Below are 72,089 nucleotides of genomic sequence, written 5' to 3' on the forward strand. Positions count from 1 at the left end.
TTGGGCCCTTGTCGAATATCAGCTGCTCATATGTGGATGGATTTATGTCTGGATTCTCAATTCTGTTCCATTGGTCTATGTATCTGTTGCTGTACCAGTACCAGGCTGTTTTTGACTACTGTGGTGGTATAATAGGTTCTAAAAGCAGTTAATGTGAGGCTTCTCACTTTGTTTTCCTTTTTCAGTAATGTTTTACTTATCCGGGGCTTCTTCCTTTTCCCTATGAAGTTGGTGATTTGTTTCTCCATCTCAATAAAAAATGACTTCGGAATTTGGAATGGGATGGCATTGTATCTGTAGATTGCTTCGGGTAGAATAGACAGTTTCACAATGTTGAGCCTTCCTATCCATGAGCAAGGTATGTTTTTCCACTTATGTAGGTCTCTTTCGGTTTCTTGCATTAGCGTCTTGTAGTTTTCTTTGTATAGATCCTTTACATCTCTGGTTAGATTTATCCCTAAGTATTTTATCTTCTTGGGGGATATTGTAAATGGTATTGGTACAGTGATTTCCCCTTCAAAGTTTTCTTTGTTGGTGTAGAGGAATGCAAGTGATTTTTGTATGTTTATCTTGTATCTAGGTCCTTTGCTGAACTCTTCTATTAGTTTCAGTAGTTTTCTTGTGTATTCTTTAGGGTTTTCTCTGTATAAGATCAAGTCTTCAAATAGAGGTAGTTTTACTTTTTTCCTTACCAATTTGGAAACCATTTGTTTCTTTACCTAGCCTAATTGCTTTGGCTAGAACCTCTAGAACAATGTTGAATAAAAGTGGTGATAAAGGGCGGCCTTGTCTGGTTCCTGTTCTCAGGCGGAACACTTTCAGAATCTCTCCATTTAGGAAGTATTGGCTGTCAGCTTTGCATAAATGTCTTTTCTTATGTTGAGGGATTTCCCTTCTATTCCTATTTTCCTGAGACTTTTTATCATGAATGGGTGTTAGACTTTGTCAAATGCCTTTTCTGCAACAGTTTATAAGATCATGTCATTCTTGTCTTTTGTTTTATTTATATGACGAATTACCTTGATTGTTTGTCTAATGTTAAAACATCCCTGCATACTGGTATGAATTCCACTTGGTCATAGTGAATTTTTTTTTTTTTTTTTTTTGATATGTTGTTGAATCCTATTGGCTAGAATTTTGTTGAGGATTTTTGTGTCTAAATTCATGAGGGATATTGGCCTGTAATTTTCTTTTTTTTGTGGTATCTTTACTTGGTTTTGATATCAGGGATATGTTGGCTTTATAGAATGAGTTTGGGAGTATCAGTACAACTCTTTAAGTGCAAAAATGAACACACTCATTAGTAGACCCTAATTTTTTTTTTTTAATATATATATGTATAGAGAGAGAGTTGTTGTTGTTGGGTGCTATTGAGTCAATTCCAACTTATAGTTAATGCTATAAGGTAGAGCAGAACTGCCCCACAGGGTTTCAAAGTCTGTAAACTTTTTGAAGCAGACTGCCACATCTTTCTCCCACAGAGAGGTCGGTGGGTTTGAATCACAGAATTTTTGGTTAGCAACTGAGTGCTTTAACCACTGCCCCACCAGGGCTCCTACAGAGAAATTATAGGTAGGTAGATAGATAGGTAAATAGGTAGGCAGGTAGATAGGTAGATAGAGAGCAGGACACACAGACAGAAAGACAGACAGATAAATTAGATAGATGATAGACAGATGATGATATGTAGATAGATGGATAGATAGATGATAGATCGATACATCGATAGATCAATAGAGAGATAGATAGATGATAGATAAATAGATAGATGATAGAGATATAAATATTTCTCTGCAGCATGTAAAGAAAAAGTATATAAAGTTAAATTATAATGAATATTCATTAACTCAGTTTAATATCAATAAGTTCCCTAAAGATCTTGGAAATGGTTTTAAGCCTACATACCGTAAAACATAATTACTATTGAAATAAGATTCATTTAAATAGTCTATATTTTCATTCTAACTTTTACCGTGTCCTGTATTTCCCCCAGTCTTACATTACACCTTTAAGATTCTATCAACAGAGCTTTTTCTTTTTTTGGACCCAGAGTCTTGGCTCAACCGGACCAATTTGTTGATATGCACATATAGTAACACTGTAAGTTAGAGTAGAACTGCCCTTTTTATATATCGGGTGGATTTATTTTTTTTAATAATGAATATTATCTTTTGACTTCTTAAAGTTCCTGTACAATACGTAGAACTTATTTATGGTTCTTTTATGTTGGGAATTGTCTTAGTCATCTAGTACTGCTATAACAGAAATACCACAAGTGGAGGCTTTAACAAAGAGAAATACATTCTATCACAGTCTGTTGTTGTCGTTGTTAGGTGCCGTCAAGTCGGCTCCGACTCATAGTGACCCCATGTACAACAGAATAAAACACTGCCCGGTCCTGCACCATCCGTACAATCATTATGCTTGACCCCATTGTTGCAGCCACTGTGACAATCTATCTCGTTGAGGATCTTCCTCTTTCCAGAGACCCTGAACTGTGCCAAGCATGATGTCCTTCTCCAGAGACTGATCCCTCCTGACAACATGTCCAAAGTATGTAAGGCACAGTCTCACCATCCTTGCTTCTAAGGAGCATTCTGGTTGTAATTCTTTCAAGACAGATTTATTCGTTCTTCTGGCAGTCCATGGTATATTCAATATTCTTCACCAACACCACAATTCGAAGGCATCAGTTCTTCTTTGGTCTTCCTTATTCATTGTCCAGCTATCACATGCATATGATGACATTGAAAATACCATGGCTTGGGCCAGGTATCCCTTAGTCTTCAAGGTGACATCTTTGCTTTTCAACGCTTTAAAGAGGTCCTTTGCAGCAGATGTCCCCAATGCAATGTGACTTTTGATTTCTTGACTGCTGCTTCCATGGCTGTTGATTGTGGATCCAAGTAAAATGAAATCCTTGACAACTTCAACCTTTTCTCTGTTTATCATGATGATGCTTATTGGCCCAGTTGTGAGAATTTTTGTTTTCTTTATCTTGAGGTGTAAACCATACTGAAGACTATGGTCTTTGATCTTCATTAGTAAGTCTTTCAAGTCCTTTTCACTTCCAGGAAGCAAGGCTGTGTCATCTGCATAACGCAGCTTGTTAATGAGTCTTCCTCCAATCCTGATGCCCTGTTCTTCTTCATATAGCCCAGCTTCTCAGATTATTTGCTCAGCATACAGATTGAATAGGTATGGTGAAAGGATACAACCCTGATACACAACTTTCCTGACTTTAAAGCACTCATTATCCTCTTGTTCTGTTTGAACAACTGCTTCTTGATCTATTTACAGGTTTCTCATGAGCACAATTAAGTATTCTGGAATTCCCATTCTTTGCAATGTTATCCATAATTTTAATAATCCACACAGTTGAATGCCTTTGCATTCAATAAAACACAGGTAAACATCCTTCTGTTATTCTCTGCTTTCAACCAGGATCCATCAGACTGGTATATCCAACTTCCTGCTTGATCTCTTCAAGTGGAAGCCTAACAGGCACCTCAAACTCAACACACCCCAAACTACAACCCTGATATTAAACTTCCAAATACATTTTGCCTACAGCCTTTCCTATCAGGTAATGGCAACTGTATTCTTTTAGAAACTGAGCAGTTTTTTTTTTTTTTTTCTCATTAAGCATCATCTTTGAATTCTTTTTTTTACTGTGTGCCTGCTCTTTCAAAAGAAAAGTATATCCAGAACCCCACCAAATCTCACCACCTCCACCAAGGTCCAAGCTGTCATCATTTTAGGATATTTAAAAAGTCACTACACATACTACCCTGTGTCTGCCCTTGCCACCAAGAGACTGTTTGAATAATCTGCCTGACACTACATATTTGATATCACCTTTTCTATTCTCCTCATTACTCATTACATTACAAGCTTCATGGCCTCTGTGTGGTCTGACTATTGATTTTTTTCTGGATTATTGTTTAGGTTGGTTATCATTTTTGCATTGCTTTTCTTCATAGTTATTTAAATTAGAATATCCAGTTTCTGTTTGAATGGGAAGATTTTCACACCTCTGTGCTTTTTCATCTATGTGCTCACTCTTTCTTGCCAACAGGTTCACAGTAACCCTCAGCAATCACCACTCTTCTAATTCTGAATTTCATTCCCTGACTCCCCTGCTCAGTAATACTGAGACTGTCACAAATCCACCAGCCACCATGTTAACAGGTAGCTTGGTTCATCTTCTCCTTGGAGGCTTTTCTGAAACTTTCAGCTGGTCTAAGTCCATAGTCATGGGTCCAGTCAGTGTCCACAACTCTTGTATTCACCCACATCTTTCCGTTAAAGAAGTTCTACCTCTGCCCTTGGCTTCAATAGCACATATTTTCCTAGAATTTTTAGTCCTTCTTAACTGAAAGAGCAAACTTTCAGCTAAAACTTCTTGCTATGGACATAACTCCTTGCCTCAGCTTACTCAGTACTTTACATTTCAGTTCCTTTTATGGTACCTGGAAAACTTAACTTGTATTTTTAGGTTTCAGGTATTTCTGTGCTACTGGGAAAATTTTCTTTTTTTTAGACCAGCTATATTTTCTTCTGTTTTGTCTGTTATTTCATGTATTTGAAGAGAATAGCAGAGGGTGGTGTCACAATGTCATCTTCTCAAGTTAGTTTTCATATAATATATGAAGAAGAAAAGTTTATGTGGAAATAATGAAACGTGGTAAAATAAATTAATAAACACATGAAAATTTTGAGTGTGTTACAGGTAAAAGATTTTTAAGTAAATTCTAAATTAGAGCACCATCATCACCTATTAAATATTGACTGTTAGATGACTAAATCTACTGAGAGTATGGATACACCTGTATACTAGTGCCTAGCCAATGACATTGTGATTTCTCAAACTCCATTAAAAATGAAGAGCCAAAACATCAAGCCAACTTTCACTAATATGAAGAAAAATGTGCATGAAATAAATGAAATTGGCAATCAAAAATACCTTGGCTTGGGTCAGAAGAACCTTAGTTCTCAAAGTGACATCTTTGCTTTTTAAGTGCTTTAAAGAGGCTTTTTGCAGCAGATTTGCCCCATGTAATTTGTCATTTGATTATTTGACTGCTGCTTCCATATATGATGCATATATTATACCCATATGCATAAACTTATCTTCACACCTAAAATAGGAATCAGGCTTCCTAATGTCATTGATAAGATAGAGTTGTCGCCAGTTGTGTTAAAAAAAAGAAGACTGCAATCCAATTGGAGAAGGATTGTGTGTCCACCTGTGCATAGTGTGTAATGTGTAGGTGAGCAGAAAAAATAGAGATAAACGGCATGCAGCTGGTGTCACAGGGGCATCCAGAATTCCACAGTTTAAAGCCTTGGTCTTTTAGGAGTTGCACTACCCTGGAATCAGAATGACAATAAAAGAGTTTGGTTAATGAGGAGCTTTGGATATTGAGCCCCCAGGGATATGGAGACTGCAAATAGCCTGCCCATGACCACCGCACTCAACATCCCTCCCCCAGGCAGGAAGGAGCACACCTGAGACTCCACCCACAGATGATCCTCAAGCTCAGGAGCCAGGGGTCCCTCTCAGTCTCTCTGCCTTTTCTCAGGACACATCTTCCACCTTCACCATCCAGGGGACTTGTCCAGCATCATTCTACAGCAATGCCAACCAGGTATCTTAAAATCACTTAGGTATTGTTTGGAAATAAGAACAAATGTTCCATCACAAGTTCACCCAGGGGAAGCTGTGAAGAGAGTAGCATGCATAATATGACCAAACTCAAGTCTCCCATGGATTCCTGCCTCACAGTCTTCCAACTTCCTGACATGTTCCTTTGTACCAAGGAGCTCCAATTCTATCAGTCTCTTACTCTGTCAGGAACCCTGGTGGCATAGAGGTTAAGTGCTGCGGCTGCTAACCAAAAGGTCAGCAGTTCGAACATACTAGGCGCTCCTGGGAAACTCCATGGGGTAGTTCTACTCTGTCCTATAGGGTCGAAATTAGTAGGAATTGACTTGATGGCAATGGGTTTGGTTTGGTTGTTTGGTCTTACTGTGTCTCAACAATGGTAAAACCATTTTCCTCCTGGGCAGGAATTGCCCCTTCTCAAACATTATGACTATTATAAAGTTCTCTGATACTTACTTGCATTCTTGTGGTGATGAAATAGGAAAGAGCTTCACCTTATCTTCCTACTCCTTGTTCTGAACACACATTTGTATTATTTCTGTCACCTGGCTGTAATCTCTGGGAAAAGATGAGTCTGGGACAGACTCTTCAGGATGCCTCCCTCTTCTATGTGTTTTTCTGTATATTATTATGAACTGAAAAAAGAAAATAATTTTATTGATACTTCATGTCTGGGAGGCTATGAGCCAATTTTTCTTTGTAAAAATAGATCCTTTCATAGAAAAGTTGTGTCCATCCACACTTGAATAGAATATGCCACTTGGGCTAGAATTCTAAGCTTACAAAGAAATCCACAAGAGGCCATGTTGTTGTTGTTGTTAGCTGCCATCGAGTGGGACCTTGGCTTATAGTAAACTATGCATAACAGAAGAAAAAGCTGCCAGATTGTGAACCATCCCCATAAAAAAAAAAAAAAAAAAAAATTTTTTAATCAGCTGGAAATCACCTGTTTTGATCATACGGTTCTCATCGGATGATTTTGAGAAGTAGATCACCAGGCTTTTCTTCCTATAAAATTACAAAATATTTGAAATGACCATACCAACAGATGGTGCAAAAAAAAAAAAAAAGGCACCCCATCATTTTACCTTTCCAGAATAAATAAATGTTGATGCTCAGCTGTTGATCAGATTCACATACTTTTTATTAAATAGCCAAAATATATGCACAGATGGCACCAACTTTGTATGCCACTCCATTCCTCATGTGCCTTACCCTAGATGGTGTTTCCTTCTAGTAATGCAGCAACGGCTGGTATAGAGACCACACATTTGAGTGCCTTGTCATCTCATTTTTCCATCAGATTCATCAATAATATGGAGCCTAGAAACCAAACAAGTGTTTCAGAATTCCTTCTCCTGACACTGACAGACGACCCAGAACTGCAGCCTCTCCTCTTTAGCCTGTTTCTGTCCATATATCTGGTCACTGTCCTGGGGAATCTGCTCATCATCCTGGCTGTCAGCTCTGACCCCCACCTCCACACCCCCATGTATTTCTTTCTTGCCAATCTGTCCTTCACTGACATCTGTTTCACCACCACCACAATCCCGAAGATGCTGGTGAACCTCCAAGTACAGAATCAGAGCATCACGTATGCAGACTGCCTCACTCAGGTCTGCTTTGTCCTGATCTTTGTTAGTCTGGAAAGCTTTCTTCTTGGAGTAATGGCCTATGACCGCTATGTGGCCATTTGTCACCCACTGATGTATACAGTCATCATGAACCCCCGTCACTGTGGTCTGCTGATTCTACTCTCCTTGTTCATTGCCACTGTGGATGCCTTGATCCATAGCCTGATGGCATTGCGTCTGTCTTTCTGCACAGACCGGACAATCCCCTACTTCTTCTGTGAAGTTCTTCAGATCACCAAGGTTGCCTGTTCTGATACACTCCTCAATAACATCTTCTTATATTTGGCAGCTACCATACTGGGTGGTGTCCCTCTCTCTGGAATCATTTTTTCTTATACTCAAATTGTCTCCTCCATTTTGAGAATACCTTCAGCAGGTGGAAAGTATAAAGCTTTTTCCACCTGTGGGTCTCATCTCTCAGTTGTTTCCTTGTTCTATGGGACAGCCTTAGGCACGTATGTTAGTGCTGCATTTACACACACTTCCGGGAAGACTGCAGTAGCTTCAGTGATGTACACTATGGTAACTCCCATGATGAACCCCTTCATCTACAGCCTGAGAAACCGGGATGTGAAGGGAGCCCTGAGGAACATTATCGGGTGCATACCTGCTTTTTAGTTATTAAATTATCTGCTTTGGATCTGGATTTCTAGGTTGCATGAATGGAAAAGAATTCTCATAAGCCGGAATTCCTGACTCTCCCATCACTTTGTTCTTCTAAAATTACAAGATAACATAATGCCTACGTGCAATTCAACTTGGGATCGGACCCTGACTCTGTTCTGTGTGCAGCTCTGTACTTTTGACAAATAATTCCAACACTCTGTTGTTGTTGTTGTTAGGTGCCATGAAGTCAGTTCAGACTCATAGCGACTCTATGTACAACAGAACGAAACACTGTCCAGTCCTGTGCCATGCCCACAATCGTTGTTTGAGTGACCCCATTGTTACAGCCACTGTGTGAATCCGCTTTGTTGTGGGTCTTCCTCTTTTTCATTGACCCTGTACTTTACCAAGCATGATGTCCTTCTCCAGGGACTGATCTCTCCTGACATGTCCAAAATATAATACAGTATAGTCTCACCATCCTTGCTTCTAAGGAGCATTCTGGTTTTGCTTCTTCCAAGACAGATTTGTTCTTTCTTTTGGCAGTCCATGGTATATTCAATATTCTTTGCCAATGCCATAATTTAAAGGTGTCAATTCTTCTTCTGTCTTCCCTATTTATTGTCCAGCTTTTGTATGCATATGATGCTATTGAAAATACCATGGCTTGGGTCAGGCACACCTTACTCTTCAAGGTGACATTTTTGCTTTTTAACACTTTTAAGAGGTCTTTTTCAGCAGATTTGCCCAGTGTAATGTGTCTTTTGATTTCTTGATTGCTGCTTCCATGGGTTTTGATTGTGGATCCAAGTAAAATGAAATCCTTCACAATCTTCAATCTTTTCAGGTAGAGTTTCATTCAGTCTCCTACAAGATGGCTCCATTCTAGGATGGTTGCAACAGATTCAGATGTCATAACCACATTTGATGCTCAGAGACACAAAACTGACTCCTTGTTTAGTTTCTACTGTTAATAGAGGGTCTTTTCTTAACACAGGTCTATTGTTAATAGGGGAAACCCTGGTGGTGTAGTGGTTAAGTGCTACTGCTGCAAACCAAGAGGTCAGCAGTTCAAATCCACCAGGTGCTCCTTTTAGATTCTATGGGGCAGTTCTACTCTGTCCTACAGGGTCATTATGAGTCAGAATTGACTCGACAGCAGTGGGTTTGGTTTTATTGTTAATAGGCAAACCCTGGTGGCATAATGGTTAAGAGTTACTGCTCCAAACAAAAGTCAGCAGTTTGAATCTACCAGGCACTCCTTGGAAACCCTACGGAGCAGTTCTACTCTTTCTTATAGGGTTGCTATGCATTGGAATCGACTGGACCACAACGGGTTTGGTTTTTTATTGTTAGTAGACCTTTCCATGGAGCCATACAGAGGACATCTCCTCTTCTCTCATCACTTTGAATGCAAGCATATGTCCCTTCATCATCAAATTTATTGTATGGGAAAAAGCAAATACTCTGAGAGCCTTAGCCTGACCATGTGGATTGTATTTTCTGTTGGGAAGTGAACCCCTGCAACCACTACCAGCACTTAACACAATGCCTAGCACATGATTCTCAATAAAATCCAATTGGGATCATTGTGTTCTATATGTTACCATTATTTAAAAGGCTTGTTATTCCTTGCACTCAAACATTTCTACCACTTGATTCAGCAGTTTTATTGGTTCCCCTTTATTGCAATGCCTTTCAGCAGGTTTTACCAGTCTTAGTAACATAATGAAACGAATAATTATTCAGTAGGCTGGGTAGAGATGATAGTCTTTTTTGGAACCCTATTTGCTCTGATCCTGTCTTACTGATTTATTGATCAGAGTGTATATGAGATGTTAATTTTCTCCTTACTCACCTAATTTTGCAGTTTTTCTTTCTCATGTTTGCTGAGCCTACACAGAAGTTGAATACAATTAATTAAATCACTGAAGTTTTAGAGGGTTTCCTGTACTGTTAGGGATCTCTTGTGAAAATTTTTAATGTGTATTGGTGAGGAAAAAAGTTTTCCTGTGGGGATGGACTTCATTTTGAGGACCACGTGTTGAGTGTACATCAGGACAGCAGAAGAGGGATGGTGGGAGGCTCAGGATGATGACTTTTTCCTCAGGCACAAAGAAGCGGGGTTAAGTCAGAATCATCTCTGTAGTATGGGGGTGACAACAATTCAGGTCTTGTACCATCAGTGGAGTGTATAGACAGCCTACTGTTCAGGTCATCATTGACGGTGGTGGTGGGATTGTGTTCAGCAGCACACTCAGAGGAAACCTCACCTGGCACACCATGTGACTTCTAGTACAAAGATGCTCCATTTATGTTCATACTGCAAGTTTCCATACCTCACCCAAGAACTACTGACTTTGATCTCTGGGTAGACATTCCAGTAATGAGCATTGTTAATAACCCCTTTTTGAGGTTTTGATGTATGCTGAAATCTGAGAAGCAAGATGTAAATATTAGAAGAACATGGAAGAATGCATTAGAATATGGACTGTGAAAGAATCTGGAAATTGAAAATCTTTTCAATTTTGCTTATTAACATATCATTTTCAAAGTAGGGTATGAAATGTATTTGTAGCTCTTAAAGAATAGCAACGTAATGAAAGCTCATATCTCGACCCCTGGGTTAAGAAATGAAGTAATGCCATCACCACAGAATCCATTTCAAGGGTCTTTCATTCACATTTTCCTCTATCTTCCCAGTAGCAAGCACTATCTTGAATTCTGTATTTATCATTTTCTCTGATGTTCTTCTATTTTGTTGAATCCTATTATTATGGATTGAGTTATATCCCCCAGGAGGGTAGGTTGAAGTCCTAAACCCTGGTATCTGTTGCCAATTTTCTTTTCTTAGGATTTCTGTTCTACCTCCTAGTTTTGTGCCTAGTTACTGGGGTATTTCAACTAGCAAGTGGACATCAAGAGCACAACAATTCATCTTCATTCACCTAGGGAAGAAGGAGAGTCAGAAAGAGGAGAAGGAAATCAAATGCGTCTCTGGTTGCCTTCATGAACAACTGTCTCGTTTACCATGAAACCAAAGCTTGACGATGCCTGACTACCATTACTGAATGTTTGGATCAAAGATTCCGTAGAAAAATTCTCATCAAAAGGAGCAGGAGACAGGGGAGAATTTGGAACAGAATTTCAAATTTTCCATGGATCTAGACTTTCTGCAGCCATTGAGGATAGACGAACCCCTGAAACTATGACCCTGAAATAATCTTTAAGCTATAAACCAATATTATACACTAAAGTCTTCTTTGAATGATAATTTTAAAAACAAAACTAAACTAAACATGGCTTAACTTAATTAGCAAAGTATTTCTGCTTTGAGCTTTGTACTCTTTTTTAAAGAATTATCTATGTGAGGTCAAATTGACCATGGCAACTCAAAAGTTTGGATGGGAAGTAAAAGGGGCAGTGAGTTTAAGACAATGGTAGTGGAAAGTTTTGGAAACGGGTAGCAAGTATGGTTGTATTATTTGAAGAAGGCAATGAATGCCAGTGAATTGAACATGTAGAAATTGTTGAAATGGTGTAACTTTGGCTGAGTATACTTTCACCAGGATTAAGTAATTTTTTTTTTTTAACATGAAGGGTTTTTAAGTGAGTATTCACAAGGAACACCATCTTCACCATCTGCCATTTAACTAAGCCTATTGAGAATGAGAATGTGGATAAATCTGCACATTAGTACCTAGTCATGACTTGGTGATTTCTTACAACTCTATTAAAATTGAAAACCAAATTATCAATGCACCTTTCAGTACTGTGAAGAAGAATGTAGTTTGAAACTATAATGATGAAACTGGAAAAACTGTGATAAAATGGAAAATCCTAAAAGGGAGTAATATGTCTCTCAGTGATTATAGTCAGAATTGACTGTAGAGAATACCTTAGAATCTTCGGTGCTATATACACAGAATGGAGATTAACATTCATGAAACATTCAATGACTCATAGAAAGAAACAAGTCTTAATGTTTACATTTTTACAATATCTTAATATAATATTTATATTTATATCCACATACATAAACTGCATTTCTACAGAATTGATATCAGGTTTCCTTACATCATTGAAAAAATAGAGGTGCTTTTAGAGAAGGATGGCGTGTCAGTTTATACAAGATATGCACCATGAAGGTGAGCAGAAACAGGTGGAGAGAGTTGGATGGTTTCTCAGGACTGGGAATCAGTCATCCTGAATTCTCCTGTCGGAATGAACTCAACGGCTCTGGGTTTTGGTTATTGTCTTGGTCAGAAACCCTGGAGGTGCAGTGCTTTAGAGCTATGGCTCATAACCAAAAGGTGGGTAATTCGAATCCACCAGGCACTCCTTGAGAACACTATGGGGCAATTCTGCTCTGTCCTTTAGGGTCACTATGAGTCAGAATCTACTAGACGGCAACAGATTTTTTTTTTTTTTAATTGCCTTGGTATTTTCAGATTTGTACAGCCCCGGAATCAGAATAACAATAAAAGAGTTTGGTTAATGCGGAGCTTTGGAGACTAGCACCCAGGAACAGAGGCTGCAAATAGTCTGCCCATGACCACCTCACTCAAACTCCTCCCCAAGTCAAGAAGCAGCACACGTGAGACTCCATCCACAGATGATCCTTCCTGCTTGGAAGAACCACATCTTCCAACTTCCCCACCCAGGGCAGATTCATGGATCATTCCTCAGTGATATCAGCCAGGTCACTTAAAACTGCTTAGCTTGCATTTGAAAATGACGGCAGACGGCAGGTGTTTTAGTACAGATTTATCCAGGTGAAGCTGTGAATGGGGTACATTCATAAAATGAATGGAGTCTCCCATAGGACAACTGGGTCTCTGCCATCTTCCTGACATTTTTCCTTGTATCTTAGCATCAATGCTCAAGCGGCTCTCATTCTGGTAGTCTCCTTCCCTCTCTCTATAATGGCAGGGACCATGTTCCTCCTGAGCAAACAGGAGGACTGTTACAGAATCCTCTGACATTTACTTGCATTCTTGTGAGGGAGGGGGTTGGCTTCACCTTATCTTTCCATTTCTGGTTCTTGACATACCTTCTTATTATCTTTGTTTTCTATGACAAAAGAGGTGGAGACACAGACAGACACATCAGGCTGCTTCCCTATTCTATACATTTGTCCTTAAAAAAATTTACACAATTTATAAATGATCATACTAGCAGATTGTGCAAAAACAACACATAGTGAATCAAAGACCAAGACCACCTTTTTATCTCTTTCCAGGATGCTCTGCTATATCAGCAGCCATTTATTTTTTTTAAGTAACAAAATATGCATAATGAAGACACCCCCTTTGTTTCCCACTTTATTCCTCTCCCTTCTTTTCCAAGATGGTCCTTGTCTCTGCTGATGGAGCTGCCACTGGTCCAGGAACCAAACATTTGATTTTCTTATATTTCTTCCATCATCACCAATATGGAACCCAGAAATCAAACAGATATTTCAAAATTCTTTCTCCTGGGACTGACAGAAACTCCAGAAGTGTAAGCCCTCCCATCTACTCTGTTACTGTCCATATATCCGGTCATTGTCCTAGGAAACTTGCTCATTCTCTTAACTGTCATCTTTCACTGCCACCTCCACATGCCCATGTATTTCTTTCTTGCCGATCTGTCCCTCACTGACATCTGTTTCAGCCCCACCACAATCCCAAAGACGCTGGTGAACCTCCAAGCACAAAATCAGAGCATCATTATGCAGGCTGTCTCACCCAGGTCTGCTTTGTCCTAGATTTGCTGCTTTGGGAAAATTTTCCCCTTGGAGTGATGGCTTATGACCGCTTTGTAGCCATTTGTCACCCACTGAAGTACACTGTCATCATGAACCCCCTCCTCTGAGGCCTGCTGATTCTACTCTCCTTGTTCATTAGCATCACGAATGCCCTGTTCCACAGTCTGATGTCATTGTGACTGTCGTTCTGCACAGAGCTAGTAATTCCTTACTTCTGTGAAGTTCTTCAGGTCATCAGGGTTGCCTGTTCTGATGCTCTCATCAATAACATCTTCTCATACTTTACAGCTACAATACTAGGTAGTGTTCCTCTCTCTGGAATCATTTTCTCTTATGTTCAAATTGTCTCCTCTATTTTCAGAATGCCATCAGCAGTTGGAAAGTATAAAGTTTTTTCCACTTGTGGATCTCATCTCTCAGTTATTTCTTTGTTCTGTGGAACAGGTTTTGGTTCATATATTAGTGCTGCTCTTCCAGGAAGACTGCAGCTGCTTCAGTGATGTACACAGTGGTCACTCCTGTAATGACCCCCTTTATCCACAGCGTGAGAAACACGGAAGTAAAGAGTGCTTTCAGAAAAATTATGAGAAGCATACCTGCCTTTCAGTGATTTCATTACCTACTTTTGGCTTCGGTTTCCAGATTGCATCAAAGTGAAAGAATAATTGTGAGGCAGAATGCATGACTCTCCCATCAACAGTTTCTTCTAAAATGATGACATAACCTAGTGGCTAAGTACAACCCAAAGTAGGTTTGAAATCTGAATTTTCTCTTTGTGTAGCTCTGTGCAATTTGACAAGTTATTTTAATTCTCTAAGCTGAATCTCTTTGGTCAGGTTCCATAGAAGCAGTGTGTAAGGCAGGGTTGATTTATTTGGGTGGCACATTCTCAGAATAAAGAAACAGGAGGTGGTAGAAGTGAAGGGAAAGGATGTAGACAAGGCTGTGGGAATAGAGACTAGCTTCAGCCTGATGGCATGGTTGGAGTCATGTGACTGAAAACTAGGCTTAATCTCACTGCAAGACAAGACAGCTGACCTTTCATGCCCAAATTTAGTTATTACCATGACATGTCACTGGTAAACCATGAGTGTCCGCGGTAACATTAGCATTCGTCATATTTTTTTGGTTGTTGCTATTTTTGGTGCTGTTGTTAGTTGAAATCAAGTTGGCCTTCATGATCCATAGGATCTCATTGGCTGATTTCTTGGGAAATGGGTTGCCAGAGCTTTCTTTCTACTGCATCTTAGTGTGAAAGACCCACTGAAACCTACTCGGCATTATAACAACACTGGATGCTCCACTGACAGACAAGTTGCAGCTGCACATAAGGTTCATTGGCCAGAAATCAAACTTGGGTCTCCTACATGGAAGGTGAGAATACTATCACTGATCCACAATTCCCCCTATAATCTATAAAGTTGTCATACTTGAGTTGTCTCAGTGGCTTCAGATGATTGTGTGATAACTGAATCTTACCAGTGAAGAAGGCATTGCTTCTAATAAAAAAATATAAGCCCTGACTCTAAAATGCTTAAACCATAGAGTTACCTTTAATTACAAGAACTTCAGAGAGAGAGAATGAAAAAAAGAAATAAATAAAAGAAAGAAGGGCTTTATTCAGGCCTCCACGAGGTAGCTTCATCCTTGGAATGGTTACCCTCAGGAATGGCAACAACAGACTCAGGCATCCTGTGCAGGTACGATGCTCAAACACCCAAGGCTGACAATTTGTCCCTAAACCTGTTGTTATTTGTTGTTGTTAGATGCTGTCAAGTCAATTCTGATTCAAATCAACCCTACCTACAACAGAAAGAAACACTGGCTGGTCTTGTGCCATCCTCACAGTCATTGTTAATGCTTGAGCTCATTGTTGCAGCCACTGTGTCAACCTATGTCGTAGAGAGTCTTCCTCTTTTTCTGATGCTGCTCTCTCTACCAAGCCTGATGTCCTTCCCCAGGGACTGGGCACTCCTAAAACATGTCTAAGGTACATCAGACAAAGTCTCCCCATCCTTGCTTCTTAGGAGTATCTGTCTGTATTTATTCAGAGATAGATTTGTTTGTTCTTCTAGCAGCCCTCTGTCCTATAGGGTTGCTATGAGATGGAATCGACTCGACAGCACTGGGTTTTTTTGGGGGGGATCAGCCCACGGTATATTCAATATCCTTCCCCAACACTGTAATTCAAAGGCATCAATTCTTCCTCAATCTTCCTTATTCATTGTCCAACTTTCACATGCATAAGTATTGATGGAAAACGCTGTGGCGTGCATCACATGCATGCTCAAAGTGACATCTTTGCTTTTTAACACTTTAAAGAGGTCTTTTGCAAAAGATTTGCTTTATGGAATACCTCATTAGATTTTCTGACTGCTGCTTCCGTGGGCATTGATTTTGGATCCAACTAAAATGAAATCCTTGGCAACTTCCATCCTTTCTCCTTTTATCATGATGTTGTTTATTGGTCCCGTTGTAAGGATTTCAGTTTTCTTTATGTTGAGGTGCAATCCATACTGAAGGCTGCAGTATTTGATCTTCATCAGTAAGTGCTTCAAGTTCTTTTCACTTTCATCAAGCAGGTTGTGTCACCTGTATTGTTCATGAGTTTTCCTCTAATCCTGATGCTAGCTCTTCTTGATACAGTCCAGATTTTCCGATTATTTGCTCAGGATACAGATTGAATAAGTAGGGTGAAAAGGTACAACCTTGACAGGCACCTTTCCTGATTTGAAACCACACATTTTTCTGTAATGACTGCCTCTTAGTTTATGTACACTTTCCATCCACATGAGAAAAATTAAGTGTTTTGGAATGGCCATTGTTTGCAAAGTTATCCATAATTTGTTATGATCCACACAGTTGAATGCCTTTGCATAGTCAATAAAACACAGGTAAACATCTTCCTTGTATTCTTTACCTTCAGCCAAGATCCATGATATCCCGCATTGCATGACTTCTTCTGAAAGAGGCTTGAATTACTGGTAGTTCCCTGTGGATGTGCTGCTGCACCTGCTTTTGAATTATCTTCAGCAAAATATTACTAGCATGTGATATTAATGATATTGTTCGAAAATTTCCACATATACATTTGGATTATCTTTCTTCAGAATGGGCAGAAATACGGATTTCTTCCAGATGGTTTGCCAGGTAGCTGTCCTCCAAATTTCTTGGCATAGATATACGAGCACGTTCACCGCTGCATCTGTTTGTTGAAACATCTTAATTGCTTTTCTGTTAACTCCTAGAACCTTATTTTTCGCCAGTGCCTGGAGTGCAGCTTGGACTTCTTTCTTCAAGACCATCAGTTCTTGAGCAAATGGTACCTCCTGAAATGGTTGAATGTCAAGCAATTCTTTTTGGTACAGTGACTCTGTGTATTCCTTCTATGTACTTTTGACACTTCCTAGATCCTTCAATATTTTGACCAAAGAATCTTTCAACATTGAACCTTTCCTCAGTTCTCCCAGCTTAAGAAATGCCTACAGTGCTCTTCTTTTTGGTTTTCTAACTCCAGGTCTTTACAGGTTTCATTACAATAGTTTGCTTTGTCTTCTCAAGCCACCCTTTGTAATCTTCTGTTCAGCTCTTTACTTCATCATTTCTCCCATTTACTTTAGCTGCTCCCTCTTCAGAAACAAGCTTCAGATTCCCTTCTGACATCCACTTTGGTCTTTTCTTTCTTTCCTGTATTTTTTAATCTCCTTTTGTGCTCTTTGTGGGTGATATCCCTGATGTCTTTCCACAATTTGTCCAGTCTTCCATCATAAGTATTCAATGCATCAAATTACTCTTGAGATGATCTCTAAATTCAGGTAGGACATAATCTAGGTCATATTTTGCCTCCCATGGACTTACTAGAATTTTCTTCAGCTTCAACTTTAGCTTGCATATGAGCAATTGATAGTCTGTTCCACAGACAGCCCATGGACTTGTCCTGACTGATGATGTTGAGCTTCTCCATCATTTCTTTCCACAGATGTAGTAGATTTGATGCCTGTTTGTTCCATCTGGTAAAGTCTGTGTGTATAGTAGCCATTTAAGACAGCCATTTAGGTTGTATAAAAAACGTATTTGCAATGAATGAGTCATTGGTCTTCCAAAAATCTATCATTTGGCTATGGCATCCTTTCTGTCACCAAGCTGTATTTTCCAACTAGTGATCTTTCCTCTTTGTTTCCAGCTTTTGCATTCTAAAAACCAATAATAATCAATGCGTCTTGATTTGCATGTTTGATGAATTTCTGACAGCAGAAGTTGGTAAATATCTTCAAATGCTTAATCTTTGGCATTAGTGGTAATGTGTACACTCGAATAATAGTCTTAATAACTGATCTTCTTGTAGATGTATGGATATTATCCTATCACTGACAGCATTGTACTTCAGGATACACCTTGAAATGTTCTTTTTGATGATGAACTCAACACTGTTCTTCATTTTATCATTCCGGGCATACTGTACCATATGATTGTCCTATTCAAAATGGCCAATGCCAGTCCATTTTAGCTAATACCTAGTGAGCTAGTGACCACAGCCTTCAGTATGGATTATACCTCAACGTAAAGAAAACCAAAGTCTTCACAAGTGGACCAATAAGCAATGTTATAAGTAATGGAGAAAAGTTTGAAGTTGTCAAGGATTTTCTTTTATTTGGATCTACAATCAACACCCATGGAAGCAGCAGTCAGGAAATCAAAAGACACATTGCACTGGGCAGATCTGCTGCAAAAGACCTCTTTAAAGTCTTGAAAAGCAAAAACGTCATCCTGAAGACTAAGGTGCACCTGAAGCAAGTCGTGGTGTTTTCAATCACCTCATGCATGTGGACGCTGGACAATAAATAAGGAACACTGAAGAAGAATTGACACCTTGGAATTATGGTGTCTGTGACGAATATTGAATATACCATGGACTGCCAAAAGACAGAACAAATCTGTCTTGGAAGAAGTGAAACCAGAATGCTCCTTAGAAGCAAGGATGGGGAGACTACATCTCATATAGCATGGACATGTTATCAGGAGGGACCAGTCCCTGGAGAAGGACATCATGCTTGGTAAACTAGAGGGTGGGCAAAACAGAGGAAGACCCTTAACCAGATGGTTTGACATGGTGGTGGCAGCAATGGGCTCTAGCATAACAATGACAGCAAGGAAGGCACAGAACTGGGCTGTGTTTTATTCTGTTGTACATAGAGTCACTATGAGTCAGAACAAAAGCCATGGTACCTAACTACAACAACAGTACCTAGGCTATTGATCTTTTTGCATTCCATTTCATTTTTGATGACTTCTCATTTTCCTACGTTCATACATCATACATTCCACCTTCTGATTATTAATGCATGTTTGCAGCTGTTTCTTCTCATTTTCAGTCATGCCACATCAGCAAATGAAGGTCCTGAAGCCTTGACTCCATCCACATCATTAAGGTCGACTTTACATTGAGGAGGAGCCTCTTACTCAATCATATTTTGAGTGCCTTCCAACGTGAGGGTCTCACCTGCTGGCTGTATATCAGACAATATTCCACTTCTGTTCATAAGGTTTTCACTTGCCAATTTTTTTCAGAAGTAGATAACTGAGTACTTCTTGCTAGTCAGTCTTTGTCTGGAAGTGCCCCAAACCTGTTCACCACAGGTGTCCCTGCTGGCGTTTGAAATATCGGTGACACAGCTTCCAGCATCACAGCAACACACAAGCTACCACAGTATGACAAACTGACAAACGAGAGGTGTCTGTTATTAATAGAGGGTCACTATGAGTTGGTGGCGTAATGGTTAAGTGGTATGGCTGCTAACTAAAACGTCAGCAGTTTGAATCCACCAGGCAGTCCTTGGGAACTCTATGGGGCAGTTCTACTCTGTCCGATAGGGTCGCTATGAGTCACAATAGACTTGATGGCAATGATTTTGGTTTAATAGGAGTTGAAACTGAACCACTGGCAACAGATTTTTTATTAATAGATCCTGTCCATGGAGTCATACCGAAGACACTCCTTCCATCTCATCACAAATAATAGGATCATGTATTCCTTCCTAATCAAATTTCTGGTATGGTGAAAAATAATTACTACGACAGACTTAGACTGACTACATAGAATATATTTTCTCTGGGAAAGCCAATCCTGAGAACCATTGCAAGTACTTAATACGATGTTCGGTATATAATATGCAATAAAATTTAACTAGGATCGTTGTGTTCTATATCTTGCCATCATTTGAAAGACTTGTAATTCTTCACTCTCATGTATGTCTACCACTTGTTTCAGCAGTTTTATTGGATTACTTTTGTCATAACGTCTATTACCAGTTTTTACTAGTCTTGGTAATAGAATTAGTAGGCAACACTGGTAATCTTTCGGTCACCTTATTTCTCTGATTGCTTTTCACTGATTTACTGATAAAAAGTGTGTCTTTCCAGGCACAATAGAAGATCTGAGATAGAATGGGAGAAAAATATAGAACACAACTCAATTTCATTTAAAAAAAAAAAGACCAAACTTAATGTACTGATGGAGAATAGAGGAACCCCTGAGACTATGGCCTTAAGAATATCCTTTTAATCTGAAACTGAAGTCATCACAGAGGTTACCTTTCAACCAAATAATGGACTGGCATATAAAATGAACAATAACACCCGTGAGGAAAGTGCTTCCTCCCGAGAACAATCAACTATAAGAGACCAAATGGGCAACATTTGCCCAAAAACAAAGAGAAGGCAAGAAGGGGCAGGAAAACTGAAGGAAAGGAAATGGGAAGGCATGGTGGATGAATTGTGGGGATAGAAACCAAGGTCATTGAACAATTTGCATTCAAATTGTTGAATGGGAAACTAATTTGCTGTCTACAGTAAAAAAGAGTATCTTAGATATCTTGTGCTGCTATACCAGAAATGCTACCAGTGAAGGGCTTTAACAAACAGAATGTATTTTCTCACAATATAGGAGCCTGGATGTCTGAGTTTGGGGTGCCATCTGTAAGGGAAGGCTTTCTCTGTCTGTCAGCTCTGTAGGAACATCCTTGTTTCTTCAGCTTGTTTTCTGGCTCCTTGGAGATCTCCATACAGCTTGGCATCAATCCTCCCCAATTTCTGCTCTGCTTGCTTGTTTAATCTCCTTCATATTTCAAAACAGATTGACTCAAAACACACCCTACACTAATCCTGCCTCATTAACATAAAAAAGATAACCTATTCCAACTGGGATTGTAACCACAATCATAACCAGATGCCTTTGAGTTGATTCTGACTCATAGAGACACTATAGGACAGAGTAAAACTGCCCTATAGTTGTTTCAAAGGAGTGCCTGGTGGATTTGAACTGCTGATCTTTTGGTTAGCAACCAAGCTCTTAACGACTGTGCTCCCAGGGTTCCAATCACAGGCATAGAGTTTAGAGATTACAACACATATTTGTGCGGGACATAATTCAATTCATAACAGAGTGAATATGAGTTTTTTGTTGTTTTTTTTTACTTTTCCCTTTATTCAGCTTATCTGACATTTGCTCTTTGTAATTTCTGATGGTGTTCACTCAGAGAAATATGATTCAGTAAAATGAAATGAATGAGTGAGGTCTTAAGGGGAAGTCTGCACTCTAATGACACTCATGTATAGCTGTTTATTGTGAATTTATTAGGATAACAATTTATCTGTGGAGATGGACTTTATTTTGAGGAAGAGGTATTGAGTATAAAACAGAATGTGAGAAAAGCAAAGTTGGCAGGATTAGGGAGATCATTTTTCCACGAGTTAGAAAAACAGCAGGACATTCAGTTAGAATCATCTCTTTGGTGAAGGGTTGGCAACAACACAGGTCTTGTAAGAGAATCAGTGGAGTTCTGGAGAGCCTTCTCTTCTGGTGCTTCTGATGGTAGCAGTGGGATTGTGTTCATCAACACACTGTGAAGACAGCCTCTCACCTGGCACACCAGGTAACCTCTCATGCAAAGCTGCCTGCCTTTATGTCCCCAGAACAACTACAAAGATGAGTCACCGAAGGCCTTTATTCATTCTGCAGGTTTCCATATCTCACCCAAGAACTACCTACTTGAATCTCTGGGGAGACATCAGATAGATAAGCATTCTGAAAAATTACTTTGTGAGGTTTTGACCCATGCTGAAATCTGAGGAGCATGAAGTTAATATTTGAAAAATATGGGGTTTCCTCTATTTTGTTGAATCCTTTTGTTATGGATTATATTATGTCTCCCCAAAAGATAAGCTGAAATTGTAACTCCTGGTACCTATGAATGTGACCTTGTCCAGAATACGGTCTTTGAAGATATTAGTTAACTTGAGATCCTATTGGAGTAGGGTAGGTTCTAATTCAATATGAGCAGTATCCTTATAAATGAGTATAGACACAGAGAGATTACGGAGGGAGGATGGTCATGTGAAGGCAGAGGAAGAAGATGGAGTTAGGAGGCTGCAGCTGTAAGCCAAAGAATGACTGGGGATGCCAGAAGCTGGGAGAAATGACAAAAAATCTCCCCCTAGAGATTTAAGAAAGAGCAGAGCCCTGCTGACAACCTTATTTCAGTCTTTGAGGCTCCAGAACTTTGAGACAAAAGATTTTTCTCATTTTAAGACACCCACTTTGTGGTACTTTGATATGGTAGCCCTATAAAACAAATATTGTTGTTGTTGATAGGAGCCATTGAGTCATTTCAGACTCATAGGGGCCCTATGTACAACAGAATAAAACCCTGCCCTGTCCTGCACCATCCTGACAATCGTATTTATGCTTGAACCCATTGATGCAGCCACTGTGTCAATCTACCTCTTTGAGGGTCTTCCTGATTTTTGCTGGCCCCCTACTTTACTAAGCATGATGTCCTGTCTAGGGACTAATCCCTCCTGATAACATGTATAAAGGATGTGAGACGTAGTCTCAACATCCTTGCTTCTAAGGAGCATTCTGGTTGTTCTTCTTCCAAGACAGATTTTTTCGTTATTTTGGCAGTCCGCAGTATATTCAATATTCTCCACCAACACCACAATTCAAAGGCATCATTTCTTCTTCTGAGTTCCTTATTCGTTCTAACTCTCGCACGCATATGAGGCGATTGAAAACACCATGGCTTCGTTCGGGGCAACATTAGTCTTCAAAGTGATATCTTTACTGTTCAACACTTCAAAGAGGTCTTTTGCAGCGAATTTGCCGAATGAAATGTGTCTTTTCGTTTCTTGGCTGCTGCTTCCTTGGGTGTTGATTGTGGATCCAAGTAAAATGAAATCCTTGACAACTTCAATTTTTTCTCCATTTATTCTGATGTTGCTTATTGATCCAGTTAGAGGATTTTTGTTTTCTTTATGCTGAGGTATAATCCATACTGAAGGCTGTGGTCTTTGATTTTCGTCAGCAAGTGCTTCAAGTCCTCTTCACTTTCAGCAAGCAAGGCGTGTCATCTGCATAACTCGGGTTGTTAATGAGTCTTCCTCCAATCCTGATGCCCCATTCTACTTCATATGATATACCTTCTCATATTATTTGCTCAGTATACAGATTGTATAGGTATGATGAAAGGATACAACCCTAATGCACATCTTTCCTGACTTTAAACCACACAGTGTCCCCTAGTTCTGTTCAAACAACTGCCTCTTGATCTATGTACAGGTTTCTCATGAGCACAATGAACTGTTCTGGAATTCCCATTCTCCACTATATTACCCATAATTTGGTATGATCCACACAGTAGAATGTCTTAGCATAGTCCATAAAACACAAGTAAACATCTTTCTTATATTCTCTGCTTTCATCCAGGATACATCTGACATCAGCAGTGATATCCGTAGAGAGATACACAATCAATGTTCATGGAAGCAGCAGTCCAGAAATCAAAAGACACATTGCATTGGGCAAATCTGCTGCAAAAGACCTCTGTAAAGTGTTAAAAAGCAAAGATGTCACTTTAAGGACTAAGGTGTACCTGACTCAAGAAATCGTGTTTTCAATCAGCTCATATGCTTGTGGAAGCTGGACAATGACTAAAAAGGACGGAAGAGAAATGATGCCTTTGAATTATGGGTTTGGCAAAAGTATTGAATATACCATGTACTGCCAGAAGAGCAATGGACTTGGAACCCTTGTCAAAAATCAACTGGTTTTCATATATGTCTATCCCTATACCATTATGACACTATTTTGATGACTGAAGTTTCTTTATATTATGTTTTGAAATCGGGAAGTGTGAGTTTTCTAATTTTACTGATCTTTTTTAAGATTGTTCGGCTATTTAGTTCTATATGAATTTTGGCAATAAGTTTTCCATTTCTGGAAAAAGACCGATAAAAATTTGATAGAGATTGCATTGAATCTGTAGTTTACTTTGGGGACTATTGACATGGTAACAATATTGAGAGTACCAGTGCATAAACACAGGGCATCTTTCCACTGATTTAGATCTTTAATTTCCTTCTGCAATGTTTTATAGTTTTCATTACAAAAGTATTTTCCTCTCTGGTTAATTCATTCCTAGATATTGTATTCTTTTTTATGGTATTTTAAGTGGGAATGCCTTCTTACTTTTCTTTTAAGATGTTCCATTGCTGATGTATAGATAACATAACTGATTTTTGTCTGTTATTCATGTACCCTGCAACTTTATGAAAATCACTTATTAGTCATAATAGCTTTCCTACGGATTCTTTGGGACTTTTCATATACATAATATGTCATCTGTGAATGGAAATAGTGTTTATTTTCCTTTCTAATCAGAATGCCTTTTATTTCTTTTTCTTGCTTAATTTCTCTAGTTAGAACTTACAGTCCAATGTTGAATAGCAGTGGTAAGAGAAGGTATTTTTGTCTTTTTCCTGATTTTAAATGAATCTTTCTGTCTTTCTCTATTGAGTATGATATTTACTGTAGGTTTTTCATAACTACGCATTATAATATTGAGGAATATCGCCTCTATACCTAGTTTCTTCAGTGTTTTCTCATGAAAGGATGTTGGATTTTTTCCAATGCCTTTTTTGCGTCAATTGAGATGATCACACGGTGTATTGTACTGATTGAATTTTCTTATGTTTCCCCCACATGTCTCTCAGTTTGTCGTACTGTGGAGGTTTGTGCGTTGCTCTGATGCTGGAAGTTGTGCCACTAGTATTAAAATACCAGCAGGGTCACCCATAGGGGACAGGTGTCTGAGCTGACAGGCTAAGACAAACCAGGAAGAAGGACCTGGCAGTGTATTTCTGAAAAGATTAGCCAGCGAGAACCCTATGAATAGCAGCAGAAGATTGTCTGATATAGTGCCGGAAGATGACTCCCTCAGGTTGGACAGCACTCGAAATGCAACTGGAGAAGAGCTGCCTCCATGACCTTAATGATGGGGATGGAGCCAAGCTTTGGGACCTCCATTTGCTGATGTGGCATGACTCAAAATGAGAAGAAACACCTGCAAACATCCATTAATAATCAGAATCTGGAATGTACAAAGTATGAATATAGGAAAACTGGAAATCATGGAAAATTAAAACAAACACATAAACATCGATATCCTAGGCATTAGTGAGCTAAAATGGACTGGTGTTGGCCATTTTGAATTGGACAATCATATGGCCTACTATGCCAGAAATGACAACTTGAAGAGGAATGGTGTTATTTATATTCATCGTCAGTATGAAAATTTCAAGATTTATCCTGAAGTACAATGCTGTCAGTGACAGGATAATATCCACATGCCTACAAGGAAGACCAGTTAATTGGACTATTATTCACATTTACACACCAACCACTAAGGCCAAAGATGAAGAAACTGAAGATTTTTGTCATCTTCTGCAGTCTGAAATTGATCAAACATGCAATCAGGATGCCTGGAAAATTACTGGTGATTGGAATGTGACAGTTGGAAAGAAGGAAGAAGGATCAGTAGTTGGAAAATATGGCCTTGGTGATAGAAATGATTCGAGAGATTGGAGATTACATGATAGAATTTTGCAAGGCCAATGACTTCTTCATCACAAATACCATTTTTCAATAGCATAAAGGGCGACTGTACCCATGGACCTTGACAGATGGAATACACAGGAATCAAATCAAGTACATCTGTGGAAAAATGTGATGGAAAAGCTGAATATCAACAGTCAGAACAAGGCCAGGGACCAACTGTGGAACAGATCGTCAATTCATATATTCAAGTTCAAGATGAAGCTGCAGAAAATTAGAACAAATCCATGAGAGCCAAAGGGCAATCTTGAGTATATTCCACCTGAATTTGGAGACCATCTCAAGAATAGACTGGATGCTTTGAACACTAAGGACTGAAGACCAGAGGAGTTGTGGAATGATATCAAAGATATCATACATGAAGAAAGTAAGAGGTCATTAAAAAGACAGGAAAGAAAGAATAGACCAAAATGGATGTCAGAAGAGACTCTGAAGCTTGCTCTTGAACTTTGAGTAGCTAAAGCAAAAGGAAAAAAAGATGATGTAAAAGAGCTGAAAAAAAGATTTCAAAGTGTGGCTTGAGAAGACAAAGTAAAGTATTATAACGAGAAGCACAAAGACCTGGAGTTAGAAAACTAAGAAGGAAGAACACGCTAGTCATTTCTCAAGCTGAAAGAACTGAAGAAAAAATTCAAGCCTTGAGTTGCAATAGTGAAGGATTCTATGAAGAAAATATTAAATGAAGCAGGACACAACAAAAGAAGATGGAGGGAATACACAGAGTCACTATACCAAAAAGAATTGACTGACTTTCAACCATTTCAGGAGGTAGCATATGATCAGGAACCAATGGTACTGAAGAAAGAAGTCCAATTTGCACTGAAGGCATTAGCAAAAAACAAGGCTCGGGGAATTGACGGAATACCAATTGAGATGTTCCAACAAACGGATGTAGCTCTGGAAATGCTCACACCTCTATGTCAAGAAATTTGGAAGACAGCTACCTAGCCAAACAAGTAGAAGAAATCTATATTTATGCCTATCCCCAAGAAAGGCGATCATATAGAATGAGGAAATTATCGAACAATGCCATTAATATCACATACAAACAAAATTTTGCTGAAGATCATTCATAAGTGGCTACAGCAGTATATCAACAAGAAACTGTCAGAAATTCAAGCCAGATTTAGAAGAGGACATGAAAGCAGGGATATCATTGCTGATGTCAGATGGATCCTGGTTGAAAGCAGAGAATAGCAGAAAGATGTTTACCTGTGTTTTATTGACTATGCTAAGACATTCGGTTGTAGATTACAAATTATGGATTACATCACAGAGAATGGGAATTCAGGAACACTTAATTGTGCTCATGAAGAATCTGTAGATGGATCAAGAGGCAGTGCTTTGAACAGAAGAAGGGAATACTATGCATTTTAAAGTCAGGAAAGGTGTGTGTCAGGGCTGTATCTTTCTCCATATCAATTCAATCTGTATACCGAGCAAATAATCTTAGCAGCTGGACTATAGGTTGAAGAATAGGGATTCAGAATTGGAGGAAAACTCATTAACAACCTACGTTATGCAGGTGACACAACCTTGCTTGCTGAAAGTGAAGAGGGCTTGAAGCACTTACTCATGAAGATCAAAGACCACAGCCTTCAGTATGGATTGTACCTCAACATAAAGAAAACAAAAATCTTCACAACTGGAACAATAAGCAACATCATGATGAATAGAGAACAGACTGAGGTGGTCAAGAATTTCATTTTACTTGGATCCATAATCAACATCCATAGAAGCAGCAGTCAAGAAATCAAAAGATAGATTGCACTGGACAAATTTGCTGCAAAAGATCTCTTTAAAGTGTTGAAAAGCAAGGATGTCACTTTGAGGACTAAGGTGCACCTGACCTAAGCCATGGTGTTTTCATTTGCCTTATATGCATGGAAAACTGACCAAGGAATAAGGAGACCAAAGAAGAATTGGTGCCTTTGAATTGTGGAGCTGGCAGAGAATAATGAATATACCATGAACTGCCAAAAGAAGGAACAAATCTGTCTTGGAAGATGTACAACCAGAATGCTCCTTAGAAGGAAGAATGGCAAGACTACGTCTCACATACTTTGGACATGTTAGTGGAGGGATGAGTCACGTCACTGGAGAAGGACATCATGCTCGGTAAAGTAGAGGGTCAGTAAAAAAGAGGAAGAGGACAAGATGGATTGACACAGTGGCTGCAACCATGGGCACAAGCACAGCAATGATTTTGAGGATGAGGTAGGACCGGGCAGTGTTTCGTTCTGTTGGGCATAGGGTAACTATGAGTCGGAATTGACTTGATGGCACCTAAGAACAACAACAACAGTATGCTGTTGGACTTGTTTTGCCAATATTTTGTTGAGTATTTTCACTCTGATATTGATAATGATATGATCTTTGCAATAGCCAAAAGGCTCATGGCTTTAAAGTCATCGACACCCTAACAAATTCCAAAGTTATGTCTTCATGAAGGAAAACTACTAGATTCCAGGCTTCTGTATTTAACTGCTCACTTAGTATTACCATGTGAATTCCTAACAGGCACCTGGAACTAAACATACTCTAAAATACTACTAGATACATACTTTAAAATACTCTAAAATATTAAGACTTTGCCCACAGTATTTCGTATCACAGGTGATGGCAACTCCATTCTTTTAGGTGCTGAACAGTTTTCTCTCACTGAGCATCATCTTTGGTTTGTCTCTTTCTTATACCCTAATTCCACTTTTTCAGAAAACACTGCTGTCTATACAATACAAATATATCCAGAATCTCACCAAATTTCACCACCTCCATTGTTATCACCATGGTGAAAGCCACCATCATTCTAGAAGTATTACAAAATCACTACACCTAGCCACCCTGAGTCTGCCCTTGTCATCAGGAGGCTGTTTGAATAATCTGTCTGACACTAAATCTTTAATCCCATCTTTTCTATTCTCCCCATCACTCACTCCATTACAACCTTTCCTGGCCTCTGTATGATCTGATTATTGATTTTTTTCTGAATTATTGCTCTTGTGGGTCATCATTTTTGCATTGCTTTTCTTCGTGGTTATTTAAATTAGAATTTACTGATTCTATTTCAATGCGAAGATTTTTTCCCTCCATGCTTTTCCTTCTACATGCTCTCTCTTTCTTGTCTAGCACGTTCACAGTAGCCTTCAGCAATCACCACTCCTCTAATCCTGACTTCCATTTCCTGACTTCCCTGCTCAGTAAATTGAAACTATCACAATTTCAGCCACTGTGCTAATGGGTAGCTTGGTTCACCTTCTCCTTGGAGGTTGTTTTGAAACTTTTAACTGTTCTAAGACCGTAGTCATGGTCCAGTCAGTGTCCACAGCTCTTGGGTTCACCCACAATTTTCCAATAAAAAACTTCTACCTCAGCCCTTGCTTTCAATGCCAAATCTTTTCTAGAACATTTAGTCCTCTTTATCTGAAAGAGTACATGTCTAGCAAACTTGCTATGGACATAAATTCATAGCTCAGCCTACTCACCACTAATGTTTCAGTTCTGTTCATGATACAAGAAATACAGAGCTTGTATTTTTATGTTTCAGGTCTTTCTGTAGTACAAGAAATAGTTTATCTTTTGGGGGTGACCAGCTATATTTTGTTCTATTTTATCTATTATTTCATGTGTTTGAAGTGAATGCGGTTAAGATGACAAAGAACAACATCACGATGCTATCTTATCTCAAGTTGATTTTCAAAACTTTATATATTAACAAAGATTATATAGAAATAGTTAAATGTTTAAAAAAACATGAAAATATAGAGTTCATGAAAGGCAAAACATTTTTAGCAGAATACTACACTGGAGGACCATCTTCATCTGTTAACAAAATGGTTTTTAACTACCATGTGTGTGGATAAACTGGCATAGAAGTGCCTAGCCAGTGACATGATTTCTTGCAACTCCAATAAAAATCAAGAGCCAAAACATAAACCCAAAATATAAAGTGATGATGGTAAGACTTTTTATTACATACTTTGCACATGCTATTAGGAAGGACCAATCCCTGGAGAAGGACATCATGCTTGGTAAGGTAGAGAAGGTCACTGAAAAAGAGGAAGACAGTCAATGAAATGGATTGACACAGTGGATACAAACAGTTGTGAGGGTGCTGCAGGATCAATATTGTTTCCTTCCATTGTAACTGGGGTCATTATGAGTCAGAACCAACTTGACAACACCTAAAATCAACAACATAGAAAAACTATATTTTCACTCCCAAAATAGGTATCAAGCTTCTTAATGTCATTGGTAAGGCAGAGTTGCTTTCAGTTGTAATTAAATAAAGAAGACTAGAAGGCAATTAGGTAAGAATGGCATGTACAAGTTGTGTGACATGGAGGTGAGCAGAAACGGACAGATAGATGTGAATGGCATGCAGCTGGCCTCCTCAGGGAATCATCCACCCTCAATGCCACTTTTTATTTTCTTGGTCTTCAAGGATTTGCATTGTCTTTGGATTAGAATGGCAACAAAAGTGTTTGGCTAATGAGGAGCTTTGGCTATTGAGCCCCCAGGGATACAGAGACTGCAAATGGTCTGACCTATGATCTCCTCACTCAACAGCTCTTCTCCAGTCAGGAAGCAGCACATCTGAGACTCCACCTGCAGCTGATCCTCTTGCCCAGGAGCCCAGAGCCTCACTTGGTCCCCTTTTGTTTCCAGAAGACAGCCCTTTTGCCTATTTCATCCAACAATCAGGGCAGATGTTATGCATCATTTCTCAGTAACGACATCCAGGTAACAGAGAGTCCCTTAGTTAATATTTGGAAATGAGGACAGGTGTTTCACTATGGTTTCATCCAGAGAAATTTCTGACGAGTGTTGTTGTTGTTGTTAGGTGCCATCGAGTCAGTTCTGACTCATAGCAACCTCATGTACAACATAGTAAAACGTTCCTGATCCTGTGCCATCTTCACAATCATTGCTATGCTTGAGCCCATTGTTGCTCGCTGTTGCAGCCACTGTGTCAGTCCATCCTTTAGAAGGTCTTCCTCTCAACAGGGAGTTACATGACAGTACATGCATAAAGTGATTGGAACTAAGTTCCATGGACACTTGCCTGTCTTCTGTCTTCCTGACGTTTCCTTGTGTCTCTGCACCCATCTCAAGGAACTCTCATTCTACCAGCCTCCTACTCTGTCTCCACAACAACAATGACCACTTTTCTTCTGAACAGAAATCTGCCCCTTCTCAAACATGATGACTCTTGTAGAATTCTCTAATATTTACCTACATTCTTCTGGTGGACAAGGTACAGGTTTTATCGATTTTATCTTATCTTCTATTTCAAGATTCTTAACACACATTTTTATCACTGTCTACTGCTGCCCGGCTCTGATCATGGAAGTATGTGAAACCTGAGACGAGCACATTACACTATCTCCCTAGTTCTTTATTAAAAACTGCCAAATATTTAAATGATCATAGGAGCACAGGTATTATTAAATAAAGAGAGAGAGAGACCAGCCTTTTACCCCTTTCCAGAAAAAATAAACGTTTACACTCAGCTCTAACAGATTCAGGTCTTTTTTAAAAATTTATTTAATAATTAAGTAATATATATACAGAAGACACAGTCTTTGTCATCTTCTCCATTCGTCTCCTTCTCTTCCACATATGGTGTTTGCCTCTGGTGGCGAAGCTGCTGCTGGTCCAGAGACCACACATTTGATTGTCTTGTCATCCATCTTTTCCATCAGTTCCATCAACAATATGGAAGCCAGTAACCAAACAGGAGTTTCAGAGTTCTTTCTCCTGGGACTGACCGAGGATCCAGAAGTGCAGCCCTTTCTCCAGGACATTTTTCTGTTCATATACCTGATCACCATCCTGGGAAACCTGCTCATCATCCTGGCTGTCAGCTATGACTCTCACCTCCATACCCCTATGTACTTCTTTCTCTCCAATCTGTCCTTTACGGACATCTGTTTAAGTACAACCACAGTCCCGAAGATGCTGGTGAACATTGAGACACAGAGAAACTCTATCACTTATATAGGCTGCCTCACCCAGGTATGTGCTGTCATAGTTTTTGGAGGTTTTGAAAATTTTCTCCTTGGAGTAATGGCCTATGATCGCTATGTGGCCATTTGTCACCCACTGAGGTACACGGTCATCATGAACCCCCACCTCCTTGGCCTATTGATTGCATTCTCTTTGTTCATTAGCATCATGAATGCATTGGTCCATAGTCTAATGTTGTTGCCACTGTCCTTCTGCACAGACCCGGAAATCCCCCACTTTTTTTGTGAACTTGCTCAGGTTCTCAAGCTCACCTGTTCCAATACCTTCATCAATAACATGGTGCTATATTTTATGACTAGCATATTTAGTGGTATTACTCTCTCTGGAATCATTTTCTCTTATTTGCAAATTGTCTCCTGCATTCTGAAAATGCCATGTAGGACTGGAAAGTATAGAGTTTTTTCCACCTGTGGGTCTCATCTCTCAATTGTTTTCTTGTTCTATGGGACAGGCTTTGGTGTGTACATTAGTTCTGCATTTACACACTCTTCCTGGAAGACAGCAGTAGCCTCAGTGATGTACACTGTGGTCCCTCAAATGATGAATCCTTTTATCTACAGCCTGAGGAACAGGGACATGGTGGGAGCCTTGAGAAAAATCATTGGTAGCATACCTTCTTCTTAGTTATTGTGCCACCTGCTTTGAGCTTGGGTTTCTAGAAAGTAAAAAATAAAAGTAAAAGCAATCCTGGCAAGTCAGAATTCCTAACTTTTCCTTCAGCAAGTTCCTCTAAAATGACTAGATGACATAATGGCTGAGTGTTATATTAATGAGTGAAAATCAACTTCTGTATATTGACCCCCAATGGATTACTTCTTCATAGCAAGCTCAAAAAAGTCTGCGGATGTGAAACTCTAATTGTACATATCCAGTCTTTAAAAATAACCCAAATAAACAGAACTTCACCAGCGTAGATCCTGCCTCCTTTACTTACCCTGCAGAACTGCACCCGGAAGCTGCTATCTATAAAAAAAAAAAAAAAAAAAAAAAATTTTTTTTTAGATGAGATAAAACCCTGTAGTTCTAAAGGTCCTAGTGTGCTGTTGCCTTTGGAGTTCCTCTGACCAAGAGAGTATCCGCCTTGCTGCAGTAGGACACCTCATAGGGACACATAATCTCCCTCCTTCCTTCTGCCCTTCCCTAGGAATTTTCATGCCCTCTTCCTCTTCTGTTTTCTCCCTGCACCACCTGCCTCTGGAGGACCTCCTGCTGTGGGAGATTATACCTTATATAGAGCTGTCAATGTGTCAGCTCCAATAAATAGCTTACTGTTCAATTGCTGGAAACACTGGTGGCATAGTGGTTAATAGCTACAGCTGCTAACCAAATGTTTGGCCTTTGGAATCCTTCAGGTGCTCCTTGAAAACCCTGTGGGGCAGTTCTACTCTGTCCTTTAAGGTTGCTTTGAGTCAGAATTGACTTGACGGCAAGGAGTCTGTTTTTCTGTTGTTGTTCTTCAATGCTATCTCATGGTCATAGTTTTTTGATGCTGTTCATCATGAATTCCATTGAACTTGCTATACTAAGTGCATTACAATTTGGGGTTGAAACCCAATTCTGCTTTTTTATACATCTGCACTGTTTGACAAATGATTTCAACTCTATAAGTTTCTTCAGCAGATTCCGTAGAAGTAGAGCCTGTGGAAGGGCTTCTTATTATAATGATGTTGTTAGTAGCCTTCTCAGACAAAAGCAAGTGGGAGAATATGGATAAGGCAGGAGGGGATGTAAGTAAGTGTGAGATCATAGCTAGAGAGTGCCTTCGCCCTGATCCAATGAAAAGGGTTGTGAATTGCCCCCCATACTTACCCTACTGTGTGACAAGAGAGTTGACATTTCATGCCCCAATTCAGGAATTACTGAGATCTGTCACTGATAAACTGTCTTTGCACAGTAAGATCAGTACCCACCATGCTCTTTCATCACCTATAAAATGATCTCTGTGATTTGAAATGATAGTGAGATATTTTAATTTCATCATTTAGAAGAAAAAGAAGTGACTCTAATATCCTCAAGCAATGGAGTTATATCTCATTAAATGAAAAGGCCGTCAGAGGTAGGGAATGTACAGGAACATGAAAGTAGGCTTCTTTTAGTCCTCTGTTAGGTGGCTTCATCTTAGAACTGTGTCCCCTTGTGTCTCCTGATTGCTGCTGCAGATTCAAGAGTCAGGTCCACTCATAATGTCTGGAGAGAGAAAACTTGTCACCCTGCCTTGAGTCTATTGTTAATAGGCCTGTCCATGGAGTTATTCGAAGGTAGCCCCTTTCTATTGGGTTGAATAATGCCTCCTTCCAAAAACATTCCAATCCCTGGCAACTGTGAGCTTTACTGATGTGATAAAAGGGTGAATGTTGTTGTCTATACTTTTGGTGTCATATTTAAGAAACCACTTCCCAATCCAAGATCCTGAAGATTTGCCCTATTTTTTCCTTCTAAGAGGCTTAGAGTTTCAGTTGTTGTTAGGTGCCGTCAAGTCGGTTCCAACTCATAGCGACCCTATGCACAACAGAATAAAACACTGCCCAGTCCTGCTCCATCCTTACAATCGTTTTTGTGCTTGAGCCCATTGTTGCAGCCACTGTATCAATCCACCCCGTTGAGGGTCTTCCTCTTTTCTGCTGACCCTATACTTTGCCAAGCATGATGTCCTTCTCCAGAGACTGATCCCTCCTGACAACATGTCCAAAATATGTAAGACGCAGTCTCGCCATCCTTGTTTCTAAGGAGCATTCTAGTTGTACTTCTTCCAAGACAGATTTGTTCGTTCTTCTGGCAGTCCATGGTATATTCAATATTCTTTGCCAACACCACAATTCAAAGGTGTCAATTTTTCTTCGGTCTTCCTTATTCATTGTCCAGGTTTCACATGCGTATGATGCCATTGAAAATACCATGGCTTGGGTCAGGCGCACCTTAGTCTTCAAGGTGACATCTTCTCTCTTCAACACTTTAAAGAGGTCCTTTGCAGCATATCCACCCAATGCAATGCCTCTTTTGATTTCTTGACTGCTGCTTCTGTGCTTGTTGATTGTGGATCCAAGTACAATGAAATCCTTGACAACTTCAAGCTTTTCTCCGTTTATCATGATGTTGCTTATTGGTCCAGTTGTGAGGATTTCTGTTTTCTTTATGTTGAGATGTAATCCATACTGAAGGCTGTGGTATTTGATCTTCATTAGAAAGTGCTTCAAGTCATCTTGACTTTCAGCAAGCAAGGTTGTATCATCTGCATAACGCAGGTTTTTAATGAGTCTTCCTCCAATCCTGACGCCCCGTTCTTCTTCATATAGTCCAGCTTCTCGGATTATTTGCTCAGCATACAGATTGAATAGGTATGGTGAAAGAATACAACCCTGGCACACAGCTTTCCTGACTTTAAACCAATCAGTATCCTCGTGTTCTATCTGAACAACTGCCCATTGATCTATGTAAAGATTCCTCATGAGCACAATTAAGTGTTCTGGATTTCCCATTCTTTGCAATGTTATCCATAATTTGTTATGATCCACACAGTCCAATACCTTTGCATAGTCAATAAAACACAGGTAAACATCTTTCTGGTATTCTCTGCTTTCAGCCAGGATCCATCCGACATCAGCAATGATATCCCTGGTTCCACATCTTCTGAAACCACCTAGAATTTTTGGCAGTTCCATGTCGATATACTGCTTCAGCCATTTTTGAATGATACTCAGAAAAAGTTTGCTTGCGTGTGATACTAATTATATTGTTCTATAATTTCCACATTTGGTTGGATCACCTTTCTTGGGAATAGGTATAAATATGGATCTCTTTCAGTCAGTTTGCCCAGAAGCTGTCTTCCATATTTTTTGGTATAGATGAGTGAGCGCCTCCAGTGCTCCATCCGTTTGTTGAAACATCACAATTGATTTTGCGCCAATTCCTGGGGCCTTGTTAATCACCAATGCCTTCAGAGCAGCTTGTACTTCTTCCTTCAGTACCATCGGTTCCTGATCATATGCTACCTCTTGAAATGTTTGAACATCGACTACTTCTTTTTGGTATAACGGCTCTGTACATTCCTTCCATCTTTCGAGGCTCCCTGTGTCATTTAATATTTTTCCCATAGAATCCTTCACTACTGCAACTCGAGGCTTGAATTTTTCTTCAGTTCTTTCAGCTTGAGAAACGCCAAGCGTGTTCTTCCTGTTTTGTTTTCCATTTCCAGCTCTTTTCATATGGCAGTCTTTGATTCATTTGGAGTTAGTTTTTGTATATAAGGGAAAGGTCCACCTTTATTCTTTTACATGTGGTATAAAAAAAAAAATTTTTTTTTTTTTTCCAGTGGTCTCAGTGTCATTTTTTGAAGAGGTTTATTTGTATTTCTGTGGAATGGTGCTTGTGCTACATGATCAGCATTTATATATGGATTTTCTTAGTTTTCCTTCCCCCACCCCCATCATTGTTCTTTGAAACTTAAATATGTTGTTGGGTGCAGCACTATCTCATTTTATTTTAAGTGCTGTATATTTTCACATTTAGAGTAATATCAAAGAAGTTCTTTTTTTATGCAGATGGAAATTTTCTAGCTGGTTTTCTGCTATTATAAATATAGCTATTTCAATATTCTCATTCACCTCTCCTGGTTGAAATGAGCAAGAGTTTTATAACAGAGAAGTGGGAAGTGTAGGTTGTTGGTGTAGAGGTGCACCAATTATCCTTTGAGTTGTTACACAGAGTTTTGTAAGTAGTTAAACTTATTTTCACTTCCATTCGATGTTCATTGCATCCACATATGCAGCAATGCATTTTTGTTTAGTCTAACGATATGTTAAGCATAAAATATTATTTATGAATTTGTATATGTTTTGTTGTGTATATTTTCACCACAACAAAAAAAGGAAAATTGTTTTATTGATTACATTTATATTACTATGAAGTTGAGAACTTTTTCATATATCATGAGCCATTTATTTTTCCCCTTTTGCAAAATATCTATTTATGGTTTTCCTATTGAGTTGTTTCTTTTTTTCTTCTAATTCATAAGCTTTCTTTATTTAATGGGGATGTTAATAATGTCAGTTACATACATTAAAAATTTATTAGGCGTGTGGCTTGTTTTGTACATCCTTTAGTGCCATTTTGGATAAACAGAGTGTTTTTTCTCTTTTCCTCTCTGTCATCCTCTCTCCTTTTGCTCCAGAATGCCCAACAGGGTCAGTGGAGGCTGACATTGGGATTGTATCCAAACTAAGTTTCCACCTCTTCCCAGTCCTACTCCCTTCCTTTCTCTTTCAAGGTGCTAATCCCAGGAGCAGTTTCAAATATACTTTTCTCATGCTAATGTCTGCTTCCCAAGGGAGCCCAACCTGATGCTATATAAAAGGAAGGACTGTCTGATGGTGATAAGAGCTATGGAATATACACCAGGAAAGGTAATAAGAAAATATGAAGCTTTTGCAGTTTTATATAAGACAGAAGAAACCTCACTGAGTAGTTTACTTGTGAGTGAAGACCTGCAGAAAGAGTGGAAGTCAACCTGTGGTTATACAGAGTAAGAATCAACCTTACTTTCGTGGAGTGTGACCAAATTTGGCCTAAAGCATTATCTTTCTTCATTCTTTCCTGGGTTTAGGCTTTTTAAGAAATTCACTTAATAATTTTGCAGGAGTGAGAGTACAGTGGGATTTTCCTTTCTTATGCTAACCATGTCTGCTTTTAGTTATCAAGGTCATGCTGGCCTTATATAATGTGATAGAGAACATTTCTTCCCTTGTATTTTCTAAAATTATTCTTTTAACTTTGTCCACACTCACATTACTCAGTTCTTTCCTTTCATTTCCATCTGAGTTCAGTCAGTCAAAAAACCTAAATGCACAGAGAAGCACCAGAAATTAAATCACAGAATATACTTATTGTGAGTAGACACTGTTCGAATGAGGCAGCATCAACCCAAACTAGAGGTAAGGTAATTTGAAGAGCGAATAGTGAAACATGTTATATAGGCCATTGTCATATTAATTTCTCAGGAGATAACATCAGAACACATGTAGGGTTTCAGGGAAGTCAGTTATAGGAATAGAGTATCTAAGGACATGCCATACGTTTTCCAGTCACACCCTGGGGTTCCTGCTGTTGGAAATTCACTACACATACATAATTCTCTAAAATATCCCAATGCTGGAGGCAAAACAATCTCCACTAAGCTGCTTACTAGGTAATTGTGTGACCTGAGGTGACTCCAGGAAAACCAATTCCTTAAAAGCTCAAGGTTCAAAAGAACACCTAAGGGCTGATCTAGAAAATAATATTGGAGTCATTATTTCCTGTTCTTGAGCATACAGAAAGTGACTCAGCTAGAGCTGGCCTCCCAAGGACACATCAATTGGACCCTGAGGTATAAAGACAATAGCTAGAATAATCTTGGAATATATCATTTAGGGAACATTTCACATAAACCAGTTAGGCAGAACACAAAAGACTTTCCACTCATCTTTTACTATTAACATTTAGTGAATAGAAAATTTGTTGGACTGATGAAGACCCTCCTGACTGTCATTACTGAGATCTGTACCAATTGTTGTTAAGAAAGCCAATTCAGGAAGTCAAGATGGCAGAACAGCCAGATGCTTCCTGCAATCCCTCTTACAACAAAGACACGAAAAAACAAGAGAAACGAGTACATTTATGATGAGCGAGGAACCCGGAACATCAAAGACAAAGTTAGAAAATGGACTGAGCAGTAGGCAGAGGGTGAGGCAGCTCAGAAGCAGAGAGAAGTTGCCGGACCTGAATCACTGCATTCCTCAGACACCGTTCTCAAAAGCGGCTGTGGCAGGCTTGTAGTAGCTTTCAGCCAGAGTTTCCTTAGGGAGAAGCAGCCAGCCACACAGCCTACTCACAACTTCAGAACCAGAAAAGAACAGCACGCTCGTCAAAAGCTAAGTACTTGCATATATTTGACTGCATCCCCTACCACCAATCCAGATTCAGTTGCTATTGGTTTCCCTGGGCCTGAGATAGGCCCGGTTCAGCACCTGGAGCCATCCACCCAGACCTGGAGAAGGCATAAACTCGCAACTAGGGATAAAGATAATTTGCCGGCTCCATTAACATTCGGAGCTCAGGACTGAAGCAGCTCCTGTCCAGGCATAAACAGCCTGTGGACTTTGAATACATTTCCCCCCTGCACGGACATACACGGGTATATTTCAGGAGAATAGGTCCTTGTTGGCAGACTACAACTATTTCAGCTGTGTGGCGGAGACGTGGGTTTTTGATGTTTGACACTGTTTTGTCTGTTAAGGAGGGTCCTCACCTACACCTATCAGGGGCCTAAGGACTGGTTGCTGCACTCAGGTGATCCAGTCACCTGCGGCAGGGGTACAAGGATAACTGGTACCTCCCAGTCCTTACAACCAAAAACATGGGGTGCACATGGTGCATCTACAGAACCCACCCACCTGTGCACTCTAGGAAAGAGGAATGTGCTTTCCTCAGAGACACTTGGGGGATGATTCTCAGCCCCCTGCCTTGTTCAGAGCATGACCCCATGCTGCACCTAGATACCAGTACCTACACCAATCACCCCTGCCCCTCTAAGACTGTAGGACAGAAACCATACCACATACTTGATGATCAGCTACCTGGACACCTGAGATGAATTCAAACAAGAAAAGTGAATGGGCTTCTAGACTGATATACCTGATGACAGCTCTAGCCATCTGGTGACAGGATGTCAGAGCTCCAAAGGTGAAAATAATCAAGCTAGCTCACTCAAGCAACCCATTTGGGCATATCAAAACAAAAGAAAGCAAGAAGCTACGATACAGCAACCAAACATAAAATACACTAATACAATAACTTATAGATGGCTTGGAGACAACAGTCGATATCAAGTCACATAAAGAAACAGACCATGTTTGCCTCAACAAGCTCTCAAAACAGAGAATCAAGGGATCTTCTCAATGAAAGTGACTTCCTGGAATTACCAGATGCAGAATACAAAAGATTAATATACAGAACCCTTTGAGACATCAGGAAGGAGATCAGGCAATATGCAGAACAAGCCAAGGAACACACAGATAAAGCAGTTAAAGAAATTAAAAAGGTTATTCAAGAACATAAAGAAAAATTAATAAGCCACAGGAATCCACAGAGAATCAGCAATCAGAAATTCAGAAGATTAACAATAAAATTACAGAAGTAGACAACTCAGTAGAAAGTCAGAGGAGCAGAATTCAGCAAGTGGAAGGCAGGACTGGTGAAAGTGAAGATAAAGCACTTGGCACCAATATATTTGGAGAAAAGTCAGATAAAAGAATTTTATATAAAATGAACAAACCTTAAGAATTATGCAGGACATATGATAAAATATATACATTTTTTATTTTATATCAAGAGAAATAACCTAAGAGTGATTGGAGAACCAGAACAGGGAGGGATAACAGAAAATAGAGGGAGAATTGTTGAAGGTTTGTTGGCACAAAACTTCCCTGATATCACGAAAGATAACACGATATCTATCCAAGATGGTCATTCAACTCCATGTTATGTAGATTTTAATATAAAGTCACCAAGACATATTTTAATCAAACTTGCCAAAACCAAAGAAAAAAAGAGAGTTTTAAGAGCAGCCAGGGATAAACAAAAAGTCACCTACAAAGGAGAGCCAATAAGAATAAGCTCAGACTACTTGGCAGAAACCATGCAGGGAAGAAGGCAATGGGACGACTTATATTAAGCACTGAAGGAAAAAAAAATGCCAGCCAAGAATTGTATATCCAGCAAAACTGTCTCTCAAATCTGAAGATGAAATTAGGACATTTCCAGATAAACAGAAGTTTAGGAATTTGTAAAAACCAAACCAAACTACAAGGAATAGTAAAGGCAGTTCTTTGGGTAGAAAATCAATAATACCGAGTTTCAGCCCAAGACTAGAACACGGGACAGAGCAATCAGAGGTAAACCAAGACAGAGAAATCACAAAAATAAATCAAGATTAAAAAAAGCTGAAAACAGAGAAACAGCAATGTTATTATGTAAAAGAAGACAACATTAAAACAATAAAAAGGGAGTAAGCAATGTAGTCATAGATCTTTCAAATGCAGAGGAAGACAAGGATATATAAAGACATAAAAGTTAGGTTTAACTTTGTGGTTTGTAACCACAAAGGAGACAAACTAGCCTACTCATCAAAATAAAACACATAAAAAAAATAGAGACTCAGCAGAAACAAAATCAACAACAACAAATAAGAGGAAAAGAAAATATGTAAAGATAAACTGCTCAGCACAAAAAATTAAGTGGGAAAAAGAAACTGTCAACAATACACAAAAAAAGACACCAAAATGACAGCACTAAACTCATATCTAGCCATAATTACGCTGAATGGAAATGGACTAAATGCACCAATACAGAGACAGAGAGTGGTAGAATGGATAAAAAAAAAAATATGATCCATATATATGCTGTCTACAAGAGAAACACCTTAGACTTAGAGACGCTAAAACTAAAAGGAAGGAAAAATATATATCAAGCAAAAAAACAATAAAAAAACAGCAGAAATGGCAATAGTATTTTCTGACAAAATAGACTTTAAAGTTAAATCTACCACAAAGGGTAAGGAAGGACACCATATAATGATTAAAAGGACAGTATACCAGGAGGATATGACTGTATTAAATATTTATGCGCCTAATGACAGGGCTGCAAGATACATAAGACAAATTCTAATGGCATTGAAAAGTGAGATAGACAGCTCCACAATTATAATAGGAGACTTCAACAACACTTTTGGTGAAGGACAGGACATCTAAAAAGAAGTTCAATAAAGACACAGATGATTTAATGCCACAATCAACCAACTTGACTTCATAGCCATATATGGGTCACTCCACCCAACAGCAGCCAAGGATACTTTATTTTCTAGTGCACATGGAACATTCTCTAGATTAGAACACATATTAGGTCAGAAAGCAAGCCTTAGCAGAATCAAAAACATTTAAATATTACAAAGCATCTTCTCTGACCATAAGGCCATAAAAGTAGAAATCAATAACAGAAAAAGCAGAGAAAAGAAATCAAACACTTGAAAACTGAACAATACCCTGCTCAAAAAAGACTGGATTATAGAAGACATTAAGGATGGAATAAAGAAATTCAAGAATCTAATGACAATGAAAACACTTCCTATCCGAACCTTTGGAACACAGCAAAAGCAGGGCTCACAGGTCAATTTATACCAATAAACGCACACGTACAAAAAGAAGAAAGGGCCAAAATCAAAGAATTACCGCTACAACTTGAACAAATAGAAAGAGAGCAACAAAAGAAAGCCTCAGGCACCACAAGGAAGCAAATCATAAAAATTAGAGCAGAATTAAATGAAATAGAAAACAGGAAAAAAAATGGAAAGGAGTAACAAGACCAAAAGCTGTTTCTTTGAAAAAATTAACAAAATTGACAAAACATTGGCCAAACTGACAAAAGAAAAAAAGGAGAGGAAGTAAATATCCCGAATAAGAAATGAGATGGGTGATATTACAACAGACCCAACTGAAATTAAAACAATCATGTCAGCTTACTATGAAAAATTGTGCTCTAACAAATTTGAAAACCTGGAAGAAATGGATGATTTCCTAGAAACACACTACCTACCTAAACTAACACAAACAGACGTAGAACAAGTAAATAGACCCATAACAAAAGAAGAGATTAAAAAAGTAATCAAAATACTCCCAACAAAAAAAAAGCCCTGGTCCGGACGGCTTCACTGCAGAGTTCTACCAAACTTTCAGAGAAAACACCACTACTACTAAAACTATTTCGGAGCATAGAAAAGGACAGAATACTCCCAAACTCATTCTATGAAGCCAGCATATCCCTGATACTACCCAACCCAGTAGCCCAGTGCCCTTGAGTCAATTCCGACTCATAGCGCCCCGTCCCTGATACTAAAACCAGGTAAAGACACCACAAAAAAAGAAAATTACAGACCTATATCCCTCATGAACTTAGATGCAAAAATCCTCAACAAAATTCTAGCCAATAGAATTCAACAACATATCAAAAAAAAAAATTCACCATGACCAAGTAGGGTTCATACTAGGTATGCAGGGATGGTTCAACATTAGAAAAACAATTAATGTAATTCACCACATAAACAAAAGAGAAGAAAAGAATCACATGATTTTATCAAATGATGCAGAAAAGGCATCTGACAAAGTCCAACATCCATTCATGATAAAAACCCTCAGCAAAATAGGAATAGAAGGAACATTCCTCAACATAATAAAGGGCATTTATACAAAGCTAACAGCCAACATCACCCAAAATGGAGAGAGTCTGAAAGCATTTCCCTTGAGATCAGGAACCAGACAAGGGTGCCCTTTATCACCACTCTTGTTCAACATTGTGCTGCAGGTCCTAGCCAGAGAAATTAGGCTAGACAAAGAAATAAAGAGCATCCAGAATGGTAAGGAAGAAGTAAAAGCATCTCTACTTGCAGATGACATGATCTTATACACAGAAAACCCTAAAGAATCCTCAAGAAAACTACTGACGCTAATAGAAGAGTTCAGCAGATCATCAGGAAACAAGACAAACATACAAAAATCAGTTGGATTCCTCTACCCCAACAAAAAGAACATCAAAGAGGAAATCACCAAATCGATACCATTTATTGATGCCCCCAAGAAGATAAAATACTTACAAATAAATCTTACCAGAGTTGTAAAAAACCTGTACAAAGAAAACTACAAAACACTACTGCAAGACACCAAAGGGACCGACATAAGTGGAAAAACATACCTTGCTCATGGATATGAAGACTTAACATTTTAAAAATGTCTATTCTACCAAAAGCCATCTATAGATATAATGCAATTCTGATCCAAATTCCAACGACCTTTTTTAATGAGATGGAGAAACAAATCACCATCTTCATATGGAAGGGAAAGAGGGCCCGGATAAGTAAAGCATTACTGAAAGGGAAGAACAAAGTGAGAGGCCTCACTCTACCTGATTTTAGAACATATTATACCACCACAGTAGTCAAAACAGCCTGGTACTGGTACAACAACAGATACATAGACCAATGGAACAGAATTGAGAATCCAGACATAAATCCATCCACATATGAGCAGTTGATATTAGACAAAGGCCCAAAGTCAGTTAAATGGGGAAAAGGCAGTCTTTTTAACAAATGGTGCTGGCATAACTGGATATCCATCTGCAAAAAAAATGAAACAAGACCCATACCTCACACCATGCACAAAAACTAACTCAAAATGGATCAAAGACCTAAATATAAAATCTAAAACAATAAAGATCATGGAAGAAAAACTAGGGACAATGCTAGGAGCCCTGATACATGGCATAAACAGTATACAGAACATTACTAACAATGCAAAAGAGAAACTAGATAACTGGGAGCTCCTAAAAGTCAAACACCTATGCTCATCCAAAGACTTCACCAAAAGAGTGAAAAGATTACCTACAGACTGGGAAAAAGTTTTTAGCTATGGCATTTCAGATCAGCACCTGATCTCTAAAATCTATGTAATGCTGCAAAATCTCTCCTACAAAAGGTAAATAACCCACTTAAGAAATGGGCAAAGGATACGAACACGCACTTCACTAAAGAAGATATTCAGGTAGCTAACATATACTTGAGGAAATACGATCATTAGCCATTAGAGAAATGCAAATCAAAACAACAATGAGATTCCATCTCACTCCAATAAGACTGGCATTAATCCAAAAGACACAAAATAATAAATGTTGGAGAGGTTGTGGAGAGACTGGAACACTTCTACACTACCGGTGGGAATGTAAAATGGTATAACCACTTTGGAAATCGATTTGGCACTTCCTTAAAGAGCTAGAAATAGAATTACCATACGATCCAGAAATCCCACTCCTTGGAATATATCCTAGAGAAATAAGGGCCTTTACACGAACAGATACATGCACACCCATGTTCATTCCTGCACTGTTTACAATAGCAAAAACATGGAAGCCACCAATGTGCCCATCAATGGATGAATGGATGAACTATGGTATAGTCATAGAATTGAATACTATGCATCGATGAAGAACAATGATGAATTCATGAAACATTTCATAACATGGAAGAATCTGGAAGGCATTATGCTCAGTGAAATTAGTTTCAAAAGGACAAATATTGTATAAGACTACTATTATAAAAACTCAAGAAACAGTTTAAACAGAAAAGAAAATATTCTTTGATGTTTACAAAGTGGGGAGGGAGGGAAAGAGGGAAAGGGGTTTTCACTAATTAGGTGGTAGATAAGAACTGTTTTAGGTGAAGGGAAAGAGAACATATTAATACAGGAGAGTTCAGCACAACAGGACTAAACCAAAAGCAAAGAAGCTTCCTGAATAAACTCAACACTTCGAAAGCCAGCATAGCAGGGGCAGGGGCTTGGGGACCATGGTTTCAGGGGATATCTAAGTCAATTGGCATAATAAAATCTATTAAGAAAACATTCTGCATCCCACTTTGGAGAGTGGCGTCTGGGGCCTTAAATGTTAGGCAGCGGCTATCTAAGATGCATCAATTGGTCTCAACCCACCTGGATCAAAGGAGAATGAAGAACACCAAAGACACAAGGTAAGTACAAGCCCAAGAGACAGAAAGGGCCCCATAAATCAGAGACTACATCAGCCTGATACCAGAAGTACTAGATGGTGCCTGGCACCAACCGATGACTGCCCTGATAGGGAACACAACAGAGAACCCCTGAGGGAGCAGGAGAGCAGTGGGATGCAGACCCCAAACTCTAGTAAAAATACCAAACTTAATGGTCTGACTGAGACTAGAAGGACCCCGCTGGTCATGGTCCCCAGACCTTCTGTTAACCCAAGACAGGAATCATTCCCAAAGCCAACTCTTTAGACGTTGATTGGACTGGACAATGGGATAGAAAATGATACTGGTGAAGAGTGAGCTTCTTAGATCAAGTAGACACATGAGACTATGTTGGCATCTTCTGTCTGGAGGGCAGATGAGACAGTGGAGAGGGTCAGAAGCTGGCTGAATGGACACAAAAAGAGAGAGTGGAGGGAAGGAGTGTGCTGTCTCATTAGGGGGAAAGCAGTTAGGAGTACACATCAAGGTTTGTATAAATTTTTGTGGGAGAGACTGATTTGATTTGTAAACTTTCACTTAAACTACAATAAAAATTAAAAAAAAAATTTAGAGCCAAAATATCAAGCCAACTTTCACTAATATGAAGAAAAATGTACATTGAATAAAAGAAACTGGGAAAACTGGTTATTGAAAACTTGAAGTCTGTCTCCAGTGATCATAGTTAGAATTGATCACAGAGAAGAGAATATGCTGTATATAAAATATACAGAATGATACAGTAAGCGTCAGAGGATGTTCAATGACTCTCAGAAAGAAACAAAACTGAATATTTGCATTTTGCACTATCTTAGCTTTATTTCTAAATATTTTATGTTGTTATGCTATTAAAAAAAAAATTGTATCAATCAGTCCTGACTCATAGCGACCCTATGTACAATAAAACAAAGCACTTCCCGGTCTCCTGCCAGCCTCACAATTATGGCTTTGCTTGATCCCATCATTGCAGCCACTGTCAATCCATCTTGTTGAGGGTCTTCCTCTATTTTGCTGCCCCTGTATTTACCAGATGATGGCCTTCTCCAGATACTGGTCTCTCTCGATAACATGTCCGAAGTAGTTGAGATGAAGTGTCACCGTCCTAGCTTCTAAGGAGCATTCTTCCTGAAGTTCTTCCAAGACAGATGTTTGTTCTTCTGACAGCCTAAGGTAGATTCAATATTCTTTGCCAACCCCATAATTCAAAGGCATATTTCTTCTTCAGTCTTCCTAATTCATTGTCCAGCTTTCAAATGCATATGAGGCAATCAAAAATACCTTGGCTTGGGTCAGAAGAACCTTAGTTCTCAAAGTGACATCTTTGCTTTTTAAGCGCTTTAAAGAGGCTTTTTGCAGCAGATTTGCCCAATGTAATTTGTCATTTGATTATTTGACTGCTGCTTCCATATATGATGCATATATTATACCCATATATATAAACTTATCTTCACACTTAAAATAGGAATCAGGCTTCCTAATGTCATTGATAAGATAGAGTTGTCACCAGTTGTGTTAAAAAAAAGAAGACTGCAATCCAATTGGAGAAGGATTGTGTGTGTCCACCTGTGCATAGCATATAACATGCAGGTGAGCAGAAACAATAGAGATAAAGGGCATGCAGCTGGTCTCACAGGGGCATCCAGAATTCCACAGTTTCAAGCTTTGGTCTTTCAGGATTTGAACTGCCCTGGGATCAGAATGGCAATAAAAGAGTTTGGTTAATGAGGAGCTTTGGATATTGAGCCCCCAGGGATATGGAGACTGCAAATAGTCTGCCTGTGACCACCCCACTCAACATCCCTCCCCCAGGCAGGAAGGAGCACACCTGAGACTCCACCCATGGATGATCCTCAAGCTCAGGAGCCAGGGGTCCCTCTCAGTCTCTCTGCCTTTTCTCAGGACACGTCTTCCACCTTCACCATCCAGGGGACTTGTCCAGCATCATTCTACAGCACCGCCAGCCAGGTAACTTAAAATTGCTTAGTTATTGTCTGGAAATAAGAACAAATGTTCCATCACAAGTTCACCCAGGGGAAGCTGTGAAGAGAGTAGCATGCATAATATGACCAAACTCAAGTCTCCCATGGATTCCTGCCTCACAGTCTTCCAACTTCCTGACATGTTTCTTTGTACCAAGGAGCTCCAATTCTATCAGTCTCTTACTCTGTCAGGAACCCTGGTGGCATAGTGGTTAAGTGCTGCGGCTGCTAACCAAAAGGTCAGCAGTTCGAACCTCCTAGGTGCTCCTGGGAAACTCCATTGGGTAGTTCTACTCTGTCCTATAGGGTCGAAATTAGTAGGAATTGACTTGATGGCAATGGGTTTGGTTTGGTTGTTTGGTCTTACTGTCTCTCAACAATGGTAAAACCATTTTCGTCCTGGGCAGAAATTGCCCCTTCTCAAACATTATGACTATTATAAAGTTCTAGGATATTTACTTGCATTCTTGTTGGTGATGAAATAGGAAACCGCTTTGCTTGTCTTCCCACTCCTGGTTCTTAACACACATTTGTATTACTTCTGTCACCTGGCTGTAATCTCTGGGAAAAGTTAAGGCGTCTGGGACAGACTCTTCAGGATGCCTCCCTCTTCTATGTGTTTTTGTCTATATAATCAACAATTTAAAAAAGCAATAATAAATTTATTGATACTTCATGTCTGGGAGGCTATGAGCCAATTTTTCTCTGTAAAAATAGATCCTTTCACAGGAAAAGTGTGTCCATCCACACTTGGAGAGAATATGCCCCTTGGGCTAGAATTCTGGGCCCACAAAGAAGTCCAGAAAAGGCCATGTTGCTGTTGTTGTTAGCTGCCATCGAGTGGGACCTTGGCTTATGGCAAACTATGCACAGCAGAAGGAAACGCTGCCAGATTGTGAACCACCCCATAATCAGCTGGGAATCAACTGTTTTGATCATAGGGTTTTCACTGGATGATTTTCAGAAGTAGATCACCAGGCTTTTCTTTCTATAAAATTACAAAATATTTAAAATGATCAGACCAACAGATGGTGCAAAAAAAAAAAATGAGCGCCCCATCACTTTGCTCAGCTGCTGATCAGATCCATGTACTTTTTATTAAATAACCAAAAAAATGCACAGATGGCACCAACTTTGTATTCCACTCCATTCCTCACGTTCCTTACCCTAGATGGTGTTTGCTTCTAGTAATGCAGCTGCGGCTGGTATAGAGACCACACATTTGAGTGCCTTGTCATCTCATTTTTCCAACAGATTCATCAATAATGTGGAGCCTAGAAACCAAACAAGTGTTTCAGAATTCCTTCTCCTGACACTGACAGAGGACCCAGAACTGCAGTCCCTCCTCTTTAGCCTGTTTCTGTCCATATATCTGGTCACTGTCCTGGGAAACCTGCTCATCATCCTGGCTGTCAGCTCAGACCCTCACCTCCACACCCCCATGTATTTCTTTCTTGCCAATTTGTCCTTCAGTGACATCTGTTTCAGCACCACCACGATCCCAAAGATGCTGGTGAATCTCCAAACACAGAATCAGAGCATCACATATGCAGGCTGCCTTACCCAGGTCTGCTTTGTCCTGATTTTTGTTAGTCTGGAAAGCTTTCTTCTTGGAGTAATGGCCTATGACCGCTATGTGGCCATTTGTCACCCACTGATGTATACAGTCATCATGAACCCCCGTCACTGTGGTCTGCTGATTCTACTCTCCTTGTTCATGGCCACTGTGGATGCCTTGATCCATAGCCTGATGGCGTTGCATCTGTCTTTCTGCACAGACCGGACAATCCCCTACTTCTTCTGTGAAGTTCTCCAGATCACCAAGGTTGCCTGTTCTGATACCCTCCTCAATAACATCTTCTTATATTTGGCAGCTACCATAAAAAAAAACCATACTAGGTGGTGTTCCTCTCTCTGGAATCATTTTTTCTTATACTCAAATTGTCTCCTCCATTTTGAGAATGTCTTCAGCAGGTGGAAAGTATAAAGTTTTCTCCACCTGTGGGTCCCACCTCTCAGTTGTTTCCTTGTTCTATGGAACAGGCTTAGGTACGTGTGTTAGTGCTGCATTTACACACTCTTCCAGGAAGTCTGCAGTGGCTTCAATGATGTACAGTATGGTAACTCCCATGATGAACCCCTTCATCTACAGCCTGAGAAACCAGGACGTGAAGGGAGCCCTGAGGAACATTATCAGGTGCATATCTGCTTTTCAGTGATTAAGTTGTCTGCTTTAGGTTTGGATTTCTAGATTTCATGAAAGGAAAAGAATTCTCATAAGCCAGAATTCCTGACTCTCCCATCACCATGTTCTTCTGAAATTACAACATAACATAATGGCTAAGTGCAATTCAACTTGGGATCGGACCCTGACTCTGTCCTTTGTGCAGCTCTGTACTTTTGACAAATAATTCCAACCCTCTGTTGTTGTTGTTAGGTGCCATGGAGTCAGTTCAGACTCGTAGCGACCCTATGTACAACAGAACAGAACACTGTCTGGTCCTGTGCCATGCCCACAATCATTGTTATGAGTGACCCCATTGTAACAGCCACTGTGTCAATCCATCTTGTTGTGGGACTTCCTCTTTTTCATTGACCCTGTACTTTACCAAGCATGATGTCCTTCTCCAGGGACTGATCTCTCCTGACAACATGTCCAAAATATAATACAGTATAGTCTCACCATCCTTGCTTCTAAGGAGCATTCTGGTTTTGCTTCTTCCAAGACAGATTTGTTCTTTCTTTTGGCAGTCCATGGTATATTCAATATTCTTTGCCAATGCCATAATTTAAAGGTGTCAATTCTTCTTCTGTCTTCCCTATTTATTGTCCAGCTTTTGTATGCATATGATGCTATTGAAAATACCATGGCTTGGGTCAGGCACACCTTACTCTTCAAGGTGACATTTTTGCTTTTTAACACTTTTAAGAGGTCTTTTTCAGCAGATTTGCCCAGTGTAATGTGTCTTTTGATTTCTTGACTGCTGCTTCCATGGGTTTTGATTGTGGATCCAAGTAAAATGAAATCCTTCACAATCTTCAATCTTTTCAGGTAGAGTTTCATTCAGTCTCCTACAAGGTGGCTCCATTCTAGGATGGTTGCAACAGATTCAGGTGTCATAACCACCTGTGATGCTCAGAGACACAAAACTGACTCCTTGTTTAGTTTCCACTGTTAATAGAGGCTCTTTTCTTAACACAGGTCTATTGTTAATAGGGGAAACCCTGGTGGTGTAGTGGTTAAGTGCTACTGCTGCAAACCAAGAGGTCGGCAGCTCAAATCCACCAGGTGCTCCTTGTAAACTCTATGGGGCAGTTCTACTCTGGTCTACAGGGTCACTATGAATTGGAATTGACTCGACAGCAGTGGGTTTGGTTTTATTGTTAATAGGCAAACCCTGGTGGCATAGTGGTTAAGAGTTATGGCTGCTAACAAAAGTCAGCAATTTGAATCTACCAGGCATTCCTTGGAAACCCTATGGAGCAGTTCTACTCTTTCTTATAGGGTTGCTATGCTTTGGAATCGACTCGACGACAACGGGTTTGGTTTTTTACTGTTAGTAGACCTTTCCATGGAGCCATACAGAGGACAACTCCTCCTCTCTCATCACTTTGGATGCAAGCATACGTCCCTTCATCATCAAGTTTATTGTATGGGAAAAAGCAAGTACTATGAGAGCCTCCGACTGACCATGCAGATTGTATTTTCTGTTGGTTAGTGAACCCCTGGAACCACTACTGCCAGCACTTAACACAATGCCTAGCACATGATTCTCAATAAAATCCAATTGGGATCATTGTGTTCTATATGTTACCATTATTTATAAGGCTTGTTATTCTTTGCTCAAACATTTCTACCACTTGATTCAGCAGTTTTATTGGTTCCCTTTTACAGCAATACCTTTCAGCAGGTTTTACCAGTCTTAGTAACATAATCAAACGTAATTATTCAGTAGACTGGGTAGAGATGATAGTCTTTTTTGGAACCCTATTTGCTTTCATCCTGTCTATTGATTTATTGATCAGAGTGTATATGAGACGTTACTTTTCTCCTTAGTCACCTATTTTGCAGTTTTTCTTTCTCATCTTTGGTGAGTCTACACAGAAGTTGAATACAATTAATTAAATCACTGAAGTTTTAGAGGGCTTCCTGTACTGTTAGGGATCTCGTGTGAAACTTTTTAATGTGTATTTGTGACGAAAAAAGTTTTCCTGTGGGGATGGACTTTATTTATTTATTTATTTTATTAACTTTTATTGAGCTTCAAGTGAACGTTTACAAATCAAGCCAGTCTGTCACATATAAGTTTACATACATCTTATTCCGTACTCCCACTTGCTCTCCCCCTAATGAGTCAGCCCTTCCAGTCTCTCCTTTCGTGACAGTTTTGCCAGCTTCCCACTCTCTCTATCCTCCCATCCCGCCTCCAGACATGAGATGCCAACACAATCTCAAGTGTCCACCTGATATAATTAGCTCACTGTTCATCAACATCTCTCTCCCACCCACTGTCCAGTTCCTTTCATGTCTGATGACTTGTCTTCGGGGATGGTTCCTGTCCTGTGCCAACAGAAGCTGTGGGGACCCTGGCCGCCAGGATTTCTCTAGTCTCAGTCAGACCATTAAGTATGGTCTTTTTATGAGAATTTGGGGTCTGCATCCCACTGATCTCCTGCTCCCTCAGGGGTTCTCTGTTGTGCTCCCTGTCAGGGCAGTCATCGATTGTGGCCAGGCACCAACTAGTTCTTCTGGTCTCAGGATGATGTAGGTCTCTAGTTCATGGGGTCCTTTCTGTCTCTTGGGCTCTTAGTTGTCGTGTGACCTTGGTGTTCTTCATTCTCCTTTGCTCCAGGTGGGTTGAGACCAATTGATGCATCTTAGATGGCCGCTTGTTAGCATTTAAGACCCCAGATGCCACATTTCAAAGTGGGATGCAGAATGTTTTCATAATAGAATTATTTTGCCAATTGACTTAGAAGTTCCCTTAAACCATGGTCCCCAAACCCCTGCCCTTGCTCCGCTGACCTTTGAAGCATTCATTTTATCCCGGAAACTTCTTTGCTTTTGGTCCAGTCCAATTGAGCTGACCTTCCATGAATTGAGTGTTGTCTTTCCCTTCACCTAAAGCAGTTCTTATCTACTAATTAATCAATAAAAACCCTCTCCCTCCCTCCCTCCCTCCCCCCTTCGTAACCACAAAAGTATGTGTTCTTCTCAGTGTTTACTATTTCTCAAGATCTTATAATAGTGGTCTTATACAATATTTGTCCTTTTGCCTCTGACTAATTTCGCTCAGCATAATGCCTTCCAGGTTCCTCCATGTTATGAAATGTTTCACAGATTCATCACTGTTCTTTATCGATGCATGGTATTCCATTGTGTGAATATACCACAATTTATTTACCCATTCATCCGTTGACGGACACTTTGGTTGCTTCCAGCTTTACGCTATTGTAAACAGAGCTGCAATAAACATGGGAGTGCATATATCTGTTTGTGTGAAGGCTCTTGTATCTGTAGGGTATATTCCGAGGAGTGGGATTTTTGGGTTGTATGGTAGTTCTAACTGTTTAAGATAACGCCAGATAGATTTCCAAAGTGGTTGTACCATTTTACATTCCCACCAGCAGTGTATAAGAGTTCCAGTCTCTCCGCAGCCTCTCCAACATTTATTATTTTGTGTTTTTTGGATTAATGCCAGCCTTGTTGGAGGGAGATGGAATCCCACCGTAGTTTTAATTTGCATTTCTCTAATGGCTAATGATTGAGAGCATTTTCTCATGTATCTGTTAGCTGCCTGAATATCTTCTTTAGTGAAGTGTGTGTTCATATCCTTTGCCCACTTCTTGATTGGGTTGTTTGTCTTTTTGTGGTTGAGTTTTGACAGAATCATGTAGATTTTAGAGATCAGGTGCTGGTCGGAGATGTCATAGCTGAAAATTCTTTCCCAGTCTGTAGGTGGTCTTTTTACTCTTTTGGTGAAGTCTTTAGATGAGCATAGGTGTTTGATTTTTAGGAGCTCCCAGTTATCAGGTTTCTCTTCATCATTTTTGGTAATGTTTTGTATTCTGTTTATGCCTTGTATTAGGGCTGGACTTTATTTTGGGGCAGACGTGTTGACTGTACATCAGGACAGCAGAAGAGGGATGGTGGGAGGCTCAGGAAGATGACTTTTTCCTCAGGCACAAAGAAGCAGGGTTATCAGTCAGAATCATCTCTGTAGTATGGGGGTGACAATAATTCAGGTCTTGTACCATCAGCGGAGTGTATAGAGAGCCTACCGTTCAGGTCATCATTGACGGTGGTGGTGGGATTGTGTTCAGCAGCACACTCAGAGGACACCTCACCTGACACACCATGTGTCTTCTAGTACAAAAATGCTCCATTTATGTTCATACTGCATGTTTCCTTACCTCACCCAAGGACTACTGACTTTGATCTCTGGGTAGACATTCCAGTGATAAGCATTATTAATAACACCTTTTTGAAGTCTTGATGTATGCTGAAATCTTAGAAGCATGATGCAAATATTAGAAGAATATGGACACCTTTTTGAAGTCTTGATGTATGCTGAAATCTTAGAAGCATGATGCAAATATTAGAAGAATATGGAAGAATGTATTAGAATATGGACTATGAAAGAATCTGGAAGTTGAAAATCTTTTCAGTTTTACTTATTAACATATCATTTTCAAAGTAGGGCATGAAATGTATTTGTAGCTCTTAAAGTATAGCAATGTAATGAAATCTGATATCTCTACCCCAGGTTAAGAAATGAAGTAATGCCATCACCACAGAATCCATTTCAAGGGTCTTTCATTCACATTTTCCTCTATCTTCCCAGTAGCAAGCACTATCTTGAATTCTGTATTTATCATTTTCTCTGATGTTCTTCTATTTTGTTGAGTCCTGTTACCATGGATTGAGTTATGTCCCCCAGGAGGCTAGGTTGAAGTCCTAAACCCTGGTATCTTACTATTTCTGTTCTACCTCCTAGTTTTGTGCCTAGTTACTGGTGTATTTCAACTAGCAAGTGGACATCAAAACTCAACAATTAGTCTTCATTCACCTGGGGAAGAAGGAAATCAAATACGTGTGTGGTTGCCTTTATGAACAACTGTCTCCTTTTCCACGAAACCAAAGCTTGACGATGCCTCACTACCATTACTGAATGTTTGGATCAAAGATTCCATAGAAAAATTCTCATCAAAAGGAGCAGGAGACAGGGGAGAATTTGGAACAGAATTTCAAATTTTCAATGGATCTAGACTTTCTGCAGCCATTGAGGCTAGATGAACCCCTGAAACTATGACCCTGAAATAATCTTTAAGCTATAAACCAATATTATACACTAAAGTCTTCTTTGAATGATAATTTAAAAAACAAAACTAAACTAAACTAAACATGGCTTAACTTAATTAGTAAAGTACTTCTGCTTTGACCTTTGTACTCTTTTTTAAAGAATCATCTATGTGAGGTCAAATTGACCATGGCAACTCAAAAGTTTGGATGGGAAGTAAAAGGGGCAGTGAGTTTAAGACAATGGTAGTGAAAAGTTTTGGAAAAGGGTAGCAAGTATGGTAGTACTATTTGAAGAAGGCAATCAATGTCAGCGAATTGAACATGCAGAAATTGTTGAAATGGTGTAACTGTGGCTGAGTATACTTTCACCAGGATTATGTAATTTTTTTTTTAACATGAAGGGTTTTTAAGTGAGTATTCACAAGGAACACCACCTTCACCATCTGCCCTTTAAGTAAGCCTACTGAGGATGAGAATGTGGATAAATCTGCACACTAGTGCCTAGTCATGACTTGGTGATTTCTTACAACTCTATTAAAATTGAAAGCCAAATTATCAACCCACCTTCCAGTAATGTGAAGAACAATGTAGATTGAAACTATAATGATGAAGCTGGAAAAACAGTGATAAAATGGAAAATCCTAAAAGGGAGTAAAATGTCTCTCAGTGATTATAGTCAGAATTGACGGTAGAGGATACCTTAGAATCTTTGGTGCAATATACACAGAATGGAGATTAACATTCATGAAACATTCAATGACTCATAGAAAGAAACAACTCCTAATGTTTACGTTTTTACAATATCCTAATATAATATTTATATCCACATACATAAACTGGATTTTTACAGAATTGATATCAGGCTTCCTTATATCATTGAAAAAATACAGATGCTTTTAGAGAAGGATGGTGTGTCACTTTATACAAGCTATGCACCATGAAGGTGAGCAGAAACAGGTGGAGAGAGTTGGATGGTTTCTCAGGACTGGGAATCAGTCATCCTGAATTCTCCTCTTTTTTTTTTTATTGTCTTGGTCGGAATCGACTCAACGGCACTGGGTTTTGGTTATTGTCTTGGTCAGAAACCCTGGTGGTGCAGTGGTTTAGAGCTACGTCTGATAACCAAAAGGTGGGCAATTCGAATCCACCAGGGACTCCTTGAGAACCCTGTGGGGCAATTCTGCTCTGTCCTTTAGGGTCACTATGAGTCAGAATCTACTAGACGGCAACAGATTCTTTTTTTTTTTAATTGCCTTGGTCTTTTCAGATTTGTACAGCCCTGGGATCAGAATAATAATAAGAGAGTTTGGTTAATGCGGAGCTTTGGAGACTAGCACCCAGGAACAGAGGCTGCAAATAGTCTGTCCATGACCACCTCACTCAAACTCCTCCCCAAGTCAAGAAGCAGCACACGTGAGACTCCATCCACAGATGATCCTTCCTGCTTGGAAGAACCACATCTTCCAACATCCCCACCCAGGGCAGATTCATGGATCATTCCTCAGCGATATCAGCCAGGTCACTTAAAACTGCTTAGCTAGCATTTGAAAATGAGGGCAGAGGGCAGGTGTTTTAGTACAGATTTATCCAGATGAAGCTGTGAATAGTGTACATTCATAAAATGAATGGAGTCTCCCATTGGACAACTGGGTCTCTGCCATCTTCCTGACATTTTTCCTTGTATCTTAGCATCAATGCTCAAGCGGCTCTCATTCTGGTAGTCTCCTTCCCTCTCTCTATACTGGCAGGGACCATGTTCCTCCTGAGCAAACAGGAGGACTGTTATAGAATCCTCTGACATTTACTTGCATTCTTGTGGGGGAGGGGGCTGGCTTCACTTTATCTTTCCATTTCCGGTTCTTAACATACCTTCATATTATCTTTGTTGTCTATGACAAAAGAGGTGGTGTCCCAGACACACACATCAGGCTGCTTCCCTAATATATACATTTGCCCTTAAAAAAAAATTACAAAATTTATAAATGATCATACTAGCAGATTTTGCCAAAACAACATGTACTGAATCAAAGACCAAGACCACCTTTTTATCTCTTTCCAGAATGCTCTGCTATATCAGCATCCATTTATTTTTTTTAAGTAACAAAATATGCATAATGAAGACACCCCCTTTGTTTCCCACTTTATTCCTCTCCCTTCTTTTCCAAGATGGTCCTTGCCTCTGCTGATGGAGCTGCCACTGGTCCAGGAACCAAACATTTGATTTTCTTATATTTCTTCCATCATCACCAATATGGAACCCAGAAATCAAACAGATATTTCAAAATTCTTTCTCCTGGTACTGACAGAAGATCCAGAACTGTAAGCCCTCCTATTTACTCTGTTACTGTCCATATATCTGGTCATTGTCCTAGGAAACTTGCTCAATCTCTTAACCGTCATCTTTCACTGCCTCCTCCACACCCCCATGTACTTCTTTCTTTCTAATCTGTCCTTCACTGACATCTGTCTCAGCACCACCACAATCCCAAAGATGCTGGTGAACCTCCAAGCACAAAATCAGAACATCATTATGCAGGCTGCCTCACCCAGGCCTGCTTTGTCCTAGTTTTTGCTGCTTTGGGAAAACTTTCTGCTTGGAGTGATGGCCTATGACCACTTCGTAACCATTTGTCACCCACTGAAGTACACTGTCATCATGAACGCCCTCTTCTGGGGCCTGCTGATTCTACTCTCCTTGTTCATTAGTGTCACGAATGCCCTGTTCCACAGTCTGACGATATTGTGACTGTCCTTCTGCACAGAGCTAGTAATTCCTTACTTCTTCTGTGAAGTTCCTCAGGTCACCAAGATTCCCTGTTCTGATACCTTCATCAAAAACATCTTCTCATACTTTGCAGCTACAATACTGGGTGGTGTTCCTCTCTCTGGAATCATTTTCTCTTATGCTCAAATTGTCTCCTCTATTTTCAGAATGCCGTCAGCAGTTGGAAAGTATAAAGCTTTTTCCACTTGTGGATCTCATCTCTCAGTTATTTCTTTGTTCTGTGGGACAGGTTTTGGTTCATATATTAGTGCTGCTCTTCCAGGAAGAGTGCAGCCGCTTCAGTGATGTACACCGTGATCACTCCCGTAATGAACCCTTTTATCCACAGCCTGAGAAACATGGAAGTAAAGAGTGCTTTCAGAAAAATTATGAGAAGCATACCTGCCTTTCAGTGATTACATTACCTACTTTTGGCTTCAGTTTCTAGATTGCATCAAAGTGAAAGAATAATTGTGAGGCAGAATGCATGACTCTCCCATCAACAGTTTCTTCTAAAATGATGACATAACCTAGTGGCTAAGTACAACCCAAAGTAGGTTTGAAATTTGAATTTTCTCATTCTGTAGCTCTGTGCTATTTGACAAGTTATTTTAATTCTCTAAGCTGAATCTCTTTGGTCAGGTTGATTTATTTGGGTGGCACATTCTCAGAATAAAGAAAGCAGGAGGTAGTAGAAGAGTAGGGAAAGGATTTAGACAAGGCTGTGGGAATAGAGACTAGCTTCAGCCTGATGGCATGGGTAGAGTCCTGTGACTGAAAACTAAGCTTAATCTCACTGCAAGACAAGACAGCTGACCTTTCATGCCTAAATTTAGTTATTACGATGACATGTCACTGGTAAACCATGAGTGTCCGCGGTAACATTAGCATTCGTCATATTTTTTTGGTTGTTGCTATTTTTGGCGTTGTTGTTAATTGAAATCAAGTTGGCCTTCATGATCCATAGGATCTCATTGGCTGATTTTTTGGGAAATAGATTGCCAGAGCTTTCTTTCTACTGCATCTTAGTGTGAAAGACCCACTGAAACCTACTCGGCATTATAGCAACACTGGATGCTCCACTGACAGACGGGTTGCAGCTGCACATAAGGTTCATTGGCCAGAAATCAAACTTGGGTCTCCTACATGGAAGGTGAGAATACTATCACTGATCCACAATTCCCCCTATAATCTATAAAGTTGTCATACTTGAGTTGTCTCCGTGGCTTCAGATGATTGTGTGATAACTGAATTTTACCAGTGAAGAAGGCTTTGCTTCTAATAAAAAAATATAAGCCCTGACTCTAAAATGCTTACACCATAGAGTTACCTTTAATTACAAAATCTTCAGAGAGAGAATGCAAAAAAAAAAAAAAAGAAAAAAAAGAAAGAGAAAAAGAAGGGCTTTATTCAGGCCTCCACGAGGTAGCTTCATCCTTGGAATGGTTACCCTCAGGAATGGCAGCAATGGTTTCAGACATCCTGTGCAGGTATGATGCTCAAATACCCAAGGCTGACAATTTCTCCCTTAACCTGCTGTTATTTGTTGTCGTTAGATGCTGTCAAGTCAATTCTGATTCAAATCAACCCTACCTACAACAGAAAGAAACACTGGCTGGTCCTGTGCCATCCTCAGAGTCATTGTTAATGCTTGCGCTCATTGTTGCAGCCACCCCGTCAACCTATGTCGTAGAGAGTCTTCCTCTTTTTCTGATGCTCTCTCTACCAAGCCTGATGTCCTTCTCCAGGGACTGGGCACTCCTAAAACATGTCTAAGGTACATCATAGAAAGTCTCCCCATCCTTGCTTCTAAGGAGCATTCTGTCTATTTATTCAGACACAGATTTGTTTGTTCTTCTAGCAGCCCACTGTCCTATTGGGTCGCTATGAGATGGAATCGACTCGACAGCGCTGGGTTTTTTTTGGGGGGGGATCAGCCCACGGTATATTCAATATTCTTCCCCAACACTATAATTCAAAGGCATCAATTCTCCCTCAATCTTCCTTATTCATTGTCCAACTTTCACATGCATAAGAATTGATGGAAAACGCTGTGGAGTGCGTCACATGCATGCCTCAAAGTGACATCTTTGCTTTTTAACACTTTAAAGAGGTCTTTTGCAAAAGATTTGCTCTATGAAATACCTCATTAGATTTTCTGACTGCTGCTTCCATGGGCATTGATTGTGGATCCAACTAAAATGAAATCCTTGGCAACTTCCATCCTTTCTCCATTTATCATGATGTTGTTTATTGGTCCCATTGTAAGGATTTCAGTTTTCTTTATGTTGAGGTGCAATCCATACTGAAGGCTGCAGTATTTGATCTTCATCAGTAAGTGCTTCAAGTTCTTTTCACTTTCAGCAAGCAGGTTGTGTCATCTGTATTGTTCATGACTTTTCCTCCAATCCTGATGCTAGCTCTTCTTGATACAGTCCAGATTTTCCGATTATTTGCTCAGGATACAGATTGAATAAGTAGGGTGAAAAGGTACAACCTTGACAGGCACCTTTCCTGATTTTAAATCACACATTTTTCTGTAATGACTGCCTCTTAGTTTATGTACACTTTCCATCCACATGAGAAAAATTAAGTGTTTTGGAATGGCCATTGTTTGCAAAGTTATCCATAATTTGTTATGATCCACAGAGTTGAATGCCTTTGCATAGTCAATAAAACACAGGTAAACATCTTCCTTGTATTCTCTACCTTCAGCCAAGATCCATGACATCCCGCAATCATGACCTCTTCTGAAAGAGGCTTGAATTACTGGTAGTTCCCTGTGGATGTGCTGCTGCACCTGCTTTTGAATTATCTTCAGCAAAATATTACTAGCACGTGATGTTAATGATATTGTTTGAAAATTTCCACATACTTTTGGATTATCTTTCTTCAGAATGGGCACAAATATGGATTTCTTCCACATGGTTGGCCAGGTAGCTGTCTTCCAAATTTCTTGGCATAGAAATATGAGCACATTCACCGCTGCATTTGTTTATTGAAACATCTCAATTGGTATTCTGTGAACTCCTAGAACTTTATTTTTTGCCAGTGCCTTGAGTGCAGCTTGGACGTCTTTCTTCAAGGCCATCGGTTCTTGAGCAAATGGTACCTCCTGAAATGGTTGAATGTCAAGCAATTCTTTTTGGTACAGTGACTCTGTGTATTCCTTCTATGTACTTTTGACACTTCCTGGATCCTTCAATATTTTGACCAAAGAATCTTTCAACATTGAACTTTTCCTCAGTTCTCCCAGCTTAAGAAATGCCCACAGTGCTCTTCTTTTTGGTTTTCTAACTCCAGATCTTTACAGGTTTCATTACAATAGTTTGCTTTGTCTTCTCAAGCCGCCCTTTGTAATCTTCTGTTCAGCTCTTCAACTTCATCATTTCTCCCATTTACTTTAGCTGCTCCATCTTCAGAAAAAAGCTTCAGACTCCCTTCTGACATCCACTTTGGTCTTTTCTTTCTTTCCTGTATTTTTTATCTCCTTTTGTGCTCTTTGTGGATGATATCCCTGATGTCTTTCCACAATTTGGTCTTCCATCATAAGTATTCAATGCATCAAATTATTCTTGAGATGATCTCTAAATTCAGGTAGGACATAATCTAGGTCATATTTTGCCTCCCATGGACTTAACTAGAATTTTCTTCAGCTTCAACTTTAGCTTGCATATGAGCAATTGATAGTCTGTTCCACAGACAGCCCGTGGACTTGTCCTGACTGATGATGTTGAGCTTCTCCATCATTTCTTTCCACAGATGTAGTAGATTTGATGCCTGTTTGTTCCATCTGGTAAAGTCTGTGTGTATAGTAGCCATTTAAGACAGCCATTTATGTTGTATGAAAAACGTATTTGCAATGAATGAGTCATTGGTCTTCCAAAAATCTATCATATGGCTATGGCGTCCTTTCTGTCACCAAGCTGTATTTTCCAACTAATGATCATTCCTCTTTGTTTCCAGCTTTTGCATTCTAAAAACCAATAATAATCAATGCGTCTTGATTTGCATGTTTGATGAATTTCAGACAGCAGAAGTTGGGAAATATCTTCAAATGCTTAATCTTTGGCATTAGTGGTAATGTGTACACGTGAATAATAGTCTTAATAACTGATCTTCTTGTAGATGTATGGATATTATCCTATCACTAACAGCATTGTACTTCAGGATACACCTTGAAATGTTCTTTTTGATGATGAACTCAACACTGTTCTTCATTTTATCATTCCGGGCATACTGTACCATATGATTGTCCTATTCAAAATGGCCAATGCCAGTCCATTTTAGCTAATACCTATTGAGCTAGTGACCACAGCCTTCAGTATGGATTATACCGCAACGTAAAGAAAACCAAAGTCTTCACAAGTGGACCAATAAGCAATGTTATAATTAATGGAGAAAAGTTTGAAGTTGTCAAGGATTTTCTTTTATTTGGATCTACAATCAACACCCATGGAAGCAGCAGTCAGGAAATCAAAAGACACATTGCACTGGGCAGATCTGCTGCAAAAGACTTCTTTAAAGTCTTGAAAAGCAAAAATGTCATCCTGAAGACTAAGGTGCACCTGAAGCAAGTCGTGGCCTTTTCAATCACCTCATGCCTGTGGACGCTGGACAATAAATAAGGAAGACTGAAGAAGAATTGACACCTTGGAATTATGGTGTCTGTGACGAATATTGAATATACCATGGACTGCCAAAAGAAAGAACAAATCTGTCTTGGAAGAAGTGAAACCAGAATGCTCCTCAGAAGCAAGGATGGGGAGACTACATCTCACATAGCATGGACATGTTATCAGGAGGGACCAGTCCCTGGAGAAGGACGTCATGCTTGGTAAACTAGAGGGCGGGCAAAACAGAGGAAGACCCTTAACCAGATGGTTTGACGTGGTGGCTGCAGTAATGGGCTCTAGCATAACAATGACAGCAAGGAAGGCACAGAACTGGGCTGTGTTTTATTCTGTTGTACATAGAGTCACTATGAGTCAGAAAAAAAGCCATGGTACCTAACTACAACAACAGTACCTAGGCTATTGATCTTTTTGCATTCCATTTCATTTTTGATGACTTCTCATTTTCCTACGTTCATACATCATACATTCCACCTTCTGATTATTAATGCATGTTTGCAGCTGTTTCTTCTCATTTTCAGTCATGCCACATCAGCAAATGAAGGTCCTGAAGCCTTGACTCCATCCACATCATTAAGGTCGACTTTACATTGAGGAGGAGCCTCTTACTCAGTCATATTTTGAGTGCCTTCCAACCTGAGGGTCTCACCTGCTGGCTGTATATCAGACAATATTCCACTTCTGTTCATAAGGTTTTCACTTGCCAATTTTTTTCAGGAGTAGATAACTGAGTACTTCTTGCTAGTCAGTCTTTGTCTGGAAGTGCCCCAAACCTGTTCACCACGGGTGTCCCTGCTGGCGTTTGAAATACCGGTGACACAGGTTCCAGCATCACAGCAACACACAAGCTACCACAGTATGACAAACTGACAAACGAGAGGTGTCTGTTATTAATAGAGGGTCACTATGAGTTGGTGGCGTAATGGTTAAGTGGTATGGCTGCTAACTAAAACGTCAGCAGTTTGAATCCACCAGGCAGTTCTTGGGAACTCTATGGGGCAGTTCTACTCTGTCCGATAGGGTCGCTATGAGTCACAATAGACTTGATGGCAATGATTTTGGTTTAATAGGAGTTGAAACTGAACCACTGGCAACAGATTTTTTATTAATAGATCCTGTCCATGGAGTCATACCGAAGACACTCCTTCCATCTCATCACAAATAATAGGATCATGTATTCCTTCCTAATCAAATTTCTGGTATGGTGAAAAATAATTACTACGACAGACTTAGACTGACTACATAGAGTATATTTTCTCTGGGAAAGCCAATCCTGAGAACCATTGCAAGTACTTAATACGATGTTCGGTATATAATATGCAATAAAATTTAACTAGGATCGTTGTGTTCTATATCTTGCCATCATTTGAAAGACTTGTAATTCTTCACTCTCATGTATGTCTACCACTTGTTTCAGCAGTTTTATTGGATTACCTTTGTCATAACGTCTATTACCAGTTTTTACTAGTCTTGGTAATAGAATTAGTAGGCAACATTGGTAATCTTTCGGTCACCTTATTTCTCTGATTGCTTTTCACTGATTTACTGATAAAAAGTGTGTCTTTCCAGGCACAATAGAAGCTCTGAGATAGAATGGGAGAAAAATATAGAACACAACTCAATTTCATTAAAAAAAAAAAAAAGACCAAACTTAATGTACTGATGGAGAATAGAGGAACCCCTGAGACTATGGCCTTAAGAATATCCTTTTAATCTGAAACTGAAGTCATCACAGAGGTTACCTTTCAACCAAATAATGGACTGGCATATAAAATAAACAATAACACCCATGAGGAAAGTGCTCCCTCCAGAGAACAATCAACTATAAGAGACCAAATGGGCAACATTTGCCCAAAAACAAAGAGAAGGCAAGAAGGGGCAGGAAAACTGAAGGAAAGGAAATGGGAAGGCATGGTGGATGCATTGTGGGGATAGAAACCAAGGTCATTGAACAATTTGCATTCAAATTGTTGAATGGGAAACTAATTTGCTGTCTACAGTAAAAAAGAGTATCTTAGATATCTTGTGCTGTTATACCAGAAATGCTACCAGTGAAGGGCTTTAACAAACAATGTATTTTCTCACAATATAGGAGCCTGGATGTCTGAGTTTGGGGTGCCATCTGTAAGGGAAGGCTTTCTCTGTCTGTCAGCTCTGTAGGAACATCCTTGTTTCTTCAGCTTGTTTTCTGGCTCCTTGGAGATCTCCATGGAGCTTGGCATCAATCCTCCCCAATTTCTGCTCCCTTGCTTGTTTAATCTCCTTCATATTTCAAAAGAGATTGACTCAAAACACACCCTACACTAATCCTGCCTCATTAACATAAAAAAGATAACCTATTCCAAATGGGATTGTAACCACAATCATAACCAGATGCCTTTGAGTTGATTCTGACTCATAGAGACACTATAGGACAGAGTAAAACTGCCCTATAGTTGTTTCAAAAGAGTGCCTGGTGGATTTGAACTGCTCATCTTTTGGTTAGCAACCAAGCTCTTAACGACTGTGCTCCCAGGGTTCCAATCACAGGCATAGAGTTTAGAGATTACAACACATATTTGTGCGGGACATAATTCAATTCATAACAGAGTGAATATGAGTTTTTTTTTTTTTACTTTTCCCTTTATTCAGCTTATCTGACATTTGTTCTTTGTAATTTCTGATGGTGTTCACTCAGAGAAATATGATTCAGTAAAATGAAATGAATGAGTGAGGTTTTAAGGGGAAGTCTGCACTCTAATGATGCTCATGTATAACTGTTTATTGTGAATTTATTAGGATAACCATTTATCTGTGGAGATGGACTTTATTTTGAGGAAGAGGTATTGAGTATAAAACAGAATGTGAGAAAAGCAAGGTTGTCAGGATTAGGGAGATCATTTTACCACGAGTTAGAAAAACAGCAGGACATTCAGTCAGAATCATCTCTTTGGTGAAGGGTTGGCAACAACACAGGTCTTGTAAGAGAATCAGTGGAGTTCTGGAGAGCCTTCTCTTCTGGTGCTTCTGATGGTAGCAGTGGGATTGTGTTCATCAACACACTGTGAAGACAGCCTCTCACCTGGCACACCAGGTAACCTCTCATGCAAAGCTGCCTGCCTTTATGTCCCCAGAACAACTACAAAGATGAGTCACCGAAGGCCTTTATTCATTCTGCAGGTTTCCATATCTCACCCAAGAACTACCTACTTGAATCTCTGGGGAGACATCAGATAGATAAGCATTCTAAAAAATTACTTTGTTAGGTTTTGACCCATGCTGAAATCTGAGGAGCATGAAGTTAATATTTGAAAAATATGGTGTTTCCTCTATTTTGTTGAATCCTTTTGTTATGGATTATATTATGTCTCCCCAAGAGATAAGCTGAAATTGTAACTCCTGGTACCTATGAATGTGACCTTGTCCAGAATACGGTCTTTGAAGATATTAGTTAACTTGAGATCCTATTGGAGTAGGGTAGGTTCTAATTCAATATGAGCGGTATCCTTATAAATGAGTATAGACACAGAGAGATTACAGAGGGAGGATGGTCATGTGAAGGCAGAGGAAGAAGATGGAGTTAGGAGGCTGCAGCTGTAAGCCAAAGAATGACTGGGGATGTCAGAAGCTGGGAGAAATGACAAAAAATCTCCCCCTAGAGATTTAAGAAAGAGCAGAGCCCTGCTGACAACCTTATTTCAGTCTTTGAGGCTCCAGAACTTTGAGACAAAAGATTTTTCTCATTTTAAGACACCCACTTTGTGGTACTTTGATATGGTAGCCGTATAAAACAAATATTGTTGTTGTTGATAGGAGCCACTGAGTCATTTCAGACTCATAGGGGCCCTATGTACAACAGAATAAAACCCTGCCCTGTCCTGCACCATCCTGACAATCGTATTTATGCTTGAACCCATTGATGCAGCCACTGTGTCAATCTACCTCTTTGAGGGTCTTCCTGATTTTTGCTGGCCCCCTACTTTACTAAGCATGATGTCCTGTCTAGGGACTAATCCCTCCTGATAACATGTATAAAGGATGTGAGACATAGTCTCAACATCCTTGCTTCTAAGGAGCATTCTGGTTGTTCTTCTTCCAAGACAGATTTTTTCGTTATTTTGGCAGTCCGCAGTATATTCAATATTCTCCACCAACACCACAATTCAAAGGCGTCATTTCTTCTTCTGTGTTCCTTATTCGTTCTAACTCTCACACGCATATGAGGCGATTGAAAACACCATGGCTTCGTTCGGGGGAACATTAGTGTTCAAAGTGATATCTTTACTGTTCAACACTTCAAAGAGGTCTTTTGCAGCGAATTTGCCGAATGAAATGTGTCTTTTCGTTTCTTGGCTGCTGCTTCCTTGGGTGTTGATTGTGGATCCAAGTAAAATGACATCCTTGACAACTTCAATTTTTTCTCCATTTATTCTGATATTGCTTATTGATCCCATTAGAGGATTTTTGTTTTCTTTATGCTGAGGTATAATCCATACTGAAGGCTGTGGTCCTTGATTTTCGTCAGCAAGTGCTTCAAGTCCTCTTCACTTTCAGCAAGCAAGGCGTGTCATCTGCATAACTCGGGTTGTTAATGAGTCTTCCTCCAATCCTGATGCCCCATTCTACTTCATATGATATACCTTCTCATATTATTTGCTCAGTATACAGATTGTATAGGTATGATGAAAGGATACAACCCTAATGCACATCTTTCCTGACTTTAAACCACACAGTGTCCCCTAGTTCTGTTCAAACAACTGCCTCTTGATCTATGTACAGGTTTCTCATGAGCACAATGAAGTGTTCCGGAATTCCCATTCTCCACTATATTACCCATAATTTGGTATGATCCACACAGTAGAATGTCTTAGCATAGTCCATAAAACACAAGTAAACATCTTTCTTATCTTCTCTGCTTTCATCCAGGGTACATCTGACATCAGCAGTGATATCCATAGAGAGATACACAATCAATGTTCATGGAAGCAGCAGTCCAGAAATCAAAAGACACATTGCATTGGGCAAATCTGCTGCAAAAGACCTCTGTAAAGTGTTAAAAAGCAAAGATGTCACTTTAAGGACTAAGGTGTAGCTGACTCAAGAAATTGTGTTTCCAATCAGCTCATATGCTTGTGGAAGCTGGACAATGACTAAAAAGGACGGAAGAGAAATGATGCCTTTGAATCATGGGTTTGGCAAAAGTATTGAATATACCATGTACTGCCAGAAGAGCAATGGACTTGGAACCCTTGTCAAAAATCAACTGGTTTTCATATATGTCTATCCTTATACCATTATGACACTATTTTGATGACTGAAGTTTCTTTATATTATGTTTTGAAATCAAGAAGTGTGAGTTTTCTAATTTTACTGATCTTTTTTAAGATTGTTCGGCTACTTAGTTCTATATGAATTTTGGCAATAAGTTTTCCATTTCTGGAAAAAGACTGATAAAAATTTGATAGAGATTGCATTGAATCTGTAGTTTACTTTGGGGACTATTGACATGGTAACAATATTGAGAGTACCAGTCCATAAACACAGGGCATCTTTCCACTGATTTAGATCTTCTTTAATTTCCTTCTGCAATGTTTTATAGTTTTCATTACAAAAGTATTTTCCTCTCTGGTTAATTCATTCCTAGATATTGTATTCTTTTTTATGGCATTTTAAATGGGAATGCCTTCTTACTTTTCTTTTAAGATGTTCCATTGCTGATGTATAGATAATATAACTGATTTTTGTGTGTTATTCATGTACCCTGCAACTTTATGAAAATCACTTATTAGTCATAATAGCTTTCCTACGGATTCTTTGGGACTTTTCATATACATAATATCATGTCATCTGTGAATGGAAATAGTGTTTCTTTTCCTTTCTAATCGGAATGCCTTTTATTTCTTTTTCTTGCTTAATTTCTGTAGTTAGAACTTACAGTCCAATGTTGAATAGCAGTGGTAAGAGAAGGTATTTTTGTCTTTTTCCTGATTTTAAATGAATCTTTCAGGCTTTCTCTATTGAGTATGATATTTACTGTAGGTTTTTCATAACTACCCATTATAATATTGAGGAATATCACCTCTATACCTAGTTTCTTCAGTGTTTTCTCATGAAAGGATGTTGGATTTTTTCCAATGCCTTTTTTGCGTCAATTGAGATGATCACGTGGTGTATTGTACTGATTGATTTTCTTGTTTCACCCACATGTCTCTCAATTTGTCGTAGTGTGGAGGTTTGTGCGTTGCTCTGATGCTGGAAGCTGTGCCACTAGTATTAAAATACCAGCAGGGTCACCCATAGGGGACAGGTTTCAGCTGAGCTGACAGGCTAAGACAAACCAGGAAGAAGGACCTGGCAGTGTATTTCTGAAAAGATTAGCCAGTGAGAACCCTATGAATAGCAGCAGAAGATTGTCTGATATAGTGCCGGAAGATGACTCCCTCAGGTTGGACAGCACTCGAAATGCAACTGGAGAAGAGCTGCCTCCATAACCTTAATGATGGGGATGGAGCCAAGCTTTGGGACCTCCATTTGCTGATGTGGCATGACTCAAAATGAGAAGAAACACCTGCAAACATCCATTAATAATCAGAATCTGGAATGTACAAAGTATGAATATAGGAAAACTGGAAATCAAGGAAAATTAAAACAAACACATAAACATCGATATCCTAGGCATTAGTGAGCTAAAATGGACTGGTGTTGGCCATTTTGAATTGGACAATCATATGGCCTACTATGCCAGAAATGACAACTTGAAGAGGAATGGTGTTATTTATATTCATCGTCAATATGAAAATTTCAAGATTTATCCTGAAGTACAATGCTGTCAGTGACAGGATAATATCCACATGCCTATAAGGAAGACCAGTTAATTGGACTATTATTCACATTTACACACCAACCACTAAGGCCAAAGATGAAGAAACTGAGGATTTTTGTCATCTTCTGCAGTCTGAAATTGATCAAACATGCAATCAGGATGCCCGGAAAATTACTGGTGATTGGAATGTGACAGTTGGAAAGAAGGAAGAAGGATCAGTAGTTGGAAAATATGGCCTTGGTGATAGAAATGATTCGAGAGATTGGAGATTACATGATAGAATTTTGCAAGGCCAATGACTTCTTCATCACAAATACCATTTTTCAATAGCATAAAGGGCGACTGTACACATGGACCTTGACAGATGGAATACACAGGAATCAAATCAAGTACATCTGTGGAAAAATGTGATGCAAAAGCTGAATATCAACAGTCAGAACAAGGCCAGGGACCAACTGTGGAACAGATCATCAATTCATATATTCAAGTTCAAGATGAAGCTGCAGAAAATTAGAACAAATCCATGAGAGCCAAAGGGCAATCTTGAGTATATTCCACCTGAATTTGGAGACCATCTCAAGAATAGATTGGATGCTTTGAACACTAAGGACTGAAGACCACAGGAGTTGTGGAATGATATCAAAGATATCATACATGAAGAAAGTAAGAGGTCATTAAAAGGACAGGAAAGAAAGAATAGACCAAAATGGATGTCAGAAGAGACTCTGAAGCTTGCTCTTGAACTTCGAGTAGCTAAAGCAAAAGGAAAAACAGATGATGTAAAAGAGCTGAAAAAAAGATTTCAAAGGGTGGCTTGAGAAGACAAAGTAAAGTATTATAACGACAAGCACAAAGACCTGGAGTTAGAAAACTAAGAAGGAAGAACACGCTAGTCATTTCTCAAGCTGAAAGAACTGAAGAAAAAATTCAAGCCTTGAGTTGCAATAGTGAAGGATTCTATGAAGAAAATATTAAATGAAGCAGGACACAACAAAAGAAGATGGAGGGAATACACAGAGTCACTATACCAAAAAGAATTGACTGACTTTCAACCATTTCAGGAGGTAGCATATGATCAGGAACCAATGGTACTGAAGAAAGAAGTCCAATTTGCACTGAAGGCATTAGCAAAAAACAAGGCTCGAGGAATTGACGGAATACCAATTGAGATGTTCCAACAAACGGATGTACCTCTGGAAATGCTCACACCTCTATGTCAAGAAATTTGGAAGTCAGCTACCTAGCCAAACAAGTAGAAGAAATCTATATTTATGCCTATCCCCAAGAAAGGCGATCAAATAGAATGAGGAAATTATTGAACAATGCCATTAATATCACATACAAACAAAATTTTGCTGGAGATCATTCATAAGTGGCTACAGCAGTATATCAACAAGAAACTGTCAGAAATTCAAGCCAGATTTAGAAGAGGACATGGAAGAAGGGATATCATTGCTGATGTCAGATGGATCCTGGCTGAAAGCAGAGAATAGCAGAAAGATGTTTACCTGTGTTTTATTGACTATGCTAAGACATTTGGTTGTAGATTACAAATTATGGATTACATCACAGAGAATGGGAATTCAGGAACACTTAATTGTGCTCATGAAGAATCTGTAGATGGATCAAGAGGCAGTGCTTTGAACAGAAGAAGGGAATACTATGCATTTTAAAGTCAGGAAAGGTGTGTGTCAGGGCTGTATCTTTCTCCATATCAATTCAATCTGTATACTGAGCAAATAATCTTAGCAGCTGGACTATAGGTTGAAGAATAGGGATTCAGAATTGGAGGAAAACTCATTAACAACCTACGTTATGCAGGTGACACAACCTTGCTTGCTGAAAGTGAAGAGGGCTTGAAGCACTTACTCATGAAGATCAAAGACCACAGCCTTCAGTATGGATTGTACCTCAACATAAAGAAAACAAAAATCTTCACAACTGGAACAATAAGCAACATCGTGATGAATAGAGAACAGACTGAGGTGGTCAAGAATTTCATTTTACTTGGATCCATAATCAACATCCATAGAAGCAGCAGTCAAGAAATCAAAAGATAGATTGCATTGGGCAAATTTGCTGCAAAAGATCTCCTTAAAGTGTTGAAAAGCAAGGATGTCACTTTGAGGACTAAGGTGCACCTGACCTAAGCCGTGGTGTTTTCAGTTGCCTTATATGCATGGAAAACTGACCAAGGAATAAGGAGACCAAAGAAGAATTGGTGCCTTTGAATTGTGGAGCTGGCAGAGAATAATGAATATACCATGAACTGCCAAAAGAAGGAACAAATCTGTCTTGGAAGATGTACAACCAGAATGCTCCTTAGAAGGAAGAATGGCAAGACTACGTCTCACATACTTTGGACATGTTAGTGGAGGGATGAGTCACGTCACTGGAGAAGGACATCATGCTCGGTAAAGTAGAGGGTCAGTAAAAAAGAGGAAGAGGACAAGATGGATTGACACAGTGGCTGCAACCATGGGCACAAGCACAGCAATGATTTTGAGGATGAGGTAGGACCGGGCAGTGTTTCGTTCTGTTGGGCATAGGGTAAGTATGAGTCGGAATTGACTTGATGGCACCTAAGAACAACAACAACAGTATGCTGTTGGACTTGTTTTGCCAATAATTTGTTGAGTATTTTCACTCTGATATTGATAATGATATGGTCTTTGCAATAGCCAAAAGGCTCATGGCTTTAAAGTCATCCCCACCCTAACAAATTCCAAAGTTATGTCTTCATGAAGGAAAACTCTACTAGATTCCAGGCTTCTGTATTTAACTGCTCACTTAGTATTACCATGTGAATTCCTAACAGGCACCTGGAACTAAACATACTCTAAAATACTACTAGATACATACTTTAAAATACTCTAAAATATTAAGACTTTGCCCACAGTATTTCGTATCACAGGTGATGGCAACTCCATTCTTTTAGGTGCTGAACAGTTTTCTGTCACTGAGCATCATCTTTGGTTCGTCTCTTTCTTATACCCTAACTCCACTTTTTCAGAAAACACTGCTGTCTATACAATACAAATATATCCAGAATCTCACCAAATTTCACCACCTCCATTGTTATCACCATGGTGAAAGCCACCATCATTCTAGAAGTATTACAAAATCACTACACCTAGCCACCCTGAGTCTGCCCTTGTCATCAGGAGGCTGTTTGAATAATCTGTCTGACACTAAATCTTTAATCCCATCTTTTCTATTCTCCCCATCACTCACTCCATTACAACCTTTCCTGGCCTCTGTATGATCTGATTATTGATTTTTTTCTGAATTATTGCTCTTGTGGGTCATCATTTTTGCATTGCTTTTCTTCGTGGTTATTTAAATTAGAATTTAC

General features: G+C 39.4%; 2 protein-coding genes and 3 pseudogenes across 2 annotated transcripts; all 5 read left to right on the forward strand.

The window, feature by feature from the left end:
• The first annotated feature begins 6,984 nt into the window (after positions 1–6,984).
• On the forward strand, positions 6,985–8,141 carry LOC100666990 (olfactory receptor 7G2-like). Its single transcript, XM_003423033.4, has one exon. It carries the CDS (start codon positions 6,985–6,987, stop codon positions 7,918–7,920), a length of 936 nt encoding a protein of 311 aa, XP_003423081.4. The 3' UTR covers positions 7,921–8,141.
• A 5,551-nt stretch (positions 8,142–13,692) lies between these two features.
• Positions 13,693–14,267, forward strand: LOC100667278 (olfactory receptor 7G3-like; annotated as a pseudogene).
• Positions 14,268–31,325: 17,058 nt separating this feature from the next.
• LOC100667561 (olfactory receptor 7G2-like) lies at positions 31,326–32,261 on the forward strand. The gene has a single exon (XM_010602227.3). It carries the CDS (start codon positions 31,326–31,328, stop codon positions 32,259–32,261), a length of 936 nt encoding a protein of 311 aa, XP_010600529.2.
• A 16,141-nt stretch (positions 32,262–48,402) lies between these two features.
• Positions 48,403–49,450, forward strand: LOC100667847 (olfactory receptor 7G1-like; annotated as a pseudogene).
• Positions 49,451–56,711: 7,261 nt separating this feature from the next.
• On the forward strand, positions 56,712–57,714 carry LOC135230514 (olfactory receptor 7G1-like; annotated as a pseudogene).
• Positions 57,715–72,089: the final 14,375 nt, after the last annotated feature.

This window comes from Loxodonta africana, chromosome 3, assembly GCF_030014295.1.
Source record: "Loxodonta africana isolate mLoxAfr1 chromosome 3, mLoxAfr1.hap2, whole genome shotgun sequence".
In the NCBI taxonomy this organism is placed as follows: Eukaryota; Metazoa; Chordata; class Mammalia; order Proboscidea; family Elephantidae; genus Loxodonta; species Loxodonta africana.

What these genes read in the sequence shown, in the direction of transcription:
- LOC100666990 (XM_003423033.4), top strand. Translation starts at nt 6,985, where the DNA reads ATGGAGCCTAGAAACCAAACAAGTGTTTCAGAATTCCTTCTCCTGACA.
- LOC100667561 (XM_010602227.3), top strand. Translation starts at nt 31,326, where the DNA reads ATGGAAGCCAGTAACCAAACAGGAGTTTCAGAGTTCTTTCTCCTGGGA.